Here is a 72,089-nt window from a genome sequence, read left to right as displayed (position 1 = left end):
TCTTCTCTGCCTCTCCTCTGCCTCTCCTCTGTTTATTCTCTGCCTCTCCTCTGCCTCTCCTCTGTTTATTCTCTGCCTCTTCTCTGCCTTTCCTCTGCCTCTCCTCTGCCTCTCCTCTGCCTCTTCTCTGCCTCTCCTCTGCCTCTCCTCTGCCTCTCCTCTGTTTATTCTCTGCCTCTCCTCTGCCTCTTCTCTGCCTCTCCTCTGCCTCTCCTCTGTTTCTTCTCTGCCTCTCCTCTGCCTCTTCTCTGCCTCTCCTCTGCCTCTTCTCTGCCTCTCATCTGTTTCTTCTCTGCCTCTCCTCTGCCTCTTCTCTGCCTCTCCTCTGCCTCTTCTCTGCCTCTCCTCTGCCTCTTCTCTGCCTCTCCTCTGCCTCTCCTCTGCCTCTCCTCTGCCTCTCCTCTGCCTCTCCTCTGCCTCTCCTCTGTTTATTCTCTGCCTCTCCTCTGCCTCTTCTCTGCCTCTCCTCTGCCTCTTCTCTGCCTCTCCTCTGCCTCTCCTCTGCCTCTCCTCTGCCTCTCCTCTGTTTCTTCTCTGCCTCTCCTCTGCCTCTTCTCTGCCTCTCCTCTGCCTCTTCTCTGCCTCTCCTCTGCCTCTCCTCTGCCTCTCCTCTGCCTCTCCTCTGCCTCTCCTCTGCCTCTCTTCTTCCTCTCTTCTGCAATACTGCCCCCATAATGGTACCATGGGTCATTTAGAAAGCTGCATTAGGTCTATTGGCCCACGTGACTCTTCACCTCGCTCACGAGTATATATTCCACTGCTCCAAATTATTATTATTTTATATATATATATATATATATATATATATATATATATATATATATATATATATATATATATATATATATATATATATATATATATATATATATATATGTATAATAATAATATTTTTTTTTTTTTTTACCTAGGAGGGGTACCACCTCTGGTGCAAGTGTAGGGACCCATAGCCTCGGAGAAGAAAATAAAGAGTACTCAGAGAAGACCTTGTGGATCTTCACTGAACACTGATATTTTCTTCTCCTACCACCCCTATTCTTTTGGTATGTGTGTATATTTATCTAACTTTATTTGAAAATGTCATTACACAAAAAAAGTTACAACATTGGTTACATGCAGGGTACAAGGCTGCTTGTCACAAGTTGAAAAGCTCCTCCAGCTCCTCAGATGGCTGGCAGGAACCGTGGATGCAGTGAGCATTTCCTCTCTGGATGGCCACACTAAGGCGCTGAAAAAGAAAACTGGCAGCTCTAGGGTCTCTAGTTGTTTCGATTAGCTTAGACCCCAACTCCTTCAAAAAGGTAGCAGCACTTTTACCCCAGGCACCAAGTGTCTCTGAGGCGATGGGGACAAAATTGTAGTGGTGCTCAAGGTCTCTGTATTTGCGTGACTTGGCCGCTTCCCGGTGATTGGCAGCTCCTCCTGCTTGTGTAGCACTGAAGTCAACATAGGTATTGGCTAAAGTTGAAACGCAAGTGTAGTCCCACACCAACTGTCTACCATTCTTCCAGGGGTTCACCGTGATTCCGTCTGGGCGACCGACAGGCTCATCAGAGTTGCGGGACATTAGGTAACGGGGCTCTCTCTCTGCTGTACAACCGGCTGTGGTAAGGCTTCTCTTAATAATGTCATTAACCTCGCCGTGTCTTGCATGCCATCCTCCCGTCCTTTGGCAAAGAAGGCCATGCCGTCCATATCTGTCGGCCTCTGCCTCGCCGCAAATACACCTGTATTCGGTGTGGATTGGGGCAGCTAGGCGGAGAGCCACGGCAATTCGGAGGGCCTGCGGTGTGAGACGGGTGCCGGTTGCTGACATTGGGGTTGCTAATAGGAAATCACCTGCATGGGGAGCTGCTACAGCTCTAAGTCGGGCAGTGTCATGTGGTGTTGTCGCAGCTTCTAGTAAAGTTGCAGCTTCTTGGTCGGCAATGGGGCGATCCCAGCTGGATATATATATATATATATATATATATATATATATATATATATATATATATATATATATATATATACATATATATATATATATATATATATATATATATATATATATATATATATATATATATATATATATATATAATCTGCCCCAATCCACACCAGATATAGGTGTATTTGCGGCGAGGTGGTGGCTGACAGGTACGGCCACCATGGCCTACTCTGCCAAAGCACAGGGGGATGGCACTCGAGGCACAGTGAAGTTAACGACATCATCAAGAGGAGCCTCACCACAGCTGGATGCCCAGCTGAAAGAGAGCCCCGTTACCTAACGCCCCGTAACTCTGATGCTCTTATTGGTCGCCCGGATGGTATCACAGTGAACCCCTGGAAGAATGGCAAGCAGTTGGTATGGGACTACACGTGCGTATCAACCCTGGCTAACACCTACATTAACCTCAGTGTTGCACAACCAGGTGGCGCTGCCACCCACAGGGAAGCAGCCAAATCCCGTAAGTATAGAGAACTGGATCACGACTACAATTTTGTCCCCATTGCTTCTGAGATGCTCGGCGCCTGGGGGTAAAAGTGCTACCAGTTTTTTGAAGGAACTGGGTTCTAGGCTCATTGAAACAACAAGGGACCCAAGAGCTGCAAGCTTCCTTCTCCAGCGCCTCAGCGTGACGATACAGAGGGGAAATGCGCACTGCATCCAGGGTTCCTGCCCGCCATCTGAGGAGCTGGAGGAACTCGACAACCTATGATAACCATCTTTGTAACCTATATGTAACTCCTTTTTTGTAACAAAGTTCAAATAAAGTAAATATATATGTGTACATACAAAAGAATGGGGGTGGTAGGAGAAGATAATATTAGTGTTCAGTGAGAAACCACAAGGTCTCCTCTGAATACTTTTTATTTTCTTCTCCGAGGCTATGGGTCCTCACATTGGCACCAGAGGTGGTACCCTCACAAACTTTTAAAGAAATATATATATATATATATATATATATATATATATATATATATATATATATATATATATATATATATATATATATATATATATATATATATATATATGTCGTACCTAGTAGCCAGAACGCACTTTTTGACCTACTATGCAAGGCCCGATTTGCCTAATAAGCCAAGTTTTCCTGAATTAATATATTTTCTTTAATTTTTTTCTTATGAAATGATAAAGCTACCCATTTCATTATGTATGAGGTCAATTTTTTTTTAATGGAGTTAAAATTAACGTAGATATATGGCCGAACCTAACCAACCCTACCTAACCTAACCTAACCTATCTTTATAGGTTAGGTTAGGTTAGGTAGCCGAAAAAGTTAGGTTAGGTTAGGTTAGGTAGGTTAGGTAGTAGAAAAACAATTAATTCATGAAAACTTGGCTTATTAGGCAAATCGGGCCTTGCATAATAGGCTGAGAAGTGCGTTCTGGCTACTAGGTACGACATATATATATATATATATATATATATATATATATATATATATATATATATATATATATATATATATATATATATATATATATATATATATATATATGTCGTACCTAGTAGCCAGAACTCACTTCTCAGCCTACTATGCAAGGCCCGATTTGCCTAATAAGCCAAGTTTTCCTGAATTAATATATTTTCTCTAATTTTTTTCTTATGAAATGATAAAGCTACCCATTTCATTATGCATGAGGTCAATTTTTTTTTATTGGAGTTAAAATTAACGTAGATATATGACCGAACTTAACCAACCCTACCTAACCTAACCTAACCTATCCTTATAGGTGAGGTTTGGTTAGGTAGCCCAAAAAGGTAGGTTAGGTTAGGTTAGGTAGGTTAGGTAGTCGAAAAACAATTAATTCATGAAAACTTGGCTTATTAGGCAAATCGGGCCTTGCATAGTAGGCTGAGAAGTGCGTTCTGGCTACTAGGTACGACATATATATATATATATATATATATATATATATATATATATATATATATATATATATATATATATATATAGATAGATAGATAGATAGATAGATAGATAGATAGATAGATAGATAGATAGATAGATAGATAGATAGATAGATAGATAGATAAATAGATAGATAGATAGATAGATAGATAGATAGATAGATATTAGTATATTTTGGTAGCAGTCTTTCTTGTAAGCATATGGTGTTGAATATGACCGAAAAGGTAAGATTAATAATTCTAACACGAATTTTAATAATTTGAATCGAATATTAATAATTCTAACACGAGGTTTTGAAGTAGGTAGAATGTAGTTGTGCATTAATTGGCTGTTGATTGCTGGTGTTGACTTTTTGATGTGTAGTGCCTCGCTGATGTCAAGCCGCCTGCTATCACTGTATCTATCGATGATTTCTGTCTTGTTTGTTAAGATTTCTCTGGTGATGGTCTGGTTGTGAGAAGAGATTATATGTTCCTTGATGGAGCCCTGTTGTTTATGCATTGTTAGTCGCCTGGAAAGAGACGTTGTTGTCTTGCCTATATACTGAGTTCTTTGAGGCTTACAGTCCCCAAGTGGAACATTGCCCAAGCATTCTCCCGTTTGTGTCAGCAGGCTACAGCAAAGACTCAACCCTCCTGTTTGGCAAACACGAAGTCACCTCAGCAAAGAGAATTCAACAGGGAGACCCACTTGCACCGTTCCTCTTTTGCATAGCTGTTCGAGAAATTACAACCAGACTGTCCAGTGAGCTCAACGTCTGGTTCCTGGATGATGGCACTCTGGCAGGCCCACAAGACTCCCTGCTGGAAGACCTGCAGCTGGTGAAGACACGGGGGGAGTCCATGGGTCTCGTTCTTAACCCCTCCAAGTGCGGAATTATTGCAACCAGTGAGGTAATTATTAGAGCAGTGAAATCAGTTTTACCAGAAGCCTTTGTCGTTAAACACACCGACAGCACACTACTTGGAGCACCTCTGGGCCACAATGCCATTGCTGCAGTCCTTGACGAAAAGTTTAACGACCTAAAGCGGATGGAAGCGAGAATAGAGGACTTGGACTCCCACGATGCCCTCTACCTTCTCACAAAGTGCCTTACCTTGCCCAGGCTAACATACTTCTTAAGGTGTGCACCAACTTTTGGCAACCCACTTCTAAATCAATATGATGAGCCCCTCAGGTCAATATTCAGGAAGACGCTCAACCTAGATTTAGATGACAGTCAGTGGGACCAAGCAACACTACCAGTGAGATTTGGGGGGATAGGCATACGAAAGGCAACTGAGGTAGCACTTCCAGCATTCTTATCCTCATGTACAGCAGCCAACGAATTGGTAGGGCAGATCCTACCAGAGCGTATGAGAGAGACAGCGGGAACTCATGACCAAACGTTCATCGAAGCAGCCAGACAATGGGACACCATTGCACACCCTCAACCCCGACCACAAGTCCCAAAAGACCACAAGCAGGCCCACTGGGATAGCCCCATAATGAAAAAGACTGTCACAGCAATGATTGACAACGCTGATGCTGAAAACAAAGCCCGCCTCCTAGCGGTAGCAGCACCCCACGCCGGGGATTTTTTATTTGCTGTGCCCAATGCAGCCCTGGGAACTCGCCTCAGTCATGACGCTCTCCGCATTGGAGTTGCCCTTCGCCTTGCCGCCCCGATCCTCACCGAACATAGGTGCATCTGCGGAACTGCAATGGCAGACCAATATGGTCGTCATGGTCTGGTATGTCGTAAATCACAGGGTAAGATTGCAAGACATGAAGAAGTCAACGACATCATCAAGAGGAGCCTCGCCATAGCCCGCAGCCCAGCACAATGAGAACCACACTTATTCAGACCTAACGACCCTCAGAAGCGCCCAGATGGGGTCATCTTGCTTCCTTGGAAGGATGGTAAGCAAGTGGTGTGGGACTACACGTGCGCTGCCACACTGGCCAGTACCTACCTCCACTACAGCACACGTGAAAGGGGTGGCGCTGCTTCTTTCAGGGAATCACAGAAAATTATTAAATACAGAGGTCTGGCACACTGCTACAGCTTTGTTCCGATCGGCTCGGAGACCCTCGGTTCGTGGGGAAAATGTGCATTGAAGTTCCTGAAGGAATTGGGGGATACATTGATCGGCGTTACAAAAGATCAGAGAGCAAAAAGTTTCATGTTCCAGAGCCTCAGTGTTGCGATTCAGAGGGGAAATGCCTGATGCGTCTTGGGCACTATTCCAACTTCAGAGGAATTCGAAATAGTGTTTGACTTGCAACAATTATCGAACCCGCCTGTGACATTCATCAATGTTCCCATTGTCGTGTTTTTCAAGAGATCCATAAACTTTAAGCACTTTTCGTATCAACCCATGTTTATTTTGTAACCATTAATACATAATAAAGCACAAAAAACACAAAAGGAAGGGGGTGGTAGCAGAAAAGCACACAGAAACTGTATTGAAGGGGACCCAAACATTCCCTCTAATGCGTTATGTGTGGTTTCCTCCGAGGCCTCTGAGGCTATGGGTCCCCCCTTCTTCCACCCTGAGATGGTACTCCCTTCCTTATTAATATATATATATATATATATATATATATATATATATATATATATATATATATATATATATATACATATATATATATATATATATATATATATATATATATATATATATATATATATATATATATGTCGTACCTAGTAGCCAGAACGCACTTCTCTGCCTACTATTCAAGGCCCGATTTGCCTAATAAGCCAAGTTTTCATGAATTAATTGTTTTTCGACTACCTAACCTACCTAACCTAACCTAACCTAACTTTTTCGGCCACCTAACCTAACCTAACCAATTAAGATAGGTTAGGTTAGGTTAGGTAGGGTTGGTTAGGTTCGGTCATATATCTACGTTAATTTTAACTCCAATAAAAAAAAATTGACTTCATACACAATGAAATGGGTAGCTTTATCATTTCATAAGAAAAAAAATTGAGAAAATATATTAATTCATGAAAACTTGGCTTATTAGGCAAATCGGGCCTTGCATAGTAGGCTGAGAAGTGAGTTCTGGCTACTAGGTACGACATATATATATATATATATATATATATATATATATATATATATATATATATATATATATATGTCGTACCTAGTAGCCAGAACTCACTTCTCAGCCTACTATTCAAGGCCCGATTTGCCTAATAAGCCAAGTTTTCCTGAATTAATATATTTACTATAATTTTTTTCTTATGAAATGATAAAGCAACCCTTTTCTCTATGTATGAGGTCAATTTTTTTTTATTGGAGTTAAAATTAACGTAGATATATGACCGAACCTAACTAACTCTACCTAACCTAACCTAACCTATATTTATAGGTAAGGTTAGGTTAGGTAGCCAAAAAAAGCTAGGTTAGGTTAGGTTAGGTAGGTTAGGTAGACGAAAAAACATTAATTCATTAAAACTTGGCTTATTAGGCAAATCGGGCCTTGAATAGTAGGCTGAGAAGTGCGTTCTGGCTATTAGGTACGACATATATATATATATATATATATATATATATATATATATATATATATATATATATATATATATATATATATATATATATATTATATATATATATATATATATATATATATATATATATTATATATATATATATATATATATATATATATATATATATATATATATATATATATATATATATATATATATATATATATATATATATATATATATATATATATATATGTCGTACCTAGTAACCAGAACGCACTTCTCAGCCTACTATGCAAGGCCCAATTTGCCTAATAAGCCAAGTTTTCATGAATTATTTGTTTTTCGACTACCTAACCTACCTAACCTAACCTAACCTAACTTTTTCGGCTACCTAACCTAACCTAACCTATAAAGATAGGTTAGGTTAGGTTAGGTAGGGTTGGTTAGGTTCGGTCATATATCTACGTTAATTTTAACTCCAATAAAAAAAAACTGACCTCATATATAATGAAATGGGTAGCTTTATCATTTCATAAGAAAAAAAATAGAGAAAATATATTAATTCAGGAAAACTTGGCTTATTAGGCAAATCGGGCCTTGCATAGTAGGCTGAGAAGTACGTTTTGGCTACTAGGTACGACATATATATATATATATATATATATATATATATATATATATATATATATATATATATATATATATATATATATATATATATATATATATATATATATATATATATATATATATATATATTATATATATATATATTGTTACGGTGCCCTCTCCTATTTCTTTCGTTTGCCTGCTTTAAGAGTCATATCAGCTCTCTCTACTGATTCTCTGAGGTACAGGGAGTCTATTGATATATGTGGCGACCAGACCGGCTGCCAGATAAGGGAGGAATTTACATTATAAGTTGTAGGTAAGGGGAAAGTGGTGCCCTGATATAAATGAAAGAGTATCCCCTACTGCAGATATGACGTTTTGTAAGGGACACTAGCCGATCGCGGATTGGCCGACTTAGGTCGCGGGCGACCAATCAGAGCCCGCCGTGACGTCACCGAGTGCCCTGGGCGGCGCCAACGTCAGAGTTGACCTGACTGTAGAGGGGAGAGGACGCGCCTCGGTCAGTTCTCGAAGATTTGAGGCTCTACAAGCCTTATTCAGTGGATTAAACTACCCATCGCAACCCACCATAAGTTATTGGAGACCCTGCGCTTCTGGGAAGCAAAAAGGAACCAAGTTCATTGAGCAAAGGAGTGCCAAACTTGGAAAATAGTCGGCGACGACGCTGGGTGGCGCCGCTGGACGTTGAGGTCTGGAAGGTGTGGCGGGCAGGCTTAGCTGTGACTGGGTCACATCCACTGAGGGTTTTGGAGGGAAGACACCGTTCCTAGGACGAGGATCAACGCCTTGTGGAAGGGACGAGTGTGTGAATATAGTGATTAGCTCAGTGCCCATTGGTGAACCAGGATTGGGATAGCTGAATCTCTGGGATTGGAACGGCGACGACGCGAAGGCTTCACGACACCTGCGGACCTGTGGAACGTTCCTGGATGGTCAAGGATCGACTCACGAAGCGTGGGAACCTCACACCATCGAGGGACAGGCGTCGTGAGCCAGGAATGTAAGATAGATCAAATTTCCCTCCCATTACCCCTTGTGTGAGTAGGCTAGTTAGGCCACAATATTTACTTATGTATGTGGCAACAGGACATTAATACTTTAGTAGTAGAATAGGCTGCAGGGCAGCTTGTGTCCAGGACTGTTGGAGAGGACAGTGTGTGTGGACGGCAGGACAGTTGAAGAAGAGGTGCCGACGTGGTGAAGAGGCCCTTCTGTGAGAGTGTGTGGCTCCTGTCTAATCTGCCCAGTTGAAGGAGTGGTTGGAGGTCGTGAAAGAAGAGTTGCTGAAGATCTCCAGATTTATTATCCTTATTTTCATTTTCATGTATTGCTTGTGATTGTATGTGTGATCATGTAATGGTGTCAGTAAATTCAAACATTTTACTATTGTGTTTAAGTGTGCTTCCATTATAATATTTCTCTATGAGCATACACGAGGGTTATCATAGTACCATCTAGGGAACGTCGCGTTCTCTATAGAAGTTCTTATCGCCTGGAGAGTGGTAAAGCAGCACAGACTTATATAAGAGTGTACCCTTAGCCATCTGGCTAGTATCAGAGCCTGACTGGTGGCAACAGATAACGTAGTGGCTGGAGAGAGGTAAAGCCACACAGACTTTTATGGGAGAGTACCCTGGGCCGACAGTCCAATAGCAGATCTATGGGAGTAGCAACACTCTGGCAACAAACAGTATAGAATACACCCACTGAGCTGCATCGCTGGGGTGCAGATATACTAACCCAGCTGGCGACCTTGTTAAGAATAAGAGAAGGCAGGCGGGAAAGGAGTTCCTGCAACCTTTTTGTCTGGCAGGCAAGACTCAGGGGAATTTATTGCTATAAGGTAAGCCTGAGTCTTCCTTCACTCCTCCACGGGTCTAGGCCGGAACTGCTGATAGCAGTTTCCCCGTGGTTGACTGAAGGGCTTCCAGGGTGAATCAGTGGCACCCCCCTTCAGTGGTGGAAGCAAAGACCTGCGGTGGTAGGCATTGCTGGTCCTCTCCTGTGGGACCAAGGAGACTCCGGTGAATCCCGGGAGTCGGAGGAGCTGTGTATTCTGCTTTCTGAGCCCCTAGCAGCCGAGTGCTAGCGGAGCCCCCCCCCCCCCTCGTGACAAGAACTGGCGACCTTGCCAGGATTCGAACCACAGTAGCCAAGAACTGGAAACTTCGCCAGGAAGCGTGGATCAGGCTACAGTGTTGCCATTGTATGGTAACCAAGCTACAATGTGACCCAAATTTCAAGACAAGTGTTGCCAGGGTACTAATACAGTGTGGCCAGTGAATTCAGTGGTACTGTTGTCCAACCAGCTAAGGGACTGAAACGGTGAAATTAGTACTTACTAACTTGTCTGTGCTGTCGTGTATGTTCAATGATATAGAGATGGAGGAGGATAAAGTAAGGAAATTTATTGAGACAAGGGACGAGAGAATTTTGGAAGAGTGTACCAAGGCCCAGCTCCAACAAGTGGCAAACCACTTTGGGATCAGGTTGAGAATGACTAAAGTAGCGGAGCGAAGGATAGAGATCATGGCACAGCTCACAGCTCGAGAGGAGGCGACGAGAGAGGAGCCATCTCAAGGAGAGCCGTCCCAAGAAGAGCCGTCGCAAGGTGAACCGTCCAGACTGGAGCCACCCCAAGCGCCTACCAGTGTGGAGAGAATTCACAGTGAACATGAGAGCAGTGGAAGGTCCAGCTGTAGTACAACATGCTGGACCTAGAGGAGTGTGCTAGTTACGACGCGATTAAGAATGCGGTTCTCCACTCATTCCGGCTGACTCCGGAGATGTACCGGAAGCGGTTCAGAGAGTGTACAAGAGCGTCGGGGAAGTCTTACGCCGAGACCGCCAGGGATATGGAACGGAAATTCCTACGATGGTTGAAGGCGGAGGAAGCAGAGTCGGCGGATGATATCAAACGACTGATAGTGATGGAGAAGTTTATGTCAGTGCTCCATCCTGAGTTGCGAGTAAGGGTGAGAGAAGCAGGTATTAAGGACATGAAGGCTGCAGCGGACCGAGCCGACATGCTGGAGGAGGCACTACATCTCAGGAGGGAGGGGCCACCCAGACACTCGCCTTACCCCAGGTCGGGAGGGAACCTTAGGAGTTCAGGAAGAGCGAGGATGGGTGGGGACTCTCCCAAGAGTAGTGTGCCCAATGAAGTATCCCGGTTCAAGAGCTCAGGGGACGCGGGGAGGAAGCCCCAGGCTGTGAGCAGTGGACCTAGCTCGAGAGCAAGTGCTGCAGTCCCAGACACGACGACAGGGAGTCCAAGGAGGACCCAGGGAACGTCTGCAAGTGGTACCGCCAGGGGGACTGGCGAGTGGTCACCCAGGGGAGGCAGCCGATGCTTCAACTGTGGTGTGAGAGGACATTATGCCCGCGAGTGTGAGGAGCACCAAAGGAATATAGGACTAATGTTGGAAGAGGAGAGAGTGTTTGTTCACACCCCATATTATAGTGGACCCAACGTGAATGGTTGGGAAATGAAGTTGGGTGAACATCCCTTCGTTTTCGGGGCCAACGTGAAGTTTGGAAAGTCAGACCCTGTGGAGGTTGCCGTTCTTCGAGATACGGGTGCTGACATAAGTATGGTGACCAGGAGTATTCTCCCCAAGGAATTTAATGATTCACCTGTGGGAGTGGTGAGGATACGCAGTGTGGGGGAGGAATACAGGCTGCCACTTCACGAAGTACAGCTGATTGCCGACTGCGGAGTCGAGAAAGCTATAGTAGCTGTAGCCCCTAAGTTACCCCTAGAGCATGTACAGATGGTGCTGGGTAATGACCTCGGAGGAGGCAGGATACAACCCGATTGGGCCAGGAGTGCCTATGTATCAAGCAGCGGTACAACCCTGCCAGGTGAGGTATTGGTCGCTCCAGATGGTAGTGAGGAAGCCGACTTCGCCAGGGAAAACGTCGCCAGAGACGACGACAACGAGGGCGAGAGTGCAGAGAGGTCGTCGGAGGTCGTGGAAAACCCCGACGAGGACCTCCGACTAAGCCTGATGATGCGGGTGGAGGAGTGGCGAGGAGCAGCTGTACAAACGCCTGGGGCGGTGAAGAGGCTGCAGACCGCACTCCCTCCACACAGAAACGTGAATAAAGTAAGCTCAGTGGATGGGCGAACGGCAGTGAGGGGCAGAGTGGAGGAGCCACGACGCAGTGCACCCTATGCCAGCCAGATGAATAGTGGTAGGTGCAAGATGAACCACCGTGATGAGGTGAGCCACAGGGAGGTGGATGAGCCCAACCACGAACCGAAGAAGACGTCTGCAGGGAAGAGAATCTCACGGAGGAGTGAAAATGTTCGTCGGGAACGAAGGAGCGAATGGTATAGGAAAGGCAATAAAAAGAAAGCAGCGAATAGGTACACCCAGGGTAGGCGCCAGCCTAACCAGAGGGGCATTGGGCCATCGCAAAAGCCTAATGTGGAAGAGAGGAAACTGCTGGATGGAATACAGGTGACAAGTGCCACTGTGAGGAGACAACGCATCTATGGGAGAAGAGGAACCGAGAAGAGAGACGATTGGCGAAGAGGAGCTCATGAGAGGAAACATGGAGTACCTGTAGGACGCAGTGGAAGTGCAAGACTATCTCAGAGTGCACGACGCGGTGGAGGCGCTGCATGCAATGAATCTTACAGTGGTAACGAGCCGTGGGAGTACACTCGTAGCCACGGAGAGAGGATTTCTTGTAGGTGTTCAGGGAACACCCATCACACCCGTTCCTATGCGAGGTGGAGATATAAGGAGGCAAGTGACTGGCAAGGTGGTACGAGCCACGTCACCAACTGGAGGAGTGACACTTCAGGAACAGAGGGAGCAAGAGTATAGGTTGCCCTCTTGAGTCCTGCTCTTCCGATATGACTCTTATTTTAAGGGGAGGGGTATGTTACGGTGCCCTCTCCTATTTCTTTCGTTTGCCTGCTTTAAGAGTCATATCAGCTCTCTCTACTGATTCTCTGAGGTTCAGGGAGTCTATTGATATATGTGGCGACCAGACCGGCTGCCAGATAAGGGAGGAATTTACATTATAAGTTGTAGGTAAGGGGAAAGTGGTGCCCTGATATAAATGAAAGAGTATCCCCTACTGCAGATATGACGTTTTGTAAGGGACACTAGCCGATCGCGGATTGGTCAACTTAGGTCGCGGGCGACCAATCAGAGCCCGCCATGACGTCACCGAGTGCCCCGGGCGGCGCCAACGTCAGAGTTGACCTGACTGTAGAGGGGAGAGGACGCGCCTCGGTCAGTTCTCGAAGATTTGAGGCTCTACAAGCCTTATTCAGTGGATTAAACTACCCATCGCAGCCCACCATAAGTTATTGGAGACCCTGCGCTTCTGGGAAGCAAAAAGGAACCAAGTTCATTGAGCAAAGGAGTGCCAAACTTGGAAAATAGTCGGCGACGACGCTGGGCGGCGCCGCTGGACGTTGAGGTCTGGAAGGTGTGGCGGGCAGGCTTAGCTGTGACTGGGTCACATCCACTGAGGGTTTTGGAGGGAAGACACCGTTCCATGGACGAGGATCAACGCCTTGTGGAAGGGACGACTGTGTGAATATAGTGATTACCTCAGTGCCCATTGGTGAACCAGGATTGGGATAGCTGAATCTCTGGGATTGGAACGGCGACGACGCGAAGGCTTCACGACACCTGCGGACCTGTGGAACGTTCCTGGATCGTCAAGGATCGACTCACGAAGTGTGGGAACCTCACACCATCGAGGGACAGGCGTCGTGAGCCAGGAATGTAAGTTAGATCAAATTTCCCTCCCATTACCCTTGTGTGAGTAGGCTAGTTAGGCCACAATATTTACTTATGTATGTGGCAACAGGACATTAATACTTTAGTAGTAGAATAGGCTGCAGGGCAGCTTGTGTCCAGGACTGTTGGAGAGGACAGTGTGTGTGGACGGCAGGACAGTTGAAGAAGAGGTGCCGACGTGGTGAAGAGGCCCTTCTGTGAGAGTGTGTGGCTCCTGTCTAATCTGCCCAGTTGAAGGAGTGGTTGGAGGTCGTGAAAGAAGAGTTGCTGAAGATCTCCAGATTTATAATCCCTATTTTCATTTTCATGTATTGCTTGTGATTGTATGTGTGATCATGTAATGGTGTCAGTAAATTCAAACATTTTACTATTGTGTTTAAGTGTGCTTCCATTATAATATTTCTCTATGAGCATACACGAGGGTTATCATAGTACCATCTAGGGAACGTCGCGTTCTCTATAGAAGTTCTTATCGCCTGGAGAGTGGTAAAGCAGCACAGACTTATATAAGAGTGTACCCTTAGCCATCCGGCTAGTATCAGAGCCTGACTGGTGGCAACAGATAACGTAGTGGCTGGAGAGAGGTAAAGCCACACAGACTTTTATGGGAGAGTACCCTGGGCCGACAGTCCAATAGCAGATCTATGGGAGTAGCAACACTCTGGCAACAAACAGTATAGAATACACCCACTGAGCTGCATCGCTGGGGTGCAGATATACTAACCCAGCTGGCGACCTTGTTAAGAATAAGATAGAGAAGACAGGCGGGAAAGGAGTTCCTGCAACCTTTTTGTCTGGCAGGCAAGACTCAGGGGAATTTATTGTTATAAGGTAAGCCTGAGTCTTCCTTCACTCCTCCACGGGTCTAGGCCGGAACTGCTGATAGCAGTTTCCCCGTGGTTGACTGAAGGGCTTCCAGGGTGAATCAGTGGCACCCCCCTTCAGTGGTGGAAGCAAAGACCTGCGGTGGTGGGCATTGCTGGTCCTCTCCTGTGGGACCAAGGAGACTCAGGTGAATCCCGGGAGTCGGAGGGGCTGAGTATTCTGCTTTCTGAGCCCCTAGCAGCCGAGTGCTAGCGGAGCGGAGCCCCCCCCCCCCCGTGACAATATATATATATATATATATATATATATATATATATATATATATATATATATATATATATATATATATATATATATATATATATTGGTGTATACTGGCAGCAGGTTTTCTTTCAAACATGTTTCATTGAATATGACCGCATATTCTGTATTTATTATTTTCTGGTTTAGGGCTTCTATCCCTCTAACTATTTTCTTAGCATCAGGGCTTAATTGAAATAGGAGTTCTCCAAAACTCATTTTCGTACTTTTAAGGTGAAGAAAAGAAGTGATTTACTATAGAGTGTATTACACTTATTTGTATAATTTGCACGACGTTTCGAACCTCCATGGTTCATTCTCAAGTGAACAGATCTTACAATACTAGTTGATTTTATACCCGCATTAGGTCAGGTGATAATACAATGAAGGTGAAAACATGGGGGGATACATAAGGGATAAACATAGGGGCTGCAGAAGGCTTATTGGCCCATACGAGGCATCTCCTATCTAAACACAAAGATTAATCCAGTGTAATTGGCTTGTTATGTTGGACATTGTCTTCTGTGTTGGCATCGATATGTTCTTGTCTTGTCCTTACTCTCATGGTGGGTAGAGTAAATAGTTCCGTGATTTGGGTGTTCATGGTAGGTCGCTCTATTCTTATGTGAATTGCCTCAAGAATTTGTAATCTTCTTGAATCTTGGGTTTTGTCTATTATGCAGGTATTCTTGTTTAACATTTCTCTTGTTAGAGTAATGTCATGGGCTTGTCTCATGTGATTCCTAGGGGCACCAGATTGAAGATCGCCAGAACGCACTTCTCAGCCTACTATGCAAGGCACGATTTGCCTAATAAGCCAAGTTTTCCTGAATTAATATATTTTCTCTATTTTTTTTCTTACGAAATGATAAAGCTACCCATTTCATTATGTATGAGGTCAATTTTTTTTTATTGGAGTTAAAATTAACGTAGATATATGACCAAACCTAACCAACCCTACCTAACCTATCTTTATAGGTTAGGTTATGGTTAGGTAGCCGAAAAAGTTAAGTTAGGTTAGGTTTGGTAGGTTACGTAGTCGAAAAACAATTAATTCATGAAAACGTGGCTTATTAGGCAAATCGGGCCTTGCATAGTTGGCTGAGAAGTGCGTTCTGGCTACTAGGTACGACATATATATATATATATATATATATATATATATATATATATATATATATATATATATATATATATATATATATATATATATATATATATATATATATATATATATATATATATATATATATATATATATGTCGTACCTAGTAGCCAGAACGCACTTCTCAGCCTACTATGCAAGGCCCGATTTGCCTAATAAGCCAAGTTTTCATGAATTAATTGTTTTTCGACTACCTAACCTACCTAACCTAACCTAACCTAACTTTTTCGGCTACCTAACCTAACCTAACCTATAAAGATAGGTTAGGTTAGGTTAGGTAGGGTTGGTTAGGTTCGGTCATATATCTACGTTAATTTTAACTCCAATAAAAAAAAATTGAACTCATACATAATGAAATGGGTAGCTTTATCATTTCATAAGAACAAAATTAGAGAAAATATATTAATTCATGAAAACTTGGCTTATTATTCAAATCGGGCCTTGCATAGTAGGCTGAGAAATGCGTTCTGGCTACTAGGTACGACATATATATATATATATATATATATATATATATATATATATATATATATATATATATATATATATATATATATATATATATATATATATTGTGACGATAATCTCTTTCAAGAGAGATTGAGCCTGCTCTTCCCTTCAAAGTACGTAACAACAACAGATAATATAGAAGATATATCCAGCAAGTATCTCCAAAACGTTTTGCCCAGAGAGCAAAACGTATCCAGCACACCGGCACACCTGCTACCGCCCGCCACCATAAACCGGCAAACTGCTTGTTCATTGCCTGCCTGTCACTGATTGGCTGGTGTCCCGTCGCACCTGCTTTCCACCCTCCGCCACAAGTTGATGTCTGGGCTGCAGTGGCCCAGAATCGTCAGAATATTCCAGTGCTCCTTGCAGTTGACATCTCTCATTGGTAGACTAAGCCTTGGCTTTCGTGTACTAAGGGAGGTGGCAGCTCGAAGCCAATATTCCGGCATCATTATTATATATTTTGCTATTACTCACTTGTCTTAACGTAACTTTTCATTTGCCAGTGATTATTCCTATTATTTTGTTTGTTGACCTGCCTTGTATATTTTATGCTTATCTTTATTCATGTCTTGCTTTTCTAACGTAATTAAAATTTCATTGTTAAATTTACTTGTGTTTTGTGTGTATTCCCATTACCTTACCACAGACGAAAGTTCCAGCTTTTCTCTTTTTTTTCTTTAATGTGACGAGGCCCTGCCCCTAGCTTTGAAACAGCCGAACACCAACGCTTTACCGTCACATAAAGTGGGGGCCTGCCCTAGGAGCTTCACTCAGGTACTGGTGCCAAGTAGTAATTTATGGTAAGCGTATTTGGCTTTGGTAACGTAGCTTTTTACTATTTTTCATATTCAAGTTTATTTTTATATGGTGCTGTGTGTATTGTGCATTCCGAAGGTAGCATATAGTGAAGGTGAGACAACTTTGGATTACGTGGTGACTGTAGGCCTCAGTCATTCTCTTAATTGGTCATCTCTCCCTCCGTGTTATTACTCGTGTTTACCATCTTTTGTCCCTAGGATATTTCTCATATTTTCGACAGATCATCATATTGGTACCCTGGTACTGTGGTCTGCCCCCGGGTCAAGTGCACCTAATCTTCTGCAATCTGACAGTAGGAGGATAAAGAGGGCCATAGTTCCTCTAGCACGAACTTTAGTTGCTGAATTGGGACCTCAGCAGCAGTTCTCGTCACCAGTTGACACCTCGCATGCTAATGCATGCGCATGCTTCATGCTAATGATCTTTCTCTTTTCAGTAACCACCTGTATACTGGAACTGTCTCTGCCAACGGTTCAAATCCGGAGGGACGTTTCAAACGTCCCTCCGGACGTTTGATCTTGAGGGACACAGCGGCTCTTCAATCGATCATTTTGAAGTCGGCTGTGCCCAACATCGCCTACACCGGAGAAACTGTCTTCATCACTGACCTCACTGCTACCACTCCTTATCCTCTCGCCAGAGTCCACTTGGATTGTCCCTTCGTGAACGGAGAAGTCCAAGTCGCCGTCAGGGAAAAGCTTTTTCCCATGCCTGGAGTGCAACTTCTCCTGGGCAATGACTTGGCAGAAGACCTGCAACCGACCAACCTGATCGTCATGGACAAACCCCAGGTGTGCACTTCTGTGACGGATAATCCTATATTTGAATATGTTCCAGCAAAGGTTCAAGAGAGTGATGAAGTTTCTCCTCCGGTTCTAGTGACCACCCGTGCACAAGCCGCACGACCACAGCCAGCTGACTCTACTGCTACCGCTGTCCCTCAAGACCCTCAGAAACTACCCCCGAATCTGACCAAGTTGGAGTTCCGTAAGTTACAGAGGGAAGATCTTACTTTGACACCATTATTTTTCCAGGCTGAGACTCAACCCGACAGTATTCCTGGGTTCTTCCTAGAGAACGAGTTGCTCTACCGCAGATATAGACCCAGTAAACTGAAGGAGGAGGACGATTGGGCCAACGTCGAACAACTTGTGATTCCTGCCAGCCTGCGGCCCACTATTCTACACCTGGCCCACGGAGCACTCTCCCACTACGGATTCAACAAGACCTACCATGGAATCCGTCAAGACTACTACTGGCCAGGTATGGTAAATAGCGTCAAACAGTACGTCAAACAGTGTCATACATGTCAGATGGCAGGTAAACCGAACATCTCTATTCCCAGAGCGCCACTGATTCCCATACAGGTGCCTGCGGAACCTTTCCACAGACTAATTATAGACTGTGTTGGTCCTTTACCTCGGACCAGTTCAGGTAACGCCTATATCTTAACCATCCTGTGTCCTACCACCAGATTCCCCATAGCAGTTCCAGTAAAGAACATTACGGCTGCTACGGTTGTGAAGCACTTATTGAAGATCTTCACCCAGTATGGATTTCCCAGGGAGGTTCAGAGCGACTGTGGCACCAACTTCACCAGTGATCTCTTCAAAAGGACACTGGAGGAGTTCAACATCAAACAGGTATTGTCCAGCCCCTATCATCCTGCTTCACAGGGTTCTCTTGAGCGTAGTCATCAGACTATTAAAGCACTCCTGAAGAAGTTTTGTAATGAAACCTCTAAGGATTGGGATAAGCAAATAGATCTGATAATGAGCATATATAGAAGTCTTCCCAATGAGTCCCTAGGAGTATCTCCTTATGAGATGCTCTACGGACGTAAGTGCCGTACTCCCCTCAAGGCTTTCAAAGACTCTCTACGTGATGCCACCTTCAGTGAGCATCAGAATGTGCCCCAGTTTCTTCAAAACCTTCAACACATTCTAGAGAGAGTCCACAGTTTTGCCCAAGATAATCTATTGAAAGCAGAGGAGAGGATGAAGACTCATTACGACCAGACCAGCAAAGTAAGAAAATTTAAGCCGGGAGACTTCGTACTTGCTTACTTTCCTATCCCAGGTTCTCCTTTACAAAACAGGTTTTCAGGACCCTACCGCATCAAGGAGTGCAGAAACAACCATAACTACGTTCTAGAGACTCCAGATAGGCGGCGGAAGACCCAGCTGTGCCACGTCAACCTCCTGAAGCTATATAACGGTACTCCTCCCACTGTCATGCTTAACTACTCTGCCTTTACAGAACCATACATCCACATTGAGACCTTCCCTGCTTCTCCTCCCGAAAGCACTGACAAGGAGTCAGCGCTTTCTAATTCGGAAATCCTTACTGATCTTCCAAACTATTTTCAGGACAATCATAGTGCACCTCTCGTAAAGATCTTCAGAGAACATCAGGAGTTGTTCCGAGATGACCCCCAAGAGTGTAATGTTACCCAGCACGACATCCAACTGCTCCCTGACACCCGGCCGATTCGTCAACCCTTCTACCGAATCAGCCCGAGCAAGAAGGAAGTCATGCGTGCTGAGGTGCAGTACCTCTTGGATCATGGACTGGCTACACCTTGTGAGTCCCCCTGGGCCTCACCCTGTATCTTGGTGCCAAAACCCCAAGGTAAGGTGAGACTGTGCACTGACTATCGTAAGTTAAATAATGTGACTGTCAAGGATGCATACCCCTTGCCAAGGATAGATGACATTCTTGACGCCATTGGTAATGCCCAGTACTTGTCCCAAGTGGACTTGCTTAAGGGGTATTACCAAGTGTGTTTAACGGAGCGAGCCAAAGAAATATCTGTTTTTATCACTCCTTTTGGACTTTTCAGATATGAACGCCTTCCTTTCGGACTATGTAATGCCCCGGCCACCTTTCAGAGAGCTGTCAACCCTGTCATCCAGGGCTTGGATAACACGTACGCCTATTTGGATGATATCGTCGTAGCATCCAACACCTGGAGTGAACATCTGCTCCAGCTGCGACGACTGTTCGCCAAGCTCCTGACAGCCGGCCTCACCATCAACCTGGGCAAGTCCACCTTCGCGAAAGGTAAAGTGCGTTATCTGGGTCATGTAATTGGGAGTGGCAGCCTAGCTCCGTTAAACTCACACACTCAAGCCATCCAACATTATCCACAGCCTACCACCAGGAAGCAGCTCCTGCGCTTCCTTGGTCTTGCCTCCTACTACCGTAGGTTTGTGAGAAATTTCAGTACAGTCGCCACACCTTTAATCAACCAGTCCCAAGCAACGGTATAAGTGGACCATGCAGCAAACCGTTGCTTTCGAACAACTCAAATTCCTCCTCTGTTCTAATCCCATTCTCGCCTCGCCAGATATCACCAAGCCTTTCGTCCTTCATGTCGACGCCAGTGGTACCGGCGTTGGTGGTGTCCTGATGCAGCAACGAGGCGAGGAGGTTCTACCTGTCAGCTACTACAGCTACAAATTGAAACCCCACCAGAGGAACTACAGCACTATTGAAAAGGAGCTACTATCCATCGTCCTGAATCTCCAGCACTTTGCTCCATACCAACAAGGTGCCAGGTCTACCACCATCTTCTCAGACCACAACCCTCTCCGCTTCTTACATCAAGCCCAATTCACTAACCAGCGTCTTCTACGATGGGCTTTATACCTACAAGATTTCAACCTGGAGATCCGCTATATCAAGGGTTCTGACAATATCATAGCCGACGCCCTCTCCAGAGTTTATGAAGTAGAAGCAACTCCACTTACTACTCCACCACATGACGACGTACTTCTTCCAGAACCGCAGGCTTCGGGGGAGAGTTGTGATGATAATCTCTTTCAAGAGAGATTGAGCCTGCTCTTCCCTTCAAAGTACGTAACAACAACAGATAATATAGAAGATATATCCAACAAGTATCTCCAAAACGTTTTGCCCAGAGAGCAAAACGTATCCAGCACACCGGCACACCTGCTACCGCCTGCCACCGTAAACCGGCAAACTGCTTGTTCATTGCCTGCCTGTCGCTGATTGGCTGGTGTCCCGTCGCACCTGCCTTCCACCCTCTGCCACAAGTTGATGTCTGGGCTGCAGTGGCCCAGAATCGTCAGAATATTCCAGTGCTCCTTGCAGTTGACATCTCTCATTGGTAGATTAAGCCTTGGCTTTCGTGTACTAAGGGAGGTGGCAGCTCGAAGCCAATATTCCGGCATCATTATTATATATTTTGCTATTACTCACTTGTCTTAACGTAACTTTTCATTTGCCAGTGATTATTCCGATAATTTTGTTTGTTGACCTGCCTTGTATATTTTATGCTTATCTTTATTCATGTCTTGCTTTTCTAACGTAATTAAAATTTCATTGTTAAATTTACTTGTGTTTTGTGTGTATTCCCATTACCTTAACACAGACGAAAGTTCCAGCTTTACTTTTTTTTTTCTTTAATGTGACGAGGCCCTGCCCATAGCTTTGAAACAGCCAAACACCAACTCTTTACCGTCACAATAAATATTATATATATATATATATATATATATATATATATATATATATATATATATATATATGTCGTACCTAATAGCCAGAACTCACTTCTCAGCCTACTATGCAAGGCCTGATTTGCCTAATAAGCCTAGTTTTCATGAATTAATGTTTTTTCGACAACCTAACCTACCTAACCTAACCTAACCTAACGTTTTCGGCTACCTAACCTAACCTAACCTATAGAGATAGGTTAGGTTAGGTTAGGTAGGGTTGGTTAGGTTCGGTCATATATCTACGTTAATTTTAACTCCAATAAAAAAAAATTGACCTCATACATAATGAAATGGGTAGCTTTATCATTTCATAAGAAAAAAATTAGAGAAAATATATTAATTCAGTAAAACTTGGCTTATTAGGCAAATCGGGCCTCGCATAGTAGGCTGAGAAGTGAGTTCTGGCTACTAGGTACGACATATATATATATATATATGTCGTACCTAGTAGCCAGAACACACTTTTCAGCCTACTTTGCAAGGCCCGATTTGCCTAATAAGCCAAGTTTTACTGAATTAATATATTTTCTCTATTTTTTTCTGATGAAATGATAAAGCTACCCATTTCATAATGTATGAAGTCAATTTTTTTTTATTGGAGTTAAAATTAACGTAGATATATGACCGAACCTAACCAACCCTACCTAACCTAACCTAACCTATCTTTATAGGTTAGGTTAGGTTAGGTAGCCGAAAAAGTTAGGTTAGGTTAGGTTAGGTTGCCGAAAAACAATTAATTCATGAAAACTTGGCTAATTAGGCAAATTGGGCCTTGCATAGTAGGTTGAGAAGTGCGTTCTGACTACTAGGTACGACATATATATATATATATATATATATATATATATATATATATATATATATATATATATATATATATATATATATATATATATAATGTCGTGCCTAGTAGCCAGAACGCTCTTCTCAGTCTACTATGCAAGGCCCGATTTGCCTAATAAGCCAAGTTTTCCTGAATTAATATATTTTCTCTAATTTTTTTCTTATGAAATGATAAATCTACCCATTTCATTATGTATTAGGTCAATTTTTTGACAGTTAGGTTAGGTTAGGTTAGGTAGGTTAGGTAGTCGAAAAACAATTAATTCATGAAAACTTGGCTTATTAGGCAAATCGGGCCTTGCATAGTAGGCTGAGAAGTGAGTTCTGGCTACTAGGTACGACATATATAATATATATATATATATATATATATATATATATATATATATATGTCGTACCTAGTAGCCAGAACTCACTTCTCAGCCTACTATTCAAGGCCCGATTTGCCTAATAAGCCAAGTTTTCCTGAATTAATATATTTACTATAATTTTTTTCTTATGAAATGATAAAGCAACCCTTTTCTCTATGTATGAGGTCAATTTTTTTTATTGGAGTTAAAATTAACGTAGATATATGACCGAACCTAACCAACCCTCCCTTACCTAACCTAACCTATATTTATAGGTAAGGTTAGGTTAGGTAGCCAAAAAAAGCTAGGTTAGGTTAGGTTAGGTAGGTTAGGTAGACGAAAAAACATTAATTCATGAAAACTTGGCTTATTAGGCAAATCGGGCCTTGAATAGTAGGCTGAGAAGTGCGTTCTGGCTATTAGGTACGACATATATATATATATATATATATATATATATATATATATATATATATATATATATATATATATATATATATATATATATATATATATATATATATATATATATATATATATATATATATATATATATATATATATATATATATATATATATATATTTATATGTCGTACCTAATAGCCAGAACGTACTTCTCAGCCTACTATGCAGGGCCCGATTTGCCTAATAAGCCAAGTTTTCTTGAATTAATATATTTTCTCTATTTTTTTTCTTATGAAATGATAAAGCTACCCATTTCATTATGTATGAGGTCATTTTTTTTTTATTGGAGTTAAAATTAACGTAGATATATGATCGAACCTAACCAACCCTACCTAACCTAACCTAACCTATCTTTATTGGTTAGGTTAGGTTAGGTAGCGGAAAAAGTTAGGTTAGGTTAGGTTAGGTAGGTTAGGTAGTCGAAAAACAATTGATTCATGAAAACTTGGCTTATTAGGGAAATCGGGCCTTGCATAGTAGGCATAGAAGTGCGTTCTGGCTACTAGGTACGACATATATATATATATATATATATATATATATATATATATATATATATATATATATATATATATATATATATATATATATAAATATATATATATATATATATATATATATATATATATATATATATATATATATATATATATATATATATGTCGTACCTAATAGCCAGAACTCACTTCTTGGCCTACTATGCAAGGCCCAATTTGCCTAATAAGCCAAGTTTTCATGAATTAATATTTTTTCGACTACCTAACCTACCTAACCTAACCTAACCTAACTTTTTCGGCTACCTAACCTTACCTAACCTATAAAGATAGGTTAGGTTAGGTTAGGTAGGGTTGGTTAGGTTTGGTCATATATCTACGTTAATTTTAACTCTAATAAAAAAAAATTGACCTCATACATAATGAAATGGGTAGCTTTATCATTTCATAAGAAAAAAATTAGAGAAAATATATTAATTCAGGAAAACTTGGCTTATTAGGCAAATCGGGCCTTGCATAGTAGGCTGAGAATTGCGTTCTGGCTACTAGGTACGACATATATATATATATATATATATATATATATATATATATGTCGTACCTAGTAGCCAGAACGCACTTCTCAGCCTACTATGCAAGGCCCGATTTGCCTAATAAGCCAAGTTTTCACGAATTAATTGTTTTTCGGCTACCTAACCTACCTAACCTAACCTAACCAAACTTTTTCGGCTACCTAACCTAACCTAACCTATAAAGATAGGTTAGGTTAGGTTAGGTAGGGTTAATTAGGTTCGGTCATATATCTACGTTAATTTTAACTCCAATAAATAAAAATTGACCTCATACGTAATGAAATGGGTAGCTTTATCATTTCATAAGAATTTTTTTTTAGAAAATATATTAATTCAGGAAAACTTGGCTTATTAGGCAAATCGGGCCTTGCATAGTAGGCTGAGAAGTGCGTTATGGCTACTAGGTACGACATATATATATATATATATATATATATATATATATATATATGTCGTACCTAGTAGCCATAACGCACTTCTCAGCCTACTATGCAAGGCCCGATTTGCCTAATAAGCCAAGTTTTCCTGAATTAATATATTTTCTAAAAAAAAATTCTTATGAAATGATAAAGCTATATATATATATATATATATATATATATATATATATATATATATATATATAATGTCGTACCTAGTAGCCAGAACGCACTTCTCGGCCTACTATGCATTATATATTTTCATAATATATTTTCTAAAAAAAAATTCTTATGAAATGATAAAGCTATATATATATATATATATATATATATATATATATATATATATATATATATAATGTCGTACCTAGTAGCCAGAACGCACTTCTCGGCCTACTATGCAAGACCCGATTTGCCTAATAACCCAAAATTTTCATGGATTAAGGTTTTTTCGACTACCTAACCTACCTAACCTAACCTAACCTAACTTTTTCTGTTACCTAACCTAACCTAAACGATAGAGATAGGTTAGGTTAGGTTAGGTAGGGTTGGTTAGGTTCGGTCATATATCTACATTAATTTTAACTCCAATAAAAAAAATTGACCTCATACATAATGAAATGGGTAGCTTTATCATTTCATAAGAAAAAAATTAGAAAAAATATATTAATTCAGGAAAACTTGGCTTATTAGGCAAATCGGGCCTTGCAAAGTAGGCTGAGAAGTGCGTTCTGGCTATTAGGTACGACATATATATATATATATATATATATATATATATATATATATATATATATATATATATATATATATATATATATATATATATATATATATATATATATATATATATTGGTGTATACTGGCAGCAGGTTTTCTTTTAAACATGTCTCATTGAATATGACCGCATATTCAGTATTTACTCTCTTCTGATTTAGGGCTTCTATCCCTTTAAGTATTTTTCTAGCATAAAGGCTTAGCTGAAAGAGGATTTCACCAAAATTTTCGTTATTTCAAGGTGAAGAAAAAAGTGAATTACTATGTATTTCACTTATTTATACAATTTGCACAACGTTTCGAACCTCCATGGTTCATTCTCAAGTGAAAAGATATTACAGAACTCGTTGATTTATACCCGTACGGTGTCAGGTGAAAAGACAAGTACAATAAAAGTAAATATATATATATATATATATATATATATATATATATATATATATATATATATATATATATATATATATATATATATATATATATATATATATATATATATATATATATATATATATATATATTAGTATATTTTGGTAGCAGTTTTTCCTGTAGACATATATTATTAAATATTACCGAAAAAGTAAGATTAATAATTCTAACACGAATTTTCTCAATCTTTCGTACATTTCTTTTCACTGTTGGAGGTAATTCAAAAATCAATTCTCCAAAATTCATTTTTATTTCTAGTCTGACGCGACACGAGCGCGTTTCGTAAAACTTATTACATTTTCAAAGACTTTAGTTTACAAATACACAACTGAATAGAACTTACGCATCTCCGATTTTGTTTATATCTACATTTGAGTGAGGTGGATGGGGTGAGGTGGCATTAATAGGGTATTAATTTCATCAACACAAGACAGAACAAGAGGTGGCATTAACAATATCTTTCAGGACCCTTTCCTCTGTTTTATGAGCTGTGGAAAAGAAGTTCCTGTAAAATAGTCTAATAGGGGGTATAGGTGTTGTGTTAGTTGTCTCTTCAGAGGTTGCATGGCGTTTCACTTTCCTTCTTATGATGTCTTCGACGAAACCATTGGAGAAGCCGTTGTTGACTAGGACCTGTCTTACCCTACAGAGTTCTTCGTCGACTTGCTTCCATTCTGAGCTGTGGCTTAGAGCACGGTCGACATATGCGTTAACAACACTCCTCTTGTACCTGTCTGGGCAGTCGCTGTTGGCATTTAAGCACATTCCTATGTTCGTTTCCTTAGTGTAGACTGCAGTGTGGAAACCTCTTTTCCATGACTGTTACATCTAGAAAGGGCAGCTTCCCATCTTTTTCCATCTCGTAAGTGAAACGCAGCACGGAACTCTGCTCAAATGCCTCCTTCAGCTCCTGCAGATGTCTGACATCAGGTACCTGTGTTAAAATGTCGTCAACATACCTGCAGTATATGGCCGGTTTCAAGTTCATGTCGACTAAGACTTTTTGCTTATATATATATATATATATATATATATATATATATATATATATATATATATATATATATATATATATATATATATATATATATATATATATATATATATATATATATATATATATATATATATATATATATATATATATATATATATATATATATATATATATATATATATATATATATAATATATATCCAGTCACGGAAAGGAATGGAGGCTTCCACACTGTAGTCTTCACTAAGGAAACAAACATAGGAATGTGCCTCAATGCCAATAGTGACTGCCCAGACAGGTACAAGAGGAGTGTTGTTAACGCTTATGTCGACCGTGTTCTCAGCCACAGCTCAGGATGGAAGCAAGTCGATGAAGAACTCTGTAGGGTAAGGCAGGTCCTAGTCAATAATGGCTTTTCTAACGGTTTTGTTACAGACGTCATAAAAAGAAAGGTGAAATGCCATATAATATCTGAAGAGTCAACTAACACAACACTTGTTCCCCTTATCAGACTGTTTTACAGAAGCTTCTTTTTGATGGCTCATAAAATAGAGGAAAGGGTCCTGAAAGACATCATTGATAGGAACGTTATCCCTACAGACAAAAATCAGAAAATACAATTGACAATTTTACTACCAAAACAAAAAAACGGCCAAACTACTCATGAAAAACTCCCCAGACACCAAACAGAACGCCTTGAAGGAACCCAACGTCGTCTATGCCTTCACATGCCCGGTTGGGGACTGTAAGCCCCAAAGAACTCAGCATATAGGCAATTAACAATGTACAAACAACAGGGTTCCATCAAGGAACATATAATCTCTTCTCACAATCAGACCATCACCAGAGAAATCTTAACAAGCAACACAGAAATCATCGATATATACAGCGATAGCAGGAGACTCGACATCAGCGAGGCACTACACATCAAAAAGTCAACACCAGCAGTCAACTGCCAATTAATGCACAACTATATTCTACCCACTTCAAGACCCTGAACCAACATAGAAGCAGCAAGAGGAATAATGTGCTAATAGGCCTTTTGCAGTTACTTCCATTCTTATGTTTTTTCATACCCAATATAACTTTCTATATAAACAAAAATGGAAATGTTCGTTTGTTCAAAATCCATAATCTCCGAAAGTTCTTCACCGATTGCTTTGAAATTTTCACACAATGTTCCATTTGCATCCGGGCAGGGTTTTGTATACATACTATATTGATGTCACGTCTGAAAGGAACAACAATACATTTTTTTAACGTGTTTTTCATGTAATTTTCATGTGAGAGAAATCTTCGAAACCTCTTTACCGATTGCTTTGAAATTTTGACACGACGTTGAATTCGAATATGTGCGTGTTTTTATATACCTACTATATACATGCCTCACCTGTGACAGGAAAAAAACATGTTTTTTTGAAAAACAGTGCCATCTGTAGGACGTAAGAGCAACACATTTCCCAAAGTTCTTCACCGATTGCTTTGAAATTCTGACACAACGTTCCATTCGAATATGAGCGTGTTTTTATATACCTACTATATAGATGCCACACCTGTGACAGGTAAAAACATGTTTTTTTTTTAAACCGTACCATCTGTTACACGTAATAGCAACACACATGCCATACTAAATTTGTTAAGAATTCCATTTCAATATTTCCGATTGCATTGATCAATTTAATTTTCATAGGTTTTGATTTATTTTAAATATTATTGGATTATTTTGTGTGACATTGTGTTGGAATTGAACTGTGTTGTATACCATACCGTTCATTTTGTGAGTATAAGTATAGATGCCACACCTGTGACAGGGGAATGGAGATTGATGGGGGAGGACAAGGGGATAGGGAAGTGGGGGATGGTGGGGAGGATGAGGGGATGGGGAGGTGGAGAATGGTAGGGAAGACGAGGGGACGGGAGAGTGGGAGATGCTGGAAAGGACGAGAGGACGGTAGAGTGGGGAATGGTTGCGAGAACAAGGGGACGGGGAAGTGAGGAATGGTTGGGAGGACGAGGGGACGGGGAAGTGAGGAATGGTTGGGAGGACGAGGGGACGGGAAAGTGAGGAATGGTTGGGAGGACGAGGGGACTGGGGAGAAGGGAATGGTGGGAAGGACTGGGAGACAAGGGGAGGGATGCTGTTGCACAGCAATGCACATGTGTTGCTGAGCCACAGCAACGCCTGGCCGGGTACAGCTTGACTGACCAGACAACACACTAGAAGTTGATGGGACGACGACGTTTCGGTCCGTCCTAGACAATTCTCGAGTCGATTGTGACGAGGAAAGATTGATTGATAAAGATTAAGCCACCCAAGAGGTGGCACGGGCATGAATAGCCCGTAAGTGGTACAATTTTTTTTTTTTCTCAGTATTCTGAGGTTGCATTTAACCATCAAGCTGTTATCGCGGGGGAGGATACTGCTTCACAGCCTTTATGAGGGTGTCCAGCTGCCGGACACCTTTGTTGACCAGGAGAGTGGCTGTGTTGATGGCTTCAGGGTGGCCACTGCATGTTTCAGGAACTCTTAAAGCTCTTCTAAGGTCATTGGTTGCTTCACATTCCAGAAGATAGTGAAGTAATGGCTTTTCTGTGACAGTTTGGCAGAAGATGCACTCTCTCTGTCGGGGTTCACCAATCTCCCAGTTGCATCTGTAACCTAGACGTAGTCTATATAACCTCACTGCTATTTCCCTGTGGATTCCTTTTGGGATATTTAACCTTTCTAATTTGGTTGCCTGAAGATACCATGTTGCAGATGGCGAACCTTCAGCTATTCTCTGGTGTAGGTAGGCTTTGTTGAGATGTGAGAGTTTTTTGGTGATGATGTTTTTTATGTTCTCTAGGCTGGGTTGAATTGTTTTATGTATCACTGGATGACGAGTTGCCAATTTAGCAATTTCGTCAGCTTTTTCATTTAATGGGATTCCAATATGGGATGGGATCCAGTTTAAAGTTATGTTGAGTCCTTTGCCTTTAGCGACTGCTCCAAGATACAAAATGGTGGTAATTATTTCCACATTATCTTTCCACTGTTTTTGTCCTAGTATTTGAAGTGCAGCTTTGAGTCTGTGTGTATGATTGCATTTTGAGTGTTTTGTGCAATCACATATGCGAATGCCTGTTGTATGGCAAACAGCTCAGTTTGGGTTGATGATACTAGTCCTCCCAGTCTCCAATATGCCTGTACGCTGGTCGTGCAAAGAGCAGCGCCAGCACTCTCATATTCTGTGTCCACCGATCCGTCTGTGAAGATGTGGGTGGCTCCTGCTATGCTATACATTTGCTCTTCTATTATGCGCCTTAGGATTGTCGGATCATAGACAGCCTTTTTCATTGGGAGACTTTCTATTACTATTTTGAAAGTAGGCTCTTCCCACGGCGCGGAAGGAGTGTAATTTGGGTGTGGATGATCACCCTCTCTATCAAGAATCATGTTTTTTTAAATGTAGTCTGTTTAGGACTTTTCCTGCTCTTGCAACCCAAGAGTTTCCATTGTTTTGGCCTAGTCCAACCACCAAGGCCTGCCGTACTGGGATTGGATCAGAAGAAATAATAATCTTACTGATAATTGTAGCTGTCCTTTGTGATATTCTTTCTTGTAGAGAGGGCAAACCCGTCTCCAGTCTAAGAGTTTCAAGCCTGGTCCACATGGGGGCTCCCAGTGCAACTCTCATAGCATTGTTTTGGGCAACTTCAAGCATTTTCCACTGTTGGTGTGATAGATTTGTGAGTGCAGGTTCGGCATAATCGATCACTGATCTGACTGCCTGAACATAGTATGTGCGAAGGACTTGCAGATTGGCTCCTCCAGAAAGGGAGGTTAGCGACCTGAGGATTGCCGTCCGGGCCGCAGTTCGCTCTCTCAAGTAAGTGACCTCAGCATTAAAATTCATGTATGTGTCCAGGATGATTCCTAGATACTGATAGGTGTCGACCCATTCAATTGGTTGACCCTGTACTGTGAGTTGGATGTTGGGCTTCGCTATTTTTATGGGCATGGCCTTTGACTTTGAGGGGTTGAGTTAGATCCCAATCTGTTTTGCCTCTTTACTGATGCAGTCTAAGCATTTGGGTATAAGGCGCGCCGCATCCCTTCCTTTTATGATGATGACAAAGTCGTCCGCGTAGTTTAGCAGCCTGCAGTGATGTGGGAGTTTCAACCTCATTATTCTTTCCATTAAACAGTTGAAGAGAAGAGGGCTGAGAATACCTCCTTGCGGTGTACCATTTTCATGTCTTTTGTACTCAGAGACTGTGCCATGAAGTTTTACTCTTGCTTCTCTGTTTATGAGACAGTTTTTGGTCCAGGAGAGCAGGTTGCCTCTGACCTCTTTGTCAATGAGGCAGCAGAGAATAGCTGGGGCGCTAGACAGTTCAAAGGCTTTTTCGAGGTCCAGGAATATCAGCATTCCTGGTCTGTCATTCAAGTGGGCTAACAGAGTTGTAATACATTCCACTGTGCCAACCCCTCTTCTATAGGCATACATATCATGGTGCAGTTTAGACATTTTCCACTCCAGTCTGTTGAGTGCCATTCTGTCAGCCGTCATGGCTGCACAGCTTTGGAGAGAGATGGGCCTGGGATTAGCTGGATCTTTGGGTTTTGGGATCGGCACTATGTCTGCTCTATTCCAAGCAGAAGGTCTAGTTTGAGAAGTCCAAGTTAAATTAATTAACCTTAGGTATGCAGCGTCTCCCTCTGGGCCGAGGTTTCTAATCATTTTATAGGTTATTTTGTCGGCTCCAGGGGATGTATCCTTGGAGTTTTTCTTAGCCCGATTGAGCTCATCCAATGTGAAGGGGGCATTAGTGTCAGAGACTTCTTCACATGCTGTAAGGATTCTGTGCCACCTTTCTTCCTCTAGTCCGGTCTGTACTGCTAATACATCTGGTGGAAGTTGATTGCTGGCTGCTCTCTCTGCAAACCTGGTTGCCAGTACTTCGGCTTCCTGTTGAGGATCCTTGGGGTGTGGAGCTTTAGGTGTTTTATTCCCTTTGGCTCGGTGAATTTGCTGCCACATCTCTCCGAGAGAGGTGTGTTCATTCAGGTGTGAACACCATTCCAGCCACTTTTGTTCTTTTATTTGTCTGGTCTCTCGATGTACATGTTCCTTGACCTCACAAAGTAAGATCCTGTTGCGGTCACTTGGCTGCTTTTTGTACAGCTTTCTTGTTCTATTGTGTCTATGGTTGAGTTCTTTGACACGTTCGCAATAGTACCAATGATCTTTATGGTGTCCGGTGAACTGTTTTTTCAGTGGGATTGAGTGGTTGGCTGCACTTTGAATCGCTTTGACAAATTCTTGTTCTGCCTGATTAATGTCTTCGGAAAGATCATAGTTTCTTTGCCACTCTGAAATGAGTTTTTGAAATCGGTCCCAGTTTGCTAAAGCAAAGTTCCAGGCTTCAGATGGAGGCGAAGATGGGGTGGGTAGGTCTAACTGAAGATCAATTTGGACCCCATAGTGGTCGCTTGTGAGTGTGGGCTCAACTGACCATGTTGCTGCATCTCTTAGGGAGGCTGAAACGAAGGTTAGGTCTAATCTGCCTCCTTGGATGTGGGTAGGTTCATTCTTGTTTAGGGTTTGTATTTCTGGAAGCTGGTCCAGTAGATGTGTAATGTGTATGCCGGCTTCATTTGTTCTGTTCGAGTCCAGTGCCAATCGATGATGGGCATTAAAATCTCCACAAATGATTGTGTTTGTTGTTGTCGCGTGTCCAAATAACACAGAGAGATCCATTTCGGCTTGTGGAGACCTGTACACATTGAACACTTCAAGTTTGTCGTGTCTTAGCTCAATGGTGGCTCCTATTACCTCTGTCCCTGCTCCACAATTGGGTGTGCTGGTTATGGATTTGGAGATCAGGTCACATTTTACATAGATTGCACATCCCCTGGATTGCCCATTGATCCATGGAAGGAAGAAGCCTCGATAGCCTGAGATTTTAGGTTCTAATCCGGCTCGAAGCAAGCTCTCCTGTAGTATCAGGATGTCTATGTCCTTGGTTGCTGCTATGCATTGCAAGTGTTGCAATTTAGTGCGCAGTCCTTGCGCATTCCATTGCAGGATCTTTAGACCTCTAAGTTCTTGGAATTTGCTGGTAATTCCGTGGTATCCATGGAGTCTGATGAACACGCCATGGAAGTTGCAATTGGTGTATAGGTTCTTAGTGGACCTGAAATTGACTCATCAATGTCGTTTTCCGACGAGCTGGACTCTATCTGTTTTTTATGGGGGTGTCTCCTGCCCTGCTGTCTTGACGGTGTGGATATTACATCTTCGAATTTTTTGAGCTTGTGCTCAATTGTCTTCGAGTCTCTGTGGTTTGCTTGATTCCATGTGAAGTCAGCAGACTTTCGATCAACTCAGTGACCAAAGTTTTGAGCATTGGCCAGAGAGCGTCCAGTTCAGTGGGAGCACTATTTAATGTTGTGCAGGTTTGGGGCCTAGTAGCTTTTAGACCCTTCTCGGTGGTAACTTTGACACTGGAATTGCTACTCCTATTGGCCCCAGTGTGCTTGCTGGATGAAATGGGAGGCCGACTGCTTTGAACATGATTCTTGTGTCCTCCATCTTTCTTTTTGTCCTGTACTATCTTCTCACCCTTCACCATGGCCGATGGTGAAGGGCCGTGTGCCCCCTCTTCTTGAATGGATAATCTTGAATGAATGGGTAATATAATCTTCTTGAATTATAGGAGCTGCCTCGTATGGGCCAATAGGCCTTCTGCAGTTACCTTTGTTCTTATGTTCTTATGGTAGACCCCACGCGGTTTTAGTGGGCATGGAAGCTGGTATTCGTTTTGGTGGGGGTTTCGGCTCTGGACATGTTTCAATGGACATGTATATGAGTGGGATTGGGTGGTTATAAATAGCAGCTGCCTCGTATGGGCCAATAGCAGCTGCCTCGTATGGGCCAATAGCAGCTGCCTCGTATGGGCGCAATAGCAGCTGCCTCGTATGGGCTAATAGCAGCTGCCTCGTATGGACCAGACAGTACACGAAACAATCGGTATAAATTGGTTATGTTTAGATTTAGGAAAGACCTGGGTTAATAGTGGTCCGGTAACAGGGTTGTTGTTTTGTGGAACCAATTTCCGCGTAACATAATATAAATAGGTTCTCTTGATGATTTCAAGCGTAGGTTGGAAATATATATGAATGGGATTGGGTGAATATAAACAGGAGCTGCCTCGTATGGGTCAATAGGCCTTCTGCAATTTCCTTGATTCTTATTTTTTAAAAGACGTCCGCAGGTTTTACACTCGTTGACAAATACACAAGAAGTGGCCGTTAAAACCACGTCAGGTGTATGAGAATATAAGGCCTTCTGACTCTGCATGGGACCATTCTTAACACACCTCAGCCAGAGGCAACACCTTGGGTCTGCCACAACCTAGACGTACCACCGGCCGGACTGCTCATTACAGCCTCATATTATCACGACGCGATCCCAAATTTTATTTATTCTCCAACCTCTCATCAACTGTGCATTGGTCACTATTCCTTGTTATATCCCAGTCAACTCTATTTACTGTGACAATGGAAGATGAAGAACTGACTTATGATGTTGATTGTAGCGACGACGATGACGAGAGCTCTGAATGTAGCAGAGACGAGGACACGTCAATTGAAACAAAGCTGGTGGAAATTAAAGCTTATGTCAGTAAAATGGAAGAAGTTCTGAAGGCAATTCGTCAAAGTCAAACAAAGGTGAAAAAACAAGTGACTTTGGATAAACCTCCAGGCGCTGCAGGAGCAACATTACCATTCAATATGTCTACTAAAGAAAAGATAGAAGTGGATGGTCGTTCCATATATGTGGGTAATGTTGACTATGGGGCGACAGGAGAAGAACTTGGTCAACACTTTCAGGGATGTGGTTTCGTGAACAAAGTTACTATACTTACAAATAAATATAATGGCCACCCAAAGGGCTTCGCATATATGGAGTTTGCAGAAAAAGACTCAGTTGAGGTGGCCATGGCACTGGATGACTCACTCTTCAGAGGCCGGCAACTTAAGGTAAGGCCTAAGCGCTCAAACCGGCCAGGTATTACCACCAGCAATCGACCTCCACGTGTCATAAGGGCTTTTGACCGTGGGCCACGAAACTTTTATTCTGGATATCGACCAATGAGACCACCATACAGAAGCCGGAAGGTCTTCTACAGCCCTTATTAATGGACATAATAGAAGAAATGCAGACGGTTGGAGATTCTGCTTTACTAAACGATATTGACTCTTTATATGTGCATAAATCAAATGATATAAATTTTTATTAGAAAATAGAAAAGCTATGTAAATAATCAATAAAGATTTATTAAAAAGGTTTTGTTTTACATACCATTAATAGCGTTTTAATGAATAGGTGTAAACTTTATACATTATCCATAAGTTGATCCAATATATACATTTTAAATCGAAACCACTTCTTCATATTTAGCACTTGTTGTTTTAGATTCAGTTACTGTGAACATAATGTCCATGTAGCATGGGCTATAGTGAGCCAGTAATTGTATTCGGTTATTCACGATAACCTTGTTACTGTGATATGTGGGTCAAGAATTTTTTTTTAAATTAAAAGAATCCGGTTAGTGAGGCCGTAACACCGATGAACACAATTATAGAACCAATGAACTGCAAAGATCACATTAGTGGACACAAGGAACAATTGGATAACACTATTGAATTACATAGACAACACAACACGAGGATATCAAGGATAGCAGCAATGTACTTACCCATCAGTGTCTACAGGGAAGTGAGGTCTAGCTCTATGCCCACTGGCCTTATTGTACCTGTATCGTTACAACCAAGTTATTGTGACTGGCAAATTCTTTGCCAAATCGGGGCCTAAAGATCTGGATTTGAAAAACTTTGCTTGACATTGAGCTAATAATTCCCTGTTTTCTATTACTGAAGTAATATCAACTGTTTTTGTGCATGCATTAGCGTTTATATCGTTTAATTTATATCTAAGTGTATGTGTAAAGCACTTTAGAATATTGTTACTTTGAATATTGAAGCTAATCTTCACCTTTGTTCATTTTCCAGTCAGTCAGGTGCTGTCACAGTGAGAGATTGTGTTAGCTGGAGCTCTGGAGTAACATTATTATTGCAATAATGGAAGGATTAGTTAATGATTTGGTGAGTTTGGTTGGAGCTCTGAGAGCAGAGATGGATTCCCTGCGGGAGGAGGTACGACGGCTGAGACTTCGAGAGGAAACGAAGGAGGAGACCAGTGTTGACGAGACCTCATCGTGGAGAGTAGTGAAAGACAGGGGTCTTAAGAAGACCTTGACAAGGCCGCCTACAGACGCCCTAAGGACGGCAAATTCATTTGCCGTGTTGGAGGACGAGTGCTGTAGTGCGCCTGCAGCGAGGAAATCAACGAGAAACGGCGGAGCGCAGGCCCCTCAGGCTGCTCAGAAAGTTAGGGCGGTACCGAAGCGAATTTTGGTTGTGGGAGATGCCCAGGTGAGGTATTTAGACAGAACGTTTTGTGCCAGAGATAGGGGAAACAGATTAAGGGTTTGCTATCCGGGACCTGGAATTGGTGATATTGTTGAAAACATGAATGATATTATGACAGGAAATGGGAACAAACCCATTTCAGGAGGTATTAGACACATTTTTGTATTAGTGCAGGAGGTAATGATGTTGGGCGAGTTAGGAGTGAGGAACTAATACAGAGATTTAGGACAGCCATTGAATTAGTTAGGAGCAAGGGAGGAATCCCGATCATATGTGGCATTCTTCCAAGAAAGGGAGTAGGAAATGAAGGGATGTCGAGGGCACTTGGTGTCAATTGCCGGCTGGAAATGTATTGCAAATCAAATGCAATATCTTTCATAGACAACTGGGAACACTTCTATTGAAGAAATGAAATGTATGCTCGTGATGGGGTGCATCTATCCAGGGCTGGGGTTGTTGCTGTTGCGAACTCGTTGGAACCAGTGGTTAGAGGTGTTTGTTTGGGTTTAAACTGTTAGTAGATAGTGGTATGGGAATTGATTTGGAGGAAGGAGGTAATACAATTCGTGGGAGAAAAGAATTGGCAAAATGATCAGGGAAAGAAAAGGGCCTCAAAATAACAATTCACTTAGGGTATATTATACTAACAGTAGAAGTCTAAGAAATAAAATTAACGAATTAAATGCTCTTGTCTGCACAGAAAAATATAGATATTATTGCACTTACCGAAACGAGGATGAATGTAGAAAATAGAGAACTATTAGCTGAATATCAAATAAATGGATTTAAACTATTTCACACAGATGGATATATTAGACGAGGAGGGGGAGTAGCCATATATGTTAGGGACAATTTGAAATGTAGTCTCAAAGAGGGAATCAAAACTGAGCCACACACAGAAACTATTTGGATAGAATTAAACGAAAAAGCAAATAATATTATAATAGGAGTTATATATAGTTACTTTGGTTACCACCAAATTTAGACAGAATGGAAGCAAAGCATCTATGGGATGAAATTTCTAGAGCATCTAGATCTAACATTATTTATGTCATGGGTGACTTTAATTTTAGTGGAATAAACTGGGTGAACAAAACAGGGAATAGTGAAGCAGAAGATTTTGTAGAGTTAATTGACGATTGCTTTCTTACGCAACACATTAAGGAACCAACGCGGGAAAATAATATTTTAGATTTAGTGTTAACTAACAGGGAAACACAAATTAATGACATCGAAATAGGGAGTGAGCTAGGGAACAGTGATCACAAAGTAATCAGATTTAGCATAGAATGGAATAGACCTGTAGGAGAAAATTCTGTTAAAGTGCCAGATTTTCGAAAAGCTGATTTTAATAACCTAAGAAATTTTTTGGGTCAAATAGATTGGAAACTCTTGGGTATGGGGTGTGGGCTGGTCTTGGAGCGAGACATGAACCCAGCGATAGGTGACGTAAAAGGGGATTTCGATGTGGATTTAATATATAACTTATTTAAGAATATTCTAAACAAAGCACAGGAACGTAGTATACCATACAAATTGAATAGATCGAATACTAATGACCCAAAGTGGATAACAAATAATTTAAAGAACCTTATAGGTAAAAGGAGAGCTTGGTACAAAAGGATTAGGAATGGGGAAGTCAGTTTAGAACAGGAATTTATACAACTGGTTAGAAATGTTAACAAAGAGATTAGGAAAGCAAAAAGAAAGTATGAAGTTCGCATAGCAGGGCAAGCAAAGTCAAATCCTAAAGGGTTTTTCAGTTATATCGAACTAAGACTAGGGAAAGGATAGGTCCATTAAAATCTGAGACATGTCAAATAACGGATAATGACAAGGAGATGAGTAGTATTTTTAACAAATATTTTATATCTGTATTTGCTAAAGAAGAACTTAACAAAATGCCTTCAGCCGAACAAGTCTATGTGGGTGGGGATGAGGACAGGTTGACTAGTTTAGCAGTTACCAGGGAGGATGTAATTAAACAATTAGAAAAACTAAAACCAAACAAATCCCCAGGGCCGGATGAAGTGTTTGCCAGGGTGCTTAAAGAATACAAAGAGGAGCTTTCCGAGCCACTGTCTACCATATTTAATAAATCAATAGAGTCAGGCAGAGTGCCAGAGTCATGGAAGGTAGCTAATGTGGTACCAATTTTTAAGAAAGGAGATAGATCACTTGCGTCAAACTATTGGCCAATTAGCCTAACGTCTATTGTAGGAAAGTTATTTGAATCAATAATTGCAAATACAATTAGTCTCCATCATGAAAAACATAAATTAATAAATGAGTCGCAACATGGTTTTATAAATGGCCGTTCATGTTTAACAAATTTGCTAACTTTTTATTCCAGCACAGTTGAGGCAGTTGATAGTGGTAAGGATTGGATTGAAGTTGGATTAGGGCATGGCTATTCCAAAGGACACAGAGAGTTAGTATAAATGGGGTTAAAACAGAGTGGGATAATGTTGTTAGTGGAGTACCTCAGGGCTCTGTTCTGGGACCTCTGTTGTTTATAATATATATATAAATGATTTAGATTCAGGTTTGAGTAGCAATATCTGCAAATTTGCAGATGATACAAAAATCGGTAGGGAAATTATCATGGAAGAAGACTCACTATCATTTCAAGAAGATCTAAATTGGCTTTTGAAATGGTCAAAAGATTCGCAGATGAAGTTTAATGCTGATAAATGTAAAGTTCTGAGGCTAGGTAATGATGATAGAGTTACAAGATACATAAGAACAAAGGTAACTGCAGAAGGCCTATTGGCCCATACGAGGCAGCTCCTATTCTATAACCACCCAATCCCACTCATATACTTGTCCAACCCGTGCTTGAAACAATCGAGGGACCCCACCTCCACAATGTTACGCGGCAATTGGTTCCACAAATCAACAACCCTGTTACTGAACCAGTATTTACCCAAGTCTTTCCTAAATCTAAACTTATCCAATTTATACCCATTGTTTCGTGTTCTGTCCTGTGTTGATACTTTTAATACCCTATTAATATCCCCCCGGTTATGTCCATTCATCCACTTGTAAACCTCTATCATGTCACCCCTAACTCTTCGCCTTTCCAGTGAATGCAACTTAAGCTTTGTTAATCTTTCTTCATATGAAAGATTTCTAATTTGGGGAATTAACTTAGTCATCCTACGCTGGACACGTTCAAGTGAATTTATATCCATTCTATAATATGGCGACCAAAACTGAACTGCATAATCTAAATGGGGCCTAACTAGAGCAAGATATAGCTTGAGAACCACACCAGGTGTCTTGTTACTAACGCTGCGATTAATAAATCCAAGTGTCCGATTTGCCTTATTACGAACATTTATGCATTGATCCTTTTGTTTTAAATTCTTACTAATCATAACTCCCAGATCCCTTTCGCAATCCGACTTCGCAATCACAACACCATCTAGCTCGTATCTTGTAACTCTATCATCATTACCTAACCTCAGAACTTTACATTTATCAGCATTAAACTGCATCTGCCAATCCTTTGACCATTTCAAAACCCTATCTAGATCAACTTGAAGTGATAGTGAGTCCTCCTCCGAATTAATTTCCCTACCGATTTTCGTATCATCGGCAAATTTGCAAATGTTGCTACTCAAACCTGAATCTAAATCATTTATATATATTATAAACAACAGAGGTCCCAGGACAGAGCCTTGAGGCACTCCACTTACAACATTTTCCCACTCTGACTTGATTCCATTTATACTAACTCTCTGTTTCCTTTGGTATAGCCATGCCCTAATCCAGCTTAATATAGCACCCCCAATACCATGAGACTCTATCTTTTTAATCAGTCTTTCATGTGGCACTGTATCAAAAGCTTTGCTAAAGTCAAGGTATACAACATCGAGCTAGATACGAGCTAGATGGTGTTGAGATTGTGAAGTCGGATTGCGAAAGGGATCTGGGAGTTATGATTAGTAAGAATTTAAAACAAAAGGATCAATGCATGAATGTTCGTAATAAGGCGAATAGGACACTTGGATTTATTAATCGAAGCGTTAGTAACAAGACACCTGGTGTGGTTCTTAAGCTATATCTTGCTCTGGTTAGGCCCCATTTAGATTATGCAGTTCAGTTTTGGTCGCCATATTATAGAAAGGATATAAATTCACTTGAACGTGTCCAACGTAGGATGACTAAGTTAATTCCCCAAATTAGAAATGTTTCATATGAAGAAAGATTAACGAAGCTTAAGTTGCATTCACTGGAAAGGCGAAGAGTTAGGGGTGACATGATAGAGGTTTACAAGTGGATGAATGGACATAACAGGGGGGATATTAATAGGGTATTAAAAATATCAACACAAGACAGAACACGAAACAATGGGTATAAATTGGATAAGTTTGGATTTAGGAAAGACTTGGTTAAATACTGGTTCAGTAACAGGGTTGTTGATTTGTGGAACCAATTACCGCGTAACGTGCTGGAGGTGGGGTCCCTCGATTGTTTCAAGCGGAGGTTGGACAAGTATATGAGTGGGATTGGGTGGTTATAAATAGGAGCTGCCTCGTATGGGCCAATAGGCCTTCTGCAGTGGCCTTTGTTCTTATGTTCCTATGTAATACCCTATTAATATCCCCTTTGTTATGTCCATTCACCCACTTGTAAACCTCTATAATGTCACCCCTAACTCTTCGCCTTTCCAGTGAATGCAACTTAAGCTTTGTTAATCTTTCTTCATATGAAAGATTTCTAATTTGGGGAATTAACATAGTCATCATACGCTGGACACGTTCAAGTGAATTTATATCCATTCTATAATATGGCGACCAAAACTGAACTGCATAATCTAAATGGGGCCTAACTAGAGCAAGATATAGCTTGAGAACCACACCAGGTGTCTTGTTACTAACCCTGCGATTAATAAATCCAAGTGTCCTTTGACCATTTCAAAACCCTATCTAGATCAACTTGAAGTGATAGTGAGTCCTCCTCCGAATTAATTTCCCTACCGATTTTCGTATCATCGGCAAATTTGCAAATGTTGCTACTCAAACCTGAATCTAAATCATTTATATATATTATAAACAACAGAGGTCCCACGAGAGAGCCTTGAGGCACTCCACTTACAACATTTTCCCACTCTGACTTGTTTCCATTTATTTTAACTCTCTGTTTCCTTTGGTATAGCCATGCCCTAATCCAGCTTAATATAGCACCCCCAATACCATGAGACTCTATCTTTTTAATCAGTCTTTCATGTGGCACTGTATCAAAAGCTTTGCTAAAGTCAAGGTATACAACATCGCAATCCTTACCACTATCAACTGCCTCAACAATGCTAGAATAAAAAGATAACAAATTTGTTAAACATGAACGGCCATTTATAAAACCATGTTGCGACTCAATTATTAATTTATGTTTTTCAAGATGAAGACGAATTTTATTTGCTATTATAGATTCGAGTAACTTTCCCACAATAGACGTTAGGCTAATTGGTCGATAGTTAGACGCAAGTGATCTATCTCCTTTCTTAAAAACTGGTATCACATTAGCAACTTTCCAAAACTCTGGCACTCTGCCTGACTCTATTGATTTATTAAATATGGTTGACAGTGGGTCACAAAGCTCCTCTTTGCATTCTTTAAGCACCCTGGCAAACACTTCATCCGGCCCTGGGGATTTGTTCGGTTTGAGTTTTACTATTTGTTTAAGAACATCCTCCCTGGTAACTGCTAAACTCGTCAACCTGTCCTCGTCCCCACCCACATAGACTTGTTCGGCTGAAGGCATATTGTTAAGTTCCTCTTTAGTAAATACAGATACAAAATATTTATTAAAAATACTACTCATCTCTTCATCACTATCTATTATTTGACCTGTCTCAGTTTTTAATGGACCTATCCTTTCCCTTGTCTTAGTACGATATAACTGAAAAAACCCTTTAGGATTTGTCTTTGCTTGCCCTGCTATGCGAACTTCATAGTTTCTTTTTGCTTTCCTTATCTCTTTTTTAACATTTCTAACCAGTTGTACGAATTCCTGTTCTAAAGTGACCTCCCCATTTTTAATCCTTTTGTACCAAGCTCTCTTTTTACCTATAAGGTTCTTCAAATTCTTTGTTATCCACTTTGGGTCATTAGTATACGATCTATTCAATTTGTATGGTATACTACGTTCCTGTGCTTTGTTTAGAATATTCTTAAATAAGTTATATATTGAATCCACATCGAAATCCCCATTTAAGTCACCTATCGCTGGGTTCATGTCTCGCTCCAAGACCGGCCCACACCCCATACCCAAGCCTTTCCAATCAATTTGACCCAAAAAATTTCTTAGGCTATTAAAATCAGCTTTTCGAAAATCTGGCACTTTAACAGAATTTTCTCCTACTGGTCTATTCCATTCTATGCTAAATCTGATTTCTTTGTGATCACTGCTCCCTAGCTCACTCCCTATTTCGATGTCATTAATTTGCGTTTCCCTGTTAGTTAACACTAAATCTAAAATATTATTTTCCCGTGTTGGTTCCTTAATGTGTTGCGTAAGAAAGCAATCGTCAATTAATTCTAGAAAATCTTCTGCTTCACTATTCCCTGTTTTGTTCAACCAGTTTATTCCGCTAAAATTAGAGTCACCCATGACATAAATACTGTTAGATCTAGATGCTCTAGATATTTCATCCCATAGATGCTTTGCTTCCATTCTGTCTAAATTTGGTGGCCTATATATTACTCCTATTATAATATTATTAGCTTTTTCGTTTAATTCAATCCAAATAGTTTCTGTGTGTGGCTCTGTTTTGATTCCCTCTTTGAGACTACATTTCAAATTGTCCCTAACATATATGGCTACTCCACCTCCTCGTCTAATATATCTATCTGTGTGAAATAGTTTAAATCCATATATTTGATATTCGGCTAATAGTTCTCTATTTTCTACATTCATCCACGTTTCGGTAAGTGCAATAATATCTATTTTTTCTGTGCAGACAAGAGCATTTAATTCGTTAATTTTATTTCTTAGACTTCTACTGTTAGTGTAATATACCCTAAGTGAATTGTTATTTTGCGGACCTTCTCTTTCCCTGATCGTTTTGCCAATTCCTTTCTCCCACAAACACATACTTTTATTACCTCCTTCCTCCAAATCAATTCCCATACCTCTATCTACTAACAGTTTAAACCCAAACAAACACCTCTAACCACTTCTTCTAACGAGTTCGCAACAGCAACAACCCCAGCTCTCGATAGATGCACCCCATCACGAGCATACATTTCATTTCTTCCATAGAAGTGTTCCCAGTTGTCTATGAAAGATATTGCATTTGATTTGCAATATCTTTCCAGCCGGCAATTGACACCAAGTGCCCTCGATATCCATTCATTTCCCACTCCCTTTCTTGGAAGAATGCCACATATGATCGGGATTCCTCCCTTGCTCCTAACTAACTCTATGGCTGTTTTATACCTCTGAATCAGTTCCTCACTCCTAACTCGACCAACATCATTTCCTCCCACGCTAATGCAAATAATGGGATTGTTCCCATTACCAGCCATAATATCATTCATGTTGTTTATAATATCACCAATGCCAGCTCCGGGATAGCAAACCCTTAACCTGTTCCCCCTATCTCTAGCACAAAACGTTCTATCCAAATACCTTATCTGGGAATCTCCCACAACTAATGTTTGCTTAGGTACTTCCTTTACTTTCTGAGGGGCCTGCGCTTCCTTTCTCTTCCTTGCTTTCCCTTTTGCGCGATCCACAGTCTCTCCACAGCACTCGTCCTCCAAAACGTCAAATGAATTAGAAGTTGCTATGGCGTTTGAAGGCGGCTTTATCAAAGTCTTCTTAAGGAGGTGCCTTATATAGGAGGTGCCTCGTATGGGCCAAAAGGCCTTCTGCAGTTACCTTTGAACATAAGAACAAAGGCAACTGCAGAAGGAGTTGGAAGGAATAAATAGGAGCTGCCTCGTATGGACCTATTGGCCCATACGAGGCAGCTCCTATTTATAACCACCCAATCCCACTCATATACTTGTCCAACCCGCGCTTGAAACAATCGAGGGACCCAACCTCCACCACATTACGCGGTAATTGGTTCCACAAATCAACAACCCTGTTACTGAACAGGGTTGGAGGTCTGACCGACCTCCAACCCTGTTTGGAGGTCGGTCAGGTGAAGTCACAGTGAGAGGTTGTGTTAACCGGAGCTCCTGAGTGTTGTTATATTATCATAGCAATATGGAAGTTGTAGTTAAGGACCTGGTGACTCTAGTGGGAGCCCTGAGGACAGAGTTGGACTCTCTGCGGGAGGAGGTGCGTCAGCTTAAAAAACAACGAGAAGTAACGAAGGAGGAGACCAGCAGTAAAGGGACCTCGTCTTGGAGAGTTGCGAAAGACAGGGGCCTTAAGAAGACTTTGATAAAGCCGCCTTCAAACGCCATAGCAACTTCAAATTCATTTGACGTTTTGGAGGACGAGTGCTGTGGAGAGACTGTGGATCGCGCAAAAGGGAAAGCAACGAAGAGAAAGGAAGCGCAGGCCCCTCAGAAAGTAAAGGAAGTACCTAAGCAAACATTAGTTGTGGGAGATTCCCAGATAAGGTATTTGGATAGAACGTTTTGTGCTAGAGATAGGGGGAACAGGTTAAGGGTTTGCTATCCCGGAGCTGGCATTGGTGATATTATAAACAACATGAATGATATTATGGCTGGTAATGGGAACAATCCCATTATTTGCATTAGCGTGGGAGGAAATGATGTTGGTCGAGTCAGGAGTGAGGAACTGATTCAGAGGTATAAAACAGCCATAGAGTTAGTTAGGAGCAAGGGAGGAATCCCGATCATATGTGGCATTCTTCCAAGAAAGGGAGTGGGAAATGAATGGATATCGAGGGCACTTGGTGTCAATTGCCGGCTGGAAAGATATTGCAAATCAAATGCAATATCTTTCATAGACAACTGGGAACACTTCTATGGAAGAAATGAAATGTATGCTCGTGATGGGGTGCATCTATCGAGAGCTGGGGTTGTTGCTGTTGCGAACTCGCTAGAAGAAGTGGTTAGAGGGGTTTGTTTGGGTTTAAACTGTTAGTAGATAGAGGTATGGGAATTGATTTGGAGGAAGGAGGTAATAAAAGTATGTGTTTGTGGGAGAAAGGAATTGGCAAAACGATCAGGGAAAGAGAAGGTCCGCAAAATAACAATTCACTTAGGGTATATTACACTAACAGTAGAAGTCTAAGAAATAAAATTAACGAATTAAATGCTCTTGTCTGCACAGAAAAAATAGATATTATTGCACTTACCGAAACGTGGATGAATGTAGAAAATAGAGAACTATTAGCTGAATATCAAATATATGGATTTAAACTATTTCACACAGATAGATATATTAGACGAGGAGGTGGAGTAGCCATATATGTTAGGGACAATTTGAAATGTAGTCTCAAAGAGGGAATCAAAACAGAGCCACACACAGAAACTATTTGGATTGAATTAAACGAAAAAGCTAATAATATTATAATAGGAGTAATATATAGGCCACCAAATTTAGACAGAATGGAAGCAAAGCATCTATGGGATGAAATATCTAGAGCATCTAGATCTAACAGTATTTATGTCATGGGTGACTTTAATTTTAGCGGAATAAACTGGTTGAACAAAACAGGGAATAGTGAAGCAGAAGATTTTCTAGAAATAATTGACGATTGCTTTCTTACGCAACACATTAAGGAACCAACACGGGAAAATAATATTTTAGATTTAGTGTTAACTAACAGGGAAACGCAAATTAATGACATCGAAATAGGGAGTGAGCTAGGGAGCAGTGATCACAAAGAAATCAGATTTAGCATAGAATGGAATAGACCAGTAGGAGAAAATTCTGTTAAAGTGCCAGATTTTCGAAAAGCTGATTTTAATAGCCTAAGAAATTTTTTGGGTCAAATTGATTGGAAAGGCTTGGGTTTGGGCCGGTCTTGGAGCGAGACATGAACCCAGCGTTAGGTGACTTAAATGGGGATTTCGATGTGGATTCAATATATAACTTATTTAAGAATATTCTAAACAAAGCACAGGAACGTAGTATACCATACAAATTGAATAGATCGTATACTAATGACCCAAAGTGGATAACAAAGAATTTGAAGAACCTTATAGGTAAAAAGAGAGCTTGGTACAAAAGGATTAAAAATGGGGAGGTCACTTTAGAACAGGAATTCGTACAACTGGTTAGAAATGTTAAAAAAGAGATAAGGAAAGCAAAAAGGAACTATGAAGTTCGCATAGCAGGGCAAGCAAAGACAAATCCTAAAGGGTTTTTTCAGTTATATCGTACTAAGACTAGGGAAAGGATAGGTCCATTAAAAACTGAGACAGGTCAAATAACAGATAGTGATGAAGAGATGAGTAGTATTTTTAATAAATATTTTGTATCTGTATTTACTAAAGAGGAACTTAACAATATGCCTTCAGCCGAACAAGTCTATGTGGGTGGGGACGAGGACAGGTTGACGAGTTTAGCAGTTACCAGGGAGGATGTTCTTAAACAAATAGTAAAACTCAAACCAAACAAATCCCCAGGGCCGGATGAAGTGTTTGCTAGGGTGCTTAAAGAATGCAAAGAGGAGCTTTGTGACCCACTGTCAACCATATTTAATAAATCAATAGAGTCAGGCAGAGTGCCAGAGTTTTGGAAAGTTGCTAATGTGATACCAGTTTTTAAGAAAGGAGATAGATCACTTGCGTCTAACTATCGACCAATTAGCCTAACGTCTATTGTGGGAAAGTTACTCGAATCTATAATAGCAAATAAAATTCGTCTTCATCTTGAAAAACATAAATTAATAATTGAGTCGCAACATGGTTTTATAAATGGCCGTTCATGTTTAACAAATTTGTTATCTTTTTATTCTAGCATTGTTGAGGCAGTTGATAGTGGTAAGGATTGCGATGTTGTATACCTTGACTTTAGCAAAGCTTTTGATACAGTGCCACATGAAAGACTGATTAAAAAAATAGAGTCTCATGGTATTGGGGGTGCTATATTAAGCTGGATTAGGGCATGGCTATACCAAAGGAAACAGAGAGTTAGTATAAATGGAATCAAGTCAGAGTGGGAAAATGTTGTAAGTGGAGTGCCTCAAGGCTCTGTCCTGGGACCTCTGTTGTTTATAATATATATAAATGATTTAGATTCAGGTTTGAGTAGCAACATTTGCAAATTTGCCGATGATACGAAAATCGGTAGGGAAATTAATTCGGAGGAGGACTCACTATCACTTCAAGTTGATCTAGATAGGGTTTTGAAATGGTCAAAGGATTGGCAGATGCAGTTTAATGCTGATAAATGTAAAGTTCTGAGGTTAGGTAATGATGATAGAGTTACAAGATACGAGCTAGATGGTGTTGTGATTGCGAAGTCGGATTGCGAAAGGGATCTGGGAGTTATGATTAGTAAGAATTTAAAACAAAAGGATCAATGCATAAATGTTCGTAATAAGGCAAATCGGACACTTGGATTTATTAATCGCAGCGTTAGTAACAAGACACCTGGTGTGGTTCTCAAGCTATATCTTGCTCTAGTTAGGCCCCATTTAGATTATGCAGTTCAGTTTTGGTCGCCATATTATAGAATGGATATAAATTCACTTGAACGTGTCCAGCGTAGGATGACTAAGTTAATTCCCCAAATTAGAAATCTTTCATATGAAGAAAGATTAACAAAGCTTAAGTTGCATTCACTGGAAAGGCGAAGAGTTAGGGGTGACATGATAGAGGTTTACAAGTGGATGAATGGACATAACCGGGGGGATATTAATAGGGTATTAAAAGTATCAACACAGGACAGAACACGAAACAATGGATATAAATTGGATAAGTTTAGATTTAGGAAAGACTTGGGTAAATACTGGTTCAGTAACAGGGTTGTTGATTTGTGGAACCAATTGCCGCGTAACATTGTGGAGGTGGGGTCCCTCGATTGTTTCAAGCACGGGTTGGACAAGTATATGAGTGGGATTGGGTGGTTATAGAATAGGAGCTGCCTCGTATGGGCCAATAGGCCTTCTGCAGTTACCTTTGTTCTTATGTTCTTATGTTCTTATGAACCAGTATTTACCCAAGTCTTTCCTAAATCTAAACTTATCCAATTTATACCCATTGTTTCTTGTTCTGTCTTGTGTTGATACTTTTAATACACGTTCATCCTACGCTGGACACGTTCACTTGAACGTGTCCAACGTAGGATGACTAAGTTAATTCCCCAAATTAGAAATCTTTCATATGAAGAAAGATTACCAAAGCTTAAGTTGCATTCACTGGAAAGGCGAAGAGTTAGGGGTGACATGATAGAGGTTTACAAGTGGGTGAATGGACATAACAAAGGGGATATTAATAGGGTATTAAAAGTATCAACACAAGACAGAACACGAAACAATGGGTATAAATTGGATAAGTTTAGATTTAGGAAAGACTTGAGTAAATACTGGTTCATTAACAGGGTTGTTGATTTGTGGAACCAATTGCCGCGTAACATTGTGGAGGTGGGGTCCCTCGATTGTTTCAAGCATGGGTTGGACATGTATATGAGTGGGATTGGGTGGTTATAAATAGGAGCTGCCTTGTATGGGCCAACAGGCCTTCTGCAGTTGCCTTTGTTCTTATGTTCATTCTGTCTAAATTTCGTGGTCTATATATAACTCCTACCATAATATTATTTGCTTTTCGTTTAATGTGCTAATAATATGTTTTGCTTCCATTCTGTCTAAATTTGGTGGTCTATATATAACTCCTACTATAATAATTTTTGCTTTTCGATTAATTCTATCCAAATAGTTTCTGTGTGTGGCTCAGTTTTGATTCCCTCTTTGAGACTACATTTAAAATTGACCCTAACATATATGGCTACTCCCCCTCCTCGTCTAATATATCTCTGAGTGAAATAGTTTAAATCCATTTATTTGATATTCAGCTAATAATTCTATATTTTCTACATATAGATAGATTTACATTATTATTTACATTTTCTACATGTAAATAGGGTTTTAAAATGGTCAAAAGATTGGCAGATGCAGTTTAATGCTGATATATATAAAGTTTTGAGGCTAGGTAATGATGATAAAGTTACAAGATACGAGCTAGATGGTGATGAGATATCAAAGTCGGATTGCAAAAGGGATCTGGGAGTTATGATTAGTTAGAATTTAGAACCAAAGGAACAATGCATGAATGTTCGTAATAAGGCAAATGGAACAGTTCATTTCAGTTGCCTTGTGTGGGCCGATAGCAGCTGCCTCGTATGGGCCGATACCAGCTGCCTCGTATGGGCCCATAGCATCTGCTTCGTTTGGTCCAATAGCAGCTGCCTCGTATGGGCGCAATAGCAGCTGCCTCGTATGAGCCAATAGCAGCTGCCTCGTATGGACCAGACAGTACACGAAACAATCGATATAAATTGGTTATGTTTAGATTTAGGAAAGACTTGGGTAAATACTGGTTCAGTAACAGGTTTTTGATTTGTGGAACCAATTGCCGCGTAACGTGGTGGAGGTGGGGTCCTTCGATTGTTTCAAGCGTGGGTTGGGACATGTATGAGTGGGATTGGGTGGTTATCAATAGCAGCTGCCTCGTATGGGCAAAGCAGCTGCCTCGTATGGGTCAATAGCAGCTGCCTCGTATGGGCCAATAGCAGCTGCCTCGTATGGGCCAATAGCAGCTGCCTCGTGTGGGCGCAATAGCAGCTGCCTCGTATGGGCTAATAGCAGCTGCCTCGTATGGACCAGACAGTACACGAAACAATCGGTATAAATTGGTTATGTTTAGATTTAGGAAAGACTTGGGTAAATACTGGTTCAGTAACAGGTTTTTGATTTGTGGAACCAATTGCCGCGTAACGTGGTGGAGGTGGAGTCCCTTGATTGTCTCAACCGTGGGTTGGACATGTATATGAGTGGGAAAGGGTGGTTATAAATTGGAGCTGCCTCGTATAGAACATAAGAACAGAGGGCAATGGGTAAGGCAGAGTCTAGGATCATCCTGGGAGTAAATTAGAATCCTCGTCTCGGCCCTCGTGGATTTGTTCATGAATTGGATTAGTTTAGATTTAGGAAAGACCTGGGTTAATAGGTCTGGTAACAGGGTTGTTGTTTTGTGGAACCAATTTCCGCGTAACATAATATAAATAGGTTCTCTTGATGATTTCAAGCGTAGGTTGGAAATATATATGAATGGGATTGGGTGAATATAAACAGGAGCTGCCTCGTATGGGTCAATAGGCCTTCTGCAATTTCCTTGATTCTTATTTTTTAAAAGACGTCCGCAGGTTTTACACTCGTTGACAAATACACAAGAAGTGGCCGTTAAAACCACGTCAGGTGTATGAGAATATAAGGCCTTCTGACTCTGCATGGGACCATTCTTAACACACCTCAGCCAGAGGCAACACCTTGGGTCTGCCACAACCTAGACGTACCACCGGCCGGACTGCTCATTACAGCCTCATATTATCACGACGCGATCCCAAATTTTATTTATTCTCCAACCTCTCATCAACTGTGCATTGGTCACTATTCCTTGTTATATCCCAGTCAACTCTATTTATTGTGACAATGGAAGATGAAGAACTGATTTATGATGATGTTGATTGTAGCGACGACGATGACGAGAGCTTTGAATGTAGCAGAGACGAGGACACGTCAATTGAAACAAAGCTGGTGGAAATTAAAGCTTATGTCAGTAAAATGGAAGAAGTTCTGAAGGCAATTCGTCAAAGTCAAACAAAGGTGAAAAAACAAGTGACTTTGGATAAACCTCCAGGCGCTGCAGGAGCAACATTACCATTCAATATGTCTACTAAAGAAAAGATAGAAGTGGATGGTCGTTCCATATATGTGGGTAATGTTGACTATGGGGCGACAGGAGAAGAACTTGGTCAACACTTTCAGGGATGTGGTTTCGTGAACAAAGTTACTATACTTACAAATAAATATAATGGCCACCCAAAGGGCTTCGCATATATGGAGTTTGCAGAAAATGACTCAGTTGAGGTGGCCATGGCACTGGATGACTCACTCTTCAGAGGCCGGCAACTTAAGGTAAGGCCTAAGCGCTCAAACCGGCCAGGTATTACCACCAGCAATCGACCTCCACGTGTCATAAGGGCTTTTGACCGTGGGCCACGAAACTTTTATTCTGGATATCGACCAATGAGACCACCATACAGAAGCCGGAAGGTCTTCTACAGCCCTTATTAATGGACATAATGGAAGAAATGCAGACGGTTGGAGATTCTGCTTTACTAAACGATATTGACTCTTTATATGTGCATAAATCAAATGATATAAATTTTTATTAGAAAATAGAAAAGCTATGTAAATAATCAATAAAGATTTATTAAAAAGGTTTTGTTTTACATACCATTAATAGCGTTATAATGAATAGGTGTAAACTTTATACATTATCCATAAGTTGATCCAATATATACATTTTAAATCGAAACCACTTCTTCATATTTAGCACTTGTTGTTTTAGATTCAGTTACTGTGAACATAATGTCCATGTAGCATGGGCTATAGTGAGCCAGTAATTGTATTCGGTTATTCACGATAACCTTGTTACTGTGATATGTGGGTCAAGAATTTTTTTTTAAATTAAAAGAATCCGGTTAGTGAGGCCGTAACACCGATGAACACAATTATAGAACCAATGAGCTGCAAAGATCACATTAGTGGACACAAGGACCAATTGGATAACACTATTGAATTACATAGACAACACAACACGAGGATATCAAGGATAGCAGCAATGTACTTACCCATCAGTGTCTACAGGGAAGTGAGGTCTAGCTCTATGCCCACTGGCCTTATTGTACCTGTATCGTTACAACCAAGTTATTGTGACTGGCAAATTCTTTGCCAAATCGGGGCCTAAAGATCTGGATTTGAAAAACTTTGCTTGACATTGAGCTAATAATTCCCTGTTTTCTATTACTGAAGTAATATCAACTGTTTTTGTGCATGCATTAGCGTTTATATCGTTTAATTTATATCTAAGTGTATGTGTAAAGCACTTTAGAATATTGTTACTTTGAATATTGAAGCTAATCTTCACCTTTGTTCATTTTCCAGTCAGTCAGGTGCTGTCACAGTGAGAGATTGTGTTAGCTGGAGCTCTGGAGTAACATTATTATTGCAATAATGGAAGGATTAGTTAATGATTTGGTGAGTTTGGTTGGAGCTCTGAGAGCAGAGATGGATTCCCTGCGGGAGGAGGTACGACGGCGGAGACTTCGAGAGGAAACGAATGAGGAGGAGACCAGTGTTGACGAGACCTCATCGTGGAGAGTAGTGAAAGACAGGGGTCTTAAGAAGACCTTGACAAGGCCGCCTACAGACGCCCTAAGGACGGCAAATTCATTTGCCGTGTTGGAGGACGAGTGCTGTAGTGCGCCTGCAGCGAGGAAATCAACGAGAAACGGCGGAGCGCAGGCCCCTCAGGCTGCTCAGAAAGTTAGGGCGGTACCGAAGCGAATTTTGGTTGTGGGAGATGCCCAGGTGAGGTATTTAGACAGAACGTTTTGTGCCAGAGATAGGGGAAACAGATTAAGGGTTTGCTATCCGGGACCTGGAATTGGTGATATTGTTGAAAACATGAATGATATTATGACAGGAAATGGGAACAAACCCATTTCAGGAGGTATTAGACACATTTTTGTATTAGTGCAGGAGGTAATGATGTTGGGCGAGTTAGGAGTGAGGAACTAATACAGAGATTTAGGACAGCCATTGAATTAGTTAGGAGCAAGGGAGGAATCCCGATCATATGTGGAATTCTTCCAAGAAAGGGAGTAGGAAATGAAGGGATGTCGAGGGCACTTGGTGTCAATTGCCGGCTGGAAATGTATTGCAAATCAAATGCAATATCTTTCATAGACAACTGGGAACACTTCTATTGAAGAAATGAAATGTATGCTCGTGATGGGGTGCATCTATCCAGGGCTGGGGTTGTTGCTGTTGCGAACTCGTTGGAACCAGTGGTTAGAGGTGTTTGTTTGGGTTTAAACTGTTAGTAGATAGTGGTATGTGAATTGATTTGGAGGAAGGAGGTAATACAATTATGTGTTCGTGGGAGAAAAGAATTGGCAAAATGATCAGGGAAAGAAAAGGGCCTCAAAATAACAATTCACTTAGGGTATATTATACTAACAGTAGAAGTCTAAGAAATAAAATTAACGAATTAAATGCTCTTGTCTGCACAGAAAAATATAGATATTATTGCACTTACCGAAACGAGGATGAATGTAGAAAATAGAGAACTATTAGCTGAATATCAAATAAATGGATTTAAACTATTTCACACAGATGGATATATTAGACGAGGAGGGGGAGTAGCCATATATGTTAGGGACAATTTGAAATGTAGTCTCAAAGAGGGAATCAAAACTGAGCCACACACAGAAACTATTTGGAAAGAATTAAACGAAAAAGCAAATAATATTATAATAGGAGTTATATATAGGCCACCAAATTTAGACAGAATGGAAGCAAAGCATCTATGGGATGAAATATCTAGAGCATCTAGATCTAACATTATTTATGTCATGGGTGACTTTAATTTTAGTGGAATAAACTGGGTGAACAAAACAGGGAATAGTGAAGCAGAAGATTTTGTAGAGTTAATTGACGATTGCTTTCTTACGCAACACATTAAGGAACCAACGCGGGAAAATAATATTTTAGATTTAGTGTTAACTAACAGGGAAACACAAATTAATGACATCGAAATATGGAGTGAGCTAGGGAACAGTGATCACAAAGTAATCAGATTTAGCATAGAATGGAATAGACCTGTAGGAGAAAATTCTGTTAAAGTGCCAGATTTTCGAAAAGCTGATTTTAATAACCTAAGAAATTTTTTGGGTCAAATAGATTGGAAACTCTTGGGTATGGGGTGTGGGATGGTCTTGGTGCGAGACATGAACCCAGCGATAGGTGACGTAAAAGGGGATTTCGATGTGGATTTAATATATAACTTATTTAAGAATATTCTAAACAAAGCACAGGAACGTAGTATACCATACAAATTGAATAGATCGAATACTAATGACCCAAAGTGGATAACAAATAATTTAAAGAACCTTATAGGTAAAAGGAGAGCTTGGTACAAAAGGATTAGGAATGGGGAAGTCAGTTTAGAACAGGAATTCATACAACTGTATAGAAATGTTAACAAAGAGATTAGGAAAGCAAAAAGAAAGTATGAAGTTCGCATAGCAGGGCAAGCAAAGTCAAATCCTAAAGGGTTTTTCAGTTATATCGAACTAAGACTAGGGAAAGGATAGGTCCATTAAAATCTGAGACATGTCAAATAACGGATAATGACAAGGAGATGAGTAGTATTTTTAACAAATATTTTATATCTGTATTTGCTAAAGAAGAACTTAACAAAATGCCTTCAGCCGAACAAGTCTATGTGGGTGGGGATGAAGACAGGTTGACTAGTTTAGCAGTTACTAGGGAGGATGTAATTAAACAATTAGAAAAACTAAAACCAAACAAATCCCCAGGGCCAGACGAAGTGTTTGCCAGGGTGCTTAAAGAATGCAAAGAGGAGCTTTCCGAGCCACTGTCTACCATATTTAATAAATCAATAGAGTTAGGCAGAGTGCCGGAGTCATGGAAGGTAGCTAATGTGGTACCAATTTTTAAGAAAGGAGATAGATCACTTGCGTCAAGCTATTGGCCAATTAGCCTAACGTCTATTGTAGGAAAGTTATTTGAATCAATAATTGCAAATACAATTAGTCTCCATCATGAAAAACATAAATTAATAAATGAGTCGCAACATGGTTTTATAAATGGCCGTTCATGTTTAACAAATTTGCTAACTTTTTATTCCAGCACAGTTGAGGCAGTTGATAGTGGTAAGGATTGTGATGTTGTGTACCTTGACTTTAGCAAAGCTTTTGATACAGTGCCACATGAAAGACTGATTAAAAAAATAGAAGCTCATGGTATTGGGGGTGCTATATTAAGTTGGATTAAGGCATGGCTATTCCAAAGGACACAGAGAGTTAGTATAAATGGGGTTAAAACAGAGTGGGATAATGTTGTTAGTGGAGTACCTCAGGGCTCTGTCCTGGGACCTCTGTTGTTTATAATATATATATAAATGATTTAGATTCAGGTTTGAGTAGCAATATCTGCAAATTTGCAGATGATACAAAAATCGGTAGGGAAATTATCATGGAAGAAGACTCACTATCATTTCAAGAAGATCTAAATTGGCTTTTGAAATGGTCAAAAGATTCGCAGATGAAGTTTAATGCTGATAAATGTAAAGTTCTGAGGCTAGGTAATGATGATAGAGTTACAAGATACGAGCTAGATGGTGTTGAGATTGTGAAGTCGGATTGCGAAAGGGATCTGGGAGTTATGATTAGTAAGAATTTAAAACAAAAGGATCAATGCATGAATGTTCATAATAAGGCGAATAGGACACTTGGATTTATTAATCGAAGCGTTAGTAACAAGACACCTGGTGTGGTTCTTAAGCTATATCTTGCTCTGGTTAGGCCCCATTTAGATTATGCAGTTCAGTTTTGGTCGCCATATTATAGAAAGGATATAAATTCACTTGAACGTGTCCAACGTAGGATGACTAAGTTAATTCCCCAAATTAGAAATGTTTCATATGAAGAAAGATTAACGAAGCTTAAGTTGCATTCACTGGAAAGGCGAAGAGTTAGGGGTGACATGATAGAGGTTTACAAGTGGATGAATGGACATAACAGGGGGGATATTAATAGGGTATTAAAAATATCAACACAAGACAGAACACGAAACAATGGGTATAAATTGGATAAGTTTGGATTTAGGAAAGACTTGGTTAAATACTGGTTCAGTAACAGGGTTGTTGATTTGTGGAACCAATTACCGCGTAATGTGCTGGAGGTGGGGTCCCTCGATTGTTTCAAGCGGAGGTTGGACAAGTATATGAGTGGGATTGGGTGGTTATAAATAGGAGCTGCCTCGTATGGGCCAATAGGCCTTCTGCAGTTGCCTTTGTTCTTATGTTCCTATGTAATACCCTATTAATATCCCCTTTGTTATGTCCATTCACCCACTTGTAAACCTCTATCATGTCACCCCTAACTCTTCGCCTTTCCAGTGAATGCAACTTAAGCTTTGTTAATCTTTCTTCATATGAAAGATTTCTAATTTGGGGAATTAACATAGTCATCATACGCTGGACACGTTCAAGTGAATTTATATCCATTCTATAATATGGCGACCAAAACTGAACTGCATAATCTAAATGGGGCCTAACTAGAGCAAGATATAGCTTGAGAACCACACCAGGTGTCTTGTTACTAACGCTGTGATTAATAAATCCAAGTGTCCTTTGACCATTTCAAAACCCTATCTAGATCAACTTGAAGTGATAGTGAGTCCTCCTCCGAATTAATTTCCCTACCGATTTTCGTATCATCGGCAAATTTGCAAATGTTGCTACTCAAACCTGAATCTAAATCATTTATATATATTATAAACAACAGAGGTCCCACGAGAGAGCCTTGAGGCACTCCACTTACAACATTTTCCCACTCTGACTTGTTTCCATTTATTTTAACTCTGTTTCCTTTGGTATAGCCATGCCCTAATCCAGCTTAATATAGCACCCCCAATACCATGAGACTCTATCTTTTTAATCAGTCTTTCATGTTGCACTGTATCAAAAGTGCAATGTATTAAGTTCCTCTTTAGTAAATACAGATACAAAATATTTATTAAAAATACTACTCATCTCTTCATCACTATCTGTTATTTGACCTGTCTCAGTTTTTAATGGACCTATCCTTTCCCTAGTCTTAGTACGATATAACTGAAAAAACCCTTTAGGATTTGTCTTTGCTTGCAATCTAGATCTAACAGTATTTATGTCATGGGTGACTTTAATTATAGCGGAATAAACTGGTTGAACAAAACAGGGAATAGTGAAGCAGAAGATTTTCTAGAATTAATTGACGATTGCTTTCTTACGCAACACATTAAGGAACCAACACGGGAAAATAATATTTTAGATTTAGTGTTAACTAACAGGGAAACGCAAATTAATGACATCGAAATAGGGAGTGAGCTAGGGAGCAGTGATCACAAAGAAATCAGATTTAGCATAGAATGGAATAGACCAGTAGGAGAAAATTCTGTTAAAGTGCCAGATTTTCGAAAAGCTGATTTTAATAGCCTAAGAAATTTTTTGGGTCAAATTGATTGGAAAGGCTTGGGTATGGGGTGTGGGCCGGTCTTGGAGCGAGACATGAACCCAGCGATAGGTGACTTAAATGGGGATTTCGATGTGGATTCAATATATAACTTATTTAAGAATATTCTAAACAAAGCACAGGAACGTAGTATACCATACAAATTGAATAGATCGTATACTAATGACCCAAAGTGGATAACAAAGAATTTGAAGAACCTTATAGGTAAAAAGAGAGCTTGGTACAAAAGGATTAAAAATGGGGAGGTCACTTTAGAACAGGAATTCGTACAACTGGTTAGAAATGTTAAAAAAGAGATAAGGAAAGCAAAAAGAAACTATGAAGTTCGCATAGCAGGGCAAGCAAAGACAAATCCTAAAGGGTTTTTTCAGTTATATCGTACTAAGACTAGGGAAAGGATAGGTCCATTAAAAACTGAGACAGGTCAAATAACAGATAGTGATGAAGAGATGAGTAGTATTTTTAATAAATATTTTGTATCTGTATTTACTAAAGAGGAACTTAACAATATGCCTTCAGCCGAACAAGTCTATGTGGGTGGGGACGAGGACAGGTTGACGAGTTTAGCAGTTACCAGGGAGGATGTTCTTAAACAAATAGTAAAACTCAAACCAAACAAATCCCCAGGGCCGGATGAAGTGTTCGCTAGGGTGCTTAAAGAATGCAAAGAGGAGCTTTGTGACCCACTGTCAACCATATTTAATAAATCAATAGAGTCAGGCAGAGTGCCAGAGTTTTGGAAAGTTGCTAATGTGATACCAGTTTTTAAGAAAGGAGATAGATCACTTGCGTCTAACTATCGACCAATTAGCCTAACGTCTATTGTGGGAAAGTTACTCGAATCTATAATAGCAAATAAAATTCGTCTTCATCTTGAAAAACATAAATTAATAATTGAGTCGCAACATGGTTTTATAAATGGCCGTTCATGTTTAACAAATTTGTTATCTTTTTATTCTAGCATTGTTGAGGCAGTTGATAGTGGTAAGGATTGCGATGTTGTATACCTTGACTTTAGCAAAGCTTTTGATACAGTGCCACATGAAAGACTGATTAAAAAAATAGAGTCTCATGGTATTGGGGGTGCTATATTAAGCTGGATTAGGGCATGGCTATACCAAAGGAAACAGAGAGTTAGTATAAATGGAATCAAGTCAGAGTGGGAAAATGTTGTAAGTGGAGTGCCTCAAGGCTCTGTCCTGGGACCTCTGTTGTTTATAATATATATAAATGATTTAGATTCAGGTTTGAGTAGCAACATTTGCAAATTTGCCGATGATACGAAAATGGGTAGGGAAATTAATTCGGAGGAGGACTCACTATCACTTCAAGTTGATCTAGATAGGGTTTTGAAATGGTCAAAGGATTGGCAGATGCAGTTTAATGCTGATAAATGTAAAGTTCTGAGGTTAGGTAATGATGATAGAGTTACAAGATACGAGCTAGATGGTGTTGTGATTGCGAAGTCGGATTGCGAAAGGGATCTGGGAGTTATGATTAGTAAGAATTTAAAACAAAAGGATCAATGCATAAATGTTCGTAATAAGGCAAATCGGACACTTGGATTTATTAATCGCAGCGTTAGTAACAAGACACCTGGTGTGGTTCTCAAGCTATATCTTGCTCTAGTTAGGCCCCATTTAGATTATGCAGTTCAGTTTTGGTCGCCATATTATAGAATGGATATAAATTCACTTGAACGTGTCCAGCGTAGGATGACTAAGTTAATTCCCCAAATTAGAAATCTTTCATATGAAGAAAGATTAACAAAGCTTAAGTTGCATTCACTGGAAAGGCGAAGAGTTAGGGGTGACATGATAGAGGTTTACAAGTGGATGAATGGACATAACCGGGGGGATATTAATAGGGTATTAAAAGTATCAACACAGGACAGAACACGAAACAATGGATATAAATTGGATAAGTTTAGATTTAGGAAAGACTTGGGTAAATACTGGTTCAGTAACAGGGTTGTTGATTTGTGGAACCAATTGCCGCGTAACATTGTGGAGGTGGGGTCCCTCGATTGTTTCAAGCACGGGTTGGACAAGTATATTAGTGGGATTGGGTGGATATAGAATAGGAGCTGCCTCGTATGGGCCAATAGGCCTTCTGCAGTTACCTTTGTTCTTATGTTCTTATGTTCTTATGCTATGCGAACTTCATAGTTTGTTTTTGCTTTCCTTATCTCTTTTTTAACATTTCTAACCAGTTGTACGAATTCCTGTTCTAAAGTGACCTCCCCATTTTTAATCCTTTTGTACCAAGCTCTCTTTTTACCTATAAGGTTCTTCAAATTCTTTGTTATCCACTTTGGGTCATTAGTATTCGATCTATTCAATTTGTATGGTATACTACGTTCCTGTGCTTTGTTTAGAACATTCTTAAATAAGTTATATATTGAATCCACATAGAAATCCCCATTTAAGTCACCTATCGCTGGGTTCATGTCTCCAAGACCGGCCCACACAACATACCCAAGACTTTCCAATCAATTTGACCCAAAAAATTTCTTAGGCTATTAAAATCAGCTTTTCGAAAATCTGGCACTTTAACAGAATTTTCTCCTACAGGTCTATTCCATTCTATGCTAAATCTGATTTTTTTGTGATCACTGTTCCCTAGCTCACTCCCTATTTCGATGTCATTAATTTGTGTTTCCCTGTTAGTTAACACTAAATCTAAAATATTTTTTTCCCGCGTTGGTTCCTTAATGTGTTGCGTAAGAAAACAATCGTCAATTAATTATACAAAATCTTCTGCTTCACTATTCCCTGTTTTGTTCAACATGTTTATTCCACTAAAATTAAAGTCACCCATGACAAATACTGTTAGATCTAGATGCTCTAGATATTTCATCCCATAGATGCTTTGCTTCCATTCTGTCTAAATTTGGTGGCCTATATATAACTCCTATTATAATATTATTAGCTTTTTCGTTTAATTCTATCCAAATAGTTTCTGTGTGTGGCTCAGTTTTGATTCCCTCTTTGAGACTACATTTCAAATTGTCCCTAACATATATGGCTACTCCACCTCCTCGTCTAATATATCTATCTGTGTGAAATAGTTTAAATCCATATATTTGATATTCAGCTAATAGTTCTCTATTTTCTACATTCATCCACGTTTCGGTAAGTGCAATAATATCTATTTTTTCTGTGCAGACAAGAGTATTTAATTCGTTAATTTTATTTCTTAGACTTCTACTGTTAGTGTAATATACCCTAAGTGAAATGTTACTTTGAGGCCTTTCTATTTCCCTGATCATTTTGCCAATTCCTTTCTCCCACAAACACATACTTTTATTACCTCCTTCCTCCAAATCAATTCCCATACCTCTATCTACTAACAGTTTAAACCCAAACAAACACCTCTAACCACTGGTTCCAACGAGTTCGCAACAGCAACAACCCCAGCTCTCGATAGATGCACACCATCACGAGCATACATTTAATTTCTTCCATAGAAGTGTTCCCAGTTGTCTATGAAAGATATTGCATTTGATTTGCAATATCTTTCCAGCCGGCAATTGACACCAATTGCCCTCGACATCCATTCATTTCCCACTCCCTTTCTTGGAAGAATGCCATATATGATCGGGATTCCTCCCTTGCTCCCATCAAGAAGAGATCTTTACCTCAGATGGAGTTGACTGCATTGCTAGTGGGAGTAAGATTGGCTCATTGCCTGGCAAAAACACTCAATAATATCCACTTAGGTGAGATTGTAGTGTGGTCAGACAACGAGGCAGTCTTACAATGGGTAAGAAACAATAACAACAAAACTCCTTACGTCAGTAATCGCGTCAGGGAGATTCATGATTTATCTGCTGGATATAAATTTAGACATGTTCCTACTAAGGACAATCCTGCAGATTATTTATCTCGAGGGTTAACATTAAAACAACTTGTCAAGTCTTCGCTGTGGTTCAATGGACCTTCATGGCTTGTTGGTGGTCAGTGGCCCAAACAAAAGCCACAAGTCATAGTGACCAATATCACCACTCCCATGAAAGAACCAGAACCTCAACGAATATTAGCCATTGTTCCTCACCATTATTCTAACTTAAGCAAATTGCTACGAGTGACTGCACATGTGTTTGATTTTCTTGCTAAGGTAGGAATTCGACATAAGTTTCCCAATCCTATCCTCTACTGGATCAAACGTGCACAACAAGAGACATATGGAAGCGAATATGAAAATCTTCCAGATAAATTAACTAAGTCTCTAGGCATCTGGTATGATGCCAACACTCATAACATACTAAGATGTGGAGGACGTTTGCTACATGCAAAAATTGATTTGGACACTAAGAATCCAATTCTTCTACCTCGTCATCACATCATAACCAAACTTCTTGTCTTACATCACCATCAATATGGTACCTTACATGGTGGAGTTTTAGATACTCTCACCGACCTTAGACAAAAGTACTGGCTTCCTCAAGGTCGTCAGACGGTTAAGACAATTATTAAATCTTGTGTAATCTGTAAGAGATACGACGCTAGAGTATGTCCTTACCCAGGACCTCCACCACTCCCAGAAGAGCGAGTGGTTCATCTTCGTCCTTTCGAAACCACTGGTGTTGATTATACAGGAGCCTTACTCCTCACTGGTAACCCAGATAATATACCAGTGAAGGCGTACATTTGTCTCTTTACGTGTGCTACAACCAGAGGCATACACTTAGAGGTCACTCCAGACATGAGTGCTGAAGCCTTCATTCAAGCTTTCCGCAGATTTGCTGCCCGCCGATCGTGTCCTAAATTAATGATATCGGACAATGGTTCCAATTTTGTGGCAGGAGAAAGTTGTTTGCGAGAAGTCTGGAACCACCCAGAAGTACAGTCAGTCCTACAGAGACGACAATGTCACTGGAAATTCATAGCACCGAGAGCCCCTTGGCAAGGTGGGTTCTATGAGCGAATGGTAGGCACAGTCAAGAAGTGTCTAAGGAAAACTTTACACCGACAAAAGGTCCGTTACTCGGAACACCAAACTATTGTTGTGGAAATCGAGGCGCGAGTCAATAACCGCCCAATAACCTACCTGTCTGATGATTTCACCCAGAGAGAACCTCTGAGCCCCTCACATTTGATCCATGGAGGTCTACTGAGCCCTCTCATCCCTTTAGCCGAAGAGGACCCTGTAGACCCGTCACATGTGACCAGAGGAGACTTGGTGGAAAGCTACCAGCATCTCTCCAGAGTTATTAACAGGTGGAATGAGGTGTGGACTCGAGAGTACTTCACAGCTCTACGAGAGTACCACTACGGAGCTTCGAGTCCTTACAATAAGGTGCAATTAAAACCAGGAGACCAAGTACTAGTCGACAGTGATGGACCAAGGTCAGAGTGGCCTATAGGCAAAATTGTTGCCATTCATCCAGATCATCAAGGTGTCCTGAGAGTAGTTAAAGTTTTATGCCGAGGCAACACTACTCTAAAAACTTTAGAGAAGCTGGTTCCCCTTGAACTGACTGAGCAAGAATATCAGCCAGATCCAGTTTCCCCAATAATTTCCGAGGACAATAATCCTGATCCTCCAAGCAACCGCCCCACTAGAGCTGCTGCTCAACAATGTAGGCGGAATTTGCAAGCCTATTACAACTCTGAACAAGAGTAATTTCTTTCACATCCCACTTAGATAACTATGATGATGCTGCAATGGGATGTCGAGTAACAAACCATTACAAGTCACTATGACCCAGGACATTCCCATCACAGTAGATTCTGTTGTTTAAATTGTGTGAGTTAAAATCTTTAAATATTGTGTAGGCTACAAATAACATGTTTCATTTGACATGTGATTAGCAAGACTTAAGTTCTTGTAAGTCCTTGATAAATACGGAACGTTCGTTATGTGTGTACTAACATACTAACATATTAACCTACTAATGTACTAATCTTGATATCAACTTCGGGATAGGTCAGTACTCCACAGTACACTACGACCCTAAAATCCTCCCCCCCGGAGTTATGTTGGAAATTTCCAACACCGAATACAACACTGTTGTATTCTCATTAATTATTACTAATTCTACTAATCATTGTAGTAAGTAAAATTAACATAACGTAGAATTCACATGTACTAATAATTTCATCTGTGCAATAGGCTAGAATTCTCACGTCACCCGACGCCAGTATTGCGTCAGATTTCATTACAATAAACACATTATATCCAATGTATCTGAGAATTGAATTCGATTCTCTATAACCAAGGCGTTCTGTGTGATAATTAATTACAGATGAGTTGACCTCCAACTAAAAGCCGAATAGAGCGTTAGAGTCATAGCAGTTATCTAGTAATGAAAATTAACGTCACAAGTGAATGCCATGGAGAGACATTAATTCCTCTCCCATATGTGTTTACTACCACGAAACTGGCAAATAATAATATTTCCCTCTTCTAAATAATAAACCCGTCCTGTCTCCAACATTTCAAGCACAAATGCGAGAAATACTAATATTCATGACAATAATTTGTCTAATAACGCGAGACGCGGCGTGGGTGAGGAGGGCTCGCCAGTACACGTGTGCATAAGCTCTCGGGCGGAACTGTTCGCATCGTGCTCACGAGGAGACGCCATTATCCAGTCATCAGGGTAAACGTTGTCCATCCTCAGAAGAAAGTCACCACTGTGAGGCGTGAACAACCTTGCAGACAATATCTTCAACTGGTGTCATTGTAATATAAGGAACCTTTTTAATCTGGTTCTTGACTACACGTGACCGACCAGTGAAGCGCGCCATTATCCAGGATAGGTGAAGCTAGAGCCTGAGGCGCGAATTTCGGCAATCTTAAAACTTATACAGTGCCCATATTAGCTTAGTATCTTATCCTTATTTGATGCATCGTATAGGGTGTAGAATAGTAGCTGGGTGATTTGTCGTGATGATGTATACCAACACCAAACCACAGGTTATTACCCATTATCTCTTATTAATATTAATTTCTTGAACATAGAGATTCAGTAGTTTAATTAGTTGCTACTGTAAATATTTGTTTTGCAGCACGTGAGAAGAATTCTCCCTGCTGCCCTCTCCCATGTTAATCCATCCCACTCGTCATCTAGCCGAGTCCAGGATATTCAGAGGAAGCATCGTGACTTACCCAAAGGAATCGTCATTCAGCTAAGATTCCTTTGTTTTCCTTTATTAATTATCTGAAATTATTTACATGCAGAGCTCTTTTGGATTGACATGTGTTTATTGTGATTATCATTATTATACTCATAATCTATGTTCCCATTAATGGTAATGACATTAGTTTATAATAACTCATAGGATTAGATTATTATATTTTGGATTAGTGAACGAACCACACTAGTTCCTGGACGTACTGAGTTCCAGTAATAACCCCCCAATGTAGGTGTTTGAGGTTTGATTCATTTAATTATACAGCCCATTAATTATTTCTATGATCATATTCTCTAGTATTTTATCCATAGTTACTGGTTCATCTAGGAATTATCTAATGATCAGAAATTCTCAGTTTCCCTCTTTACTATAAAAGCGGGTGGTCCTTCGTAATTTAATTTACTACATTAATATTTAAATAATTAGATTCAAGCCCCAAATGTCCCACAAGAGTAGAGTCATCTAGGGATCTGTGGAGCTGTGTCCCAGAATCCCGCCTTGCCTGTCTGTGTATCTGGTTACAACAGGGCAACTTCTTATTGGGAGTTGCAAAGAGTGTTCACACGGGGTTGTGATAGGGGGGAGTCACTGTTGGACTCCCGCCTAGTTACGTGGGTCTCTCCTGGGGGGCGGGAGGACCCCTAAGTTTGTGATTATAGTAGCTGTCAGGGAAACCGAGACACTATTGATTGCCTGCTTGTGTCTTTGTTTCAGTGGATATCCTTCATTTGTTCAGTTAGTTCATGTTGTCAGCCTGAAGTGTCAGCAAGATGGAGCCTGCTGTCACTTCACGAGGGGCTGTTGAATAGCTGTGTTGCAAATGCCACTTGATGTACAATAACGTAACCATTTGCTGTGGTGTAACTTAATCTGTGATATTTTTCTTTGTTTTGCAATATTGCGTCATCAGTGGGCACACCTGTGTTCAGGTTAGCTCAGTATGCAGCCTCACAGCAAGGGTTGCTATTTAGCTGTTTGTTATCGTGCCACTGGATGGACATTAACGTAACGTAAACTCGGTAATGTAGTAGTTAGTCTCTTGTTATTAATAAATTGTTATGTTATAGAAAACAGTCTTTGATGTCAACCCTTCAACCATATTATTCCACCATGTTTCTGCATATTATTATTAAATGTTGATGTGATCTTGATAAGGCGGCTGTTCTTGGGAATTCGAATTCCAATTCATAGCGCCACATCAAATATAAATATTTGATTGTGAGAACCCGTCGGTTACCCTTTATTAGTTTTAACGTCCTGTTTAACTAGGAGGAGCCAGCGGCCTATTGTGGACAGGTTTTCACCCTTGGTGGTGGAGGCCTGGCGGTTTGCTCCCGCTTTTCCTTTTTCTACTGGACTCATGCTTAACTGCCGTGAGCAGCCTTTAAACTTGTAGTCCACCTCCTAAGGGAGGTAGGCGTAGAGAAAAATCTCACAAACTATAGGTGACTAAAATACCTTTCGTCCTCTTGACATAAAGCTCGCCTTTCGACAAACTAACACACTTCGTAGCAATCTAGTTCACACTGCTCCTCCTGCTGCTGGTGTCTACTCTATTTCCTGTTCGTCTTGTCCTCTCCAATACTTTGGCGAAACTGGCCGTACACTGAATGACAGACTTAAAGAACACAAGAGAAGTGTTAAGTCTGCAGACACTAACAATGCTCTCTTCTGTCATGTGAGGGATTCTAATCATCCTATTGATTGGTCTTCCTCCAAAATAATCTTTCCTGCCTCTACTCTACACAGACGCCGTCTTGTAGAATCTGCTCTAATACACAATGTACCCAACATGAACTTGAGTCCTGGCTTTGTTGCTGTGGACTCTTCCCTTTCACAGTATATACTTAAATACTCTAATCTTTCTAACAAACGTGACCTAACATGAGCTTACCCTTCCATTTATCTTTCTTTCTCTTTCCTTTTCTTTCTCTCTTTTTTCTGTTCATTGTTTTCTCTTACGTTCCCTTGCTATCCTTTTCTTATTCCAATTACTATCCCTTTCTCATTCGGTGGTTATAAAAGGAGCTGCCCCATATGGGCCAATAGGCCCTCTGCAGTTCTTATGCCTACTATTATCCCCTCTACTACACCTTACCATTCGTTTCCTTTTGCCTTGCTCCTCACCTCTCTCTTGCCTATTTATTGCCTGCATCTATTATTTATTTATTGCAACTATGTTGGAATAAAAAGTTAGCAAATTTGTTAAACATGAACGGCCATTTGTAAAACCATGTTGCGACTCATTTATTAATTTATGTTTTTCAAGATGGAGACGAATTGTATTTGCAATTATTGATTCAAGTAACTTTCCTACAATAGACGTTAGGCTAATTGGCCGATAGTTTGACGCAAGTGATCTATCTCCTTTATTAAAAATTGGTACCACATTAGCTACCTTCCATGACTCCGGCACTCTGCCTAACTCTATTGATTTATTAAATATGGTAGACAGTGGCTCGGAAAGCTCCTCTTTATAGCTCCTCTTATATAGCTATTAACTCTTATATAGCTATAGAGCTATAGCTCTTATAAGCTCCTCTTATATAGCTATTTGTATAGCTATGGTGTCTGCTCCTTGATGTAGAGCAGGTATAATTATTGACAGCCTGATATTTCTTGAGGCTGGTTGTAATTTACCTCATTTAGAGGTTAGCTACCTACCTAATAATAAGCAACTAAGATTTGAGTGGTACCTTGGTTTCACTACAGGTGTTCCTCAGCTTAGCTCTTCAAAATCAGCCTTGGATGGGTAGTGGACTTACAGTAACACTCAAAGACATACATAGAAATATGCAATAAAATATAATTACACAATAAATGGTTAATCCCACCCTTGATAGGGTCAGCACAAAAGAATAATATATATGTCACTAACTAGCTCAAGCCTAGTCGTGAGAATTTCTACTTAAGAAACTACAACTTATTTAGTCTATGCTTGTGCCAAATTCAACACAATCACAGCCTAAATTGCTACCTAATAAAGGTTGGCAAAGATTATATTGTGGTGCAATAATGTGCAAATAATTGTGCTGTGTTTTTGGGTTTTTTGGATTTTATATCATATACACTTGTATAATTATGTGTATAAGAAATTAAATGAACACAAGAGAATTAATTGTGTTTGGCAAGTATTCTACTGCCGTAAATATTATCTAACTCCTGAATGTACTCCTAATGGTGGAATAAAATGTTATCAGGGTTAGTAATGATTAACTAGTATGAGATCAGTAATTTATATTAGTATACTGGATCCCTAAATGTTAATGATCCACTGACTTGAGTGAATCAGTAACTATAACATGGATTCAGGCTATAATGGACAGTCTGCTGACAGCCTTATATTGAAACATTTGTATAGCCCAAATGGTTAACACATAATTGGTGTTAGTGATTAATATAAGTTATGAGCTGTTGCTCCTGGTGACCTAAAGATTCTTACTTCAGTATGAAGTGTAGGCCTAAGTGTTGTGGGCAATAAACTGTGTCCCACGAGTGCTACCTTATGCATAAGGTATAAGTAGCAATGAATTGGTGTGACTTAGGCTAACTGATGTGTTACACTGTTGGTTGACACAATTAATTAAAAGAGTTAGTCTTGATTACATCACACAAGGATTAGTTATTATTAATTAGTATTTGTAATTATAATTTATGTTTATCCGGTTCGAAGAGGACCATAATGTGGGACATTTGGGGCTTGACTCTATATATTAAATTATTAATGTAATAAAAATCAATTACGAAGGACCACCCACTTTTATAGTAAAAGAGGGAAACTAAGAAAATATGATCATAAGCAAATTCCTAGATGAACCAGTAACTATGGATAAAATACTAGAGAATATGATCACTGAAATAATTAATGGGCTGTATAATTAAATGAATCAAAACCTCAAATACCTACATTGGGGGGGTATTACTGGAACTCAGTACGTCCAGGAACTAGTGTGGTTCGTTCACCAGTCCAATGTATAATAATCTAATCCTATGAACATTTATGAAATTATTACCGTTATCATTAATGAGAACATAGATTATGAACATGAATAATAATAATCATAATAAACACATGTTAATCCAATGAACAGAGTTCTGCATGTAAAAGAGTACAGATAATAGAAATCGAGGAATACAAAAGGAATCTTAGCTTAAAGAAGATTTCCAAGAAGTTAGTCACAACGCATCCTCTGATTCTCCTGGACTCGTCATGGAACACTGGGAGTTGATTAACATGGGAAATGACAGCTCGGAGAATTCTGCACACACGCTGTAAATCAAAGTGTTTTCAGTAGCAACAGATTAAACTACTAGATTTCTATGTTCAATAAATTGATATTAATAATAAGGGAAAAATAATGACCTATAGTTTGTTGTTGACGCACAGTGTCACGACAAGCTACCCAGCTATAAACCTACCCCCTATAAGATGCATCAAATAAGGATAAGGATACTTAGCTAATATGGGCACTGTGTAAGTTAAGGCTTGCCGAAATTCGCGTCCTAGGCTCCGGTCTAGCCTATCCTAGATACTGACGCGCTTCACTGGCCGGTCACGTGGTATTACATAGAACTAAATTTAACAGGTTCTGGTCGAATATCAAATTAAATCTCTTGACATTCGACTTGTTATGTAAATGACACTGACACCAGTGAAGTTAAGGTTCTGCAAGGTTCTTCACACCTCACAGTGGCGACTTTCTTCTAGAGGTCTTGATGGCGTCTACCCTGGTGGCTGGGCAATGGCGTCTCCTCGTGAGCGCGTTGTTTCGTGTACGCGTCTGCTCGTGAACGCGTCACCTCGTGCACTGGCGTCTCCTCCGTCCCGCTCCGCGTCCCGCGTTTGTTACTCAAATTATTTATTGTGAATATTATCATTTCTCACAGTTGTGATTGAAATGCACGGGTTAGGACGAGTTTATTATTTAGAGGAGTTAAATATTATTATTCGCCAGTTTTATGATAGTAAACGAACAATGGAGATGAATTAAAGTCTCTCCAGGGCATTCACGCGTGACGTTAAATTTAATACTAGATAACAGTTATAACTATAAACGCTCTATTTGGTCTTAGTTGGGGATCAGTTTATCTGTAATTAATTATCACACAGAACACCGTTGTTTATAGAGAATCAAATTCAATTCTAAGACACATTGGACATAAATGTGTTTATTACAATGGAATCTGACGCAATACTGGCGTCGGGTGACGTAAGAATTCTAGCCTTATTGTACAGATGTAATTATTAGTACATGCGAACTCTACGTTGGGTTAATTTTACTCACTACAATGATTAGTAGAATTAGTAATAATTAATGAGAATACAACAGTGTTGTATTTAGTGTTGGAAATTTCCAACAAGCCACAAGAAATATGGAGGGGATGATATAAACACCAATGTATTTTGTATTTTACTTAAAACTCATTCAAAGACATCACAAGATTATATCAATAAGCAAACAGCTGTTTCAGGCGGGAGTCGCTGGTTCCCACACATATAATATGAACCCACCAAGCCGGCAACACTCCCCCTCTCGTCAATGTCAAAATCAGCTGGGCGACTACCCCCCGCGCGAATGTCACTTTATCTGTTTGCTTGGCGTGACGCGCCAGTTTCTTTAAGTTCTCAAAGATCACTAGAAGTTCGAACACACAGTATTGCGACAACAGCACGTAAACACTTAGCTACACTGATCTTGTGCTCAATCAAACATTTCTATATTAAAGGTGACAATAGTTCACTGTCATGGTATTACACACTGCCCTTCATTTAATGATAACGGATGCAGGTATATATCACTGGAGTTCTCAGTAATTCCTCTCGTGGGCGATAACACAATTAATCACTGCACACATGAATGATTATTCAATACACGAGCATAGACATATATATATATATATATATATATATGGATGAGTCATAGACATTGATAATGATAATAACATAGTTACTGGGCACATAGCCTAACTCCAAACACTGATATAATTATATATATATATTCTCTCACTATATGATGATATTAAAGTCTCATTAAAGACATTATCCACACAGTAAATTCATCAATTACTCTGGGTGCCTGTACACACCAATAATAATCATAAATATCGTGGGTACTTTATGTAGCCCCACTGCACACTTGTACCTTACTGTGACATAGGTGAGCCTTGCTCACGACATACAAAATACTCTGGCTAAATAATATAGCTGACTAAAGGGGAATTGGGAGGGAAACTAGAATCACCTACTTCCACCTATCCTCCGATGAGAGTTGAGTTGTAGCTCCTGGTCCTGGCTCCTGCCTCGTGTAGGGAACGCCCCCACACACACACTGTCGTGTCCTCCAGGAACTCAATCAACGTCCCACCGTAAGCGCGTCGTCTCCGTGCCTTTTCACTGCAGGTCCGTGCTCCTCCTCGACTTCTTGTAGGGTTGGAGTCGGTCTCCTGGCCGTCGACTTCTCCTCCCTGCTACGGCTGCCTGCCTACGTCTCGGCTGCAGTCGTTCGGATTCCCGAATAGTTTTCTTCTTCCTCTGCTTCCCAGTGGCTCGGTTCAGCCACTACGCCGTCACAAACGGGTGAGCTGTCTCAGACGTCGCATACGTCACTGCACAGACTTCACTTCTTCTTGCACAGTACCTGTCCTGGAGCACTTGTTGCTCAATATCCCGTCGATTCCCTCTCTGGTCCAAGACATGAACGAAGGAAGACCTCACAGAGTACTGGCAGACTTCGGGTGACGCGTAAAATCCACGGGAGCGGGAAACAACTGTCAAACTGACAGGACCAATCTTCGCACGTCCAACCACCTTGACGTGTCATGTCAGACTGATTCCCTCACAAAGGATTGGCTCAGCAACTACGTTATCACTGTGGAGCTATCAGCCGTCGCATA

At 40.4% G+C, this 72,089-nt stretch overlaps 2 pseudogenes; both read left to right on the top strand.

The window, feature by feature from the left end:
- Positions 1-34,857: 34,857 nt before the first annotated feature.
- On the top strand, positions 34,858-35,499 carry LOC123766663 (polyadenylate-binding protein 2 pseudogene; annotated as a pseudogene).
- Positions 35,500-51,379: 15,880 nt separating this feature from the next.
- Positions 51,380-52,024, top strand: LOC123766664 (polyadenylate-binding protein 2 pseudogene; annotated as a pseudogene).
- The last annotated feature ends 20,065 nt before the right edge of the window (positions 52,025-72,089 follow it).

Source organism: Procambarus clarkii, chromosome 62 (assembly GCF_040958095.1).
Source record: "Procambarus clarkii isolate CNS0578487 chromosome 62, FALCON_Pclarkii_2.0, whole genome shotgun sequence".
Lineage (NCBI taxonomy): Eukaryota > Metazoa > Arthropoda > Malacostraca > Decapoda > Cambaridae > Procambarus > Procambarus clarkii.
This window is presented reverse-complemented; position numbering and strand designations above follow the sequence as displayed.